This window comes from Pelophylax lessonae, assembly GCF_965119305.1.
Source record: "Pelophylax lessonae genome assembly, chromosome: 4".
Taxonomy (NCBI): domain Eukaryota; kingdom Metazoa; phylum Chordata; class Amphibia; order Anura; family Ranidae; genus Pelophylax; species Pelophylax lessonae.
In genome coordinates this window covers 575,534,719-575,587,438 of record NC_138771.1, presented here as the reverse complement: position 1 = coordinate 575,587,438, position 52,720 = coordinate 575,534,719, and the positions used below count along the sequence as shown (strand labels likewise).

The 52,720-nt window shown below is 42.6% G+C and overlaps 1 protein-coding gene across 1 annotated transcript; it reads right to left on the bottom strand.

Moving 5' to 3' along the window:
* Window positions 1-10,737: 10,737 nt before the first annotated feature.
* PCP2 (Purkinje cell protein 2) lies at window positions 10,738-44,891 on the bottom strand (the record flags this gene model as incomplete). Its single annotated transcript, XM_082253709.1, has 4 exons — window positions 10,738-10,954; window positions 34,665-34,825; window positions 40,579-40,705; window positions 44,817-44,891. 4 exons carry the CDS (start codon window positions 44,889-44,891, stop codon window positions 10,829-10,831), a joined length of 489 nt encoding a protein of 162 aa, XP_082109835.1. The 3' UTR covers window positions 10,738-10,828.
* Between the last annotated feature and the right edge of the window lie 7,829 nt (window positions 44,892-52,720).

The window sequence follows — 52,720 nt, the reverse complement described above, 5'->3', positions numbered from 1 at the left end:
TTACATGCAGCAACAGCTCTTGTAGCATGGTCTGCAGGGTTGTAGTCAGTAGGTACATAGTGCCATTGTGTTGGAATGGTAGATCTCCTAATCCTCAACACTCTGTTGTTGACATAGACATAAAAACGTCTGGTTTCATTGTAGATGTAGCCTAGCACTACCTTGCTGTCTGTGTAGAGTTGAACATCCTTGAGCTCAATGTCCATCTCTGAGGTTATTAGTTCTGCAAGTTCAACAGCTAGTACTGCAGCACAAAGTTCTAGCCTAGGTATAGTGTGCTCAGGGTGCGGAGCTAGCTTTGCTTTGCCCATGATGAATCCTACGTGGCATCGTGCTGTAGTGTCAACAGTCCTTAAGTAGGCCACAGAAGCTATTGCCTTGACAGAAGCATCACAGAATATGCAAAGGTTTTGACTCTGTATCTCTGTAGAAGGTACAGGAGCATATGGGCGTGAAACATGGAGATCAGAAAAGACTGATAGAGAGTCCCTCCACTCTACCCAAGAGTTCCTCTTATCAAGGGGTAGTGGGGCATCCCAGTCGGATGTTTCACAAATCAAGTCTCTAAGTAAGGCTTTGCCTTGAATTGTAACAGGTGCCGCAAATCCTAATGGATCGTACAGGCTATTGATTGTAGACAAGACACCTCTGCGAGTGAAGGGTCTTTCTTCTCTATTTACTTGGAAGGTAAAGGAATCGGATTTCAAGTCCCAAAGTAGACCGAGACTGCGCAGTACAGGTAAAGAGTCTGTACCCAGATCTAAGTCCTTTAGATCAGTGGAATGGTCTTGAGCGGGGAAAGCTTCCATTACCTCTTTGCTGTTAGAAGCAATCTTGTGAAGCCTGAGATTTGAACAAGCGAGCATTTCCTGTGCTCTTTTAAGAAGACGGATTGCAGACTCACTGGAAGGTAAGGATTTTAAACAGTCATCCACATAAAAGTCTTTCTCTACGAATTGTCTTGCATCTGAGCCAAACTCAAGTTCACCTTCTTGGGCGGAATGTCTGAGTCCCTAGATAGCGACTGCAGGTGAAGGGCTATTGCCAAAGATGTGTACCCTCATGCGATACTCTGAGATATCTTTTGAAGGATCATTGTCTTGGAACCAAAGGAACCTTAGGAAGTTCCTGTCTTCCTCTCTGACCAAGAAACAATGGAACATCTGCTGGATGTCAGCTATGAAGGCAATAGAATCTTTGCGGAAGCGTAAGAGCACTCCCAGGAGTTTGTTGTTAAGGTCTGGGCCTGTCAAGAGGACATCGTTTAAGGAGATACCCTTGTATTTGGCACTAGAGTCAAACACTACTCTGATTTGACCTGGCTTTTTGGGATGGTACACTCCGAATATAGGGAGATACCAACACTCTTCAGAGTCTTTAGGGGTGGGAGCCACCTCGGCATGACCGTTCTCAAAGATCTTCCCCATGAAAGAAAAGAAATGTTCCCTCATCTCTGGCTTTCTTTGTAAATTATGTCTAAGGGAAGCAAAACGTTGTAAAGCTTGTTCTTTGTTATTGGGCAAGCGTTGTCTCTGTGGTCTGAAGGGAAGAGGTGCGACCCAGCTGTTTGTGCTGTCTTTGACTAGACCTTGCTCCATTATTTCTAAGAAGAGTTTGTCTTCGATAGACATTGCCACACGATTGTCATCTTTGGTTCTCTGAAAGACTGTGCACCCTAAATGGTCTTGGTCACTGTCACAGGCAAAGTTGTCACTAGTGAGGCTTGTGAAGGGACAAGATGAGTGGGTGGCGTAGGCTGATTCCTTAACAAGGAAATGGTTGTGGCATGGCTGGAAAAGAGAGGGACGTCCATTCTCTAGGGTATTTGTGAGCATGCTGCTAACGTAGTTAGGTTTGTGCACGCTTCCTAGACAGACATCTCCTATGATGACCCATCCGAGGTCTAACTTCTGAGCATAAGTTGCGTTATTGGGACCATTAATCTGAGCTCTTGATTTGTGGGCTTGTAAGATATCTCTCCCAAGGAGTAGGATGATCTGAGCCTGAGGATCAAGTTCTGGTATCAGATGTGCTATGCAATTCAAGTGTGGGTGATGAGCAGCTACATCTGGTGTAGGAATTTCAGATCTATGATCAGGGATCTGATTGCATTCGATAAGAGTTGGCAAAGACAAGCGTGATCGCCCATCGATGGACTCGATTTGGTAGCCGGATGCTCTCCTACCAGCCGTCTCCACTATTCCTGCACAAGTTTTTAAGGAGTAGGGAATGCTGGGGCCTTTAATGCTGAACATGTCAAAGAAAGTTGAGCTGGCTAATGACTTGTTACTTTGGTCATCCAGGATTACATAAAGCTTACTAGCTTTGTCTTTTTGGCCTGTTGGGTAGACTCTGACTAGGCAGATTTTGAAGCAGGACCTACCACCTATGGCTCCTTTGCAGATCTCTGTACATTGTGAAGTGACCTCTGGTGTAGTTGTGGTTGTGTGCTCCTCCTCCCCGCCATGCTCACTAGTGCTGAGGGTGTGTTGTAAAGTCCATGGAGCTGGCCCAGGATGTAACCCTGTGTTGTGATCTGAGCTGTCACATTCTGTGCATTTCAAACTGACCTTACAGTCCTTGGCGAGATGAGATGTTGAAGAGCAGCACCTGTAGCAGATGTGGTTCTCCTTGAGGAAGGCTTTGCGGTCCTGCAGGGTTTTCTCTCTGAAGGCTCTGCATTTTAGTAGAGGATGTGGCTTCCGATGCAAGGGACACTGCTTACCAGGATCGTTGACCTTTGTCTCTGAGTTAGAGAAGTTGGCAGACCTGTGAAAGGAACCTGGAGGAGACACGTTAGTTTTGTGTACTGCTACTGGAGGTTTGCGAGGGTTAAGTCCCACAGGAGCGGCACACAACAGTGTAAAATCAAAACTTGGATCATTTCTTGTTTTAGCTTGCTGGCATACAAAGTCCACAAAAACAGAAAAAGGAGGGAATGAAACATCATGCTGTCTTTTATATTGGGATCCATGTGTAATCCACTGCTCTTGCAAGTTATAGGGTAAATTTTGCACAATGGGGTTGACACCTCTGGCTGTGTCAAGGAATGCAAGTCCTTGTAAGTCTCCCTCGGATTTAGCTACTTGAAGTTCCATTAACAAGTCACTTAACTCTCTAAGTCTATGGTAGGCTTTGCTAGGTATTCTGGGAAAGTTATCAAGTCTTTTGAATAATGCATTTTCTACTGCTTCTGCTGAACCATAACACTCATTAAGTCTATCCCAGATTGTTCTAAGACCAGTGTCTGGGTAGTTTATATTTATTGTCCTGATTCGCCTGGCGTGCTCGGCAGACTCATTTCCAAGCCATTTGATCAGGAGGTCTATCTCTTCGCTGCAAGATAGCCCTAAGTCTCTGATAGTGTTTTGAAAGGATGACCGCCAGGCTCTGTAGTTTTCAGGGCGGTCATTAAACTTTTCAAGTCCTTTGGTGACTAACTCGCGTCGTGCAAAGAACCTTGCAAAGTCTATGGTGGCTTGGTTAACCTGTTGTGTGTTGCCTTGGTAAGATGGCTGTGTGTAGTCATACCTTTTGCTGGCACCGAGCTGTCCTCTGATGTACCGTTTTGGCTTGGGCGTTGGTTCTGGAGGGCGATTAGAAGGTGATTCTATTATCTCACTTATGGGGAGTCTGTTGTAGGAGATGTCACTTTGTGCGGATTTCTCCCGTTTGCAGGCTTGAGGCTTGTCACTGACTTGCGGCGGTACCGTGGAGTGTCTTTGGCTTGCCTCTTTGACATCATCTTTGACACTGCTTGTTTTAAAGTTTTGATTGATGTAATCTGAAGTTTGTTGTAGAGAATTTGGAGTTTCAGCTGCTGGATCAAGAGTATTGCTGCGTCTGCTGCGTTCACTTCTCGGGTATACAGCTAATTCTAAGGCCTCCACTTCAGCTATGGCTGCTGCTACTTCCTTCTATACAGTGAGCTTCTCTAGGGCTACTTCTAGGAGGGCTTCCTCTGCCTCTTTCTGCGTTTTTACTTTTAGGAGGGCTTCCTCAGTCTCTTTCTTTAACCTCACTTTCTCCTGTTTAATCTGCATTTCTTGCTCAGTAAAGGCTGCTCGCGCCTTGGCGGCTTCAGCTTTCGCACGTGCTATGGCGAGTGCATTGCTTGCGGAGGAAGATCTAGAGGAGCCAGAAACTCGGGACCTTGTCTTGAGTGAGGATGACTGGCTGTGTGACATGATTCTTGCAGGAATGCTTGACTGTGTAGAGACTGCTGTATTGCATATGCAGATGACTGCGCTGGCAGAGTAGCAGGCCTCTGTATAGTCTCTGTCCTAAATCCATCTTGCTGGATAGCCGCTGTTTCACTGTTCTGTTCTCACTACACGTATGCGCCAGGCGTATGCAGCTCAACATACAGTTAAACCTTTAATCCTGCAATAACCAGTCCTTTTGTAACTTAAGGCTTTATTCCAGAGATAGAATAGTGGTCACAGGTTACAAGTCAGAATAGATATGCGAATAGGATTATGAATATGGAGTCAGGACTGATTAGATAGGATTGAGAATATGGTGAAACTGGAAATAAACAGACAAAGCATACATTCAGTATACAAACATTAACAAACATATGCATTGAGTATATAACTGACAGTTCTGAGCATACCAGCGATGCTACAAAGGGGGGTTCAGAAATCTTCCCACAGGAACCTCAGATGCTTTCTGGCTGTCTCTATGAGGTAAATCTTAAAATGGAGATTCTCCTCAGAGAAGGGTTGAACTAATCCAGCAATAGAGTACAGGAAGTATCATAAAGTGCTGTATAACAGTCTATGTCACAGTGGCATCTTGTGGACAAGATTGGTAATACAAGTTCCAATAGAATTAATTACTTCCTTATGCTGGAGGCATGACAAGTAAGATGGCAGCGCTCTGCTCCGGTACTTGATAATGTCACACACCAATGCTCCATCCTACGTGTTTCATCATCGTAAGACATCGTCAGGGGCTACACTTTCTCTTTATACTTTATATGTTTCTTGCCAGCAAACTTTGTTAGCAGCTATTTATTTATTGTTTTATATTGTGTCTAGGCGCAGGTATTTTTATCCTTTTATATACAGGTGCATCTCATAAAATTAGAATATCATCAAAAAGTTCATTTATTTCAGTAATTCTATTTAAAAAGTGAAACTCATATATTATATAGAGTAGATTCATTACACACAGAGTGATATCTTTCAAGCATTTCTTTCTTTTCATTTTGATGATTATGTCTTACAGCAAGTGAAAACCCAAAATTCAGTATCTCAGAAAATTAGGATATTACATAAGACCAATAAATAAAAAGGATTTTTAATACAGAAATGTTGGCTTACTGAAAAGTATGTCCATGTACAGTATAGTATGCACTCAATACTTGGTCGGGGCTCCTTTTGCATAAATTACTGCATCAATGCGGCGTGGCATGGGGGCGATCAGCCTGTGGCACTGCTGAGGTGTTATGGAAGACCCAGGTTGCTTTTATAGCAGCCTTCAGCTCATCTGCATTGTTGGGTCTGGTGTCTCTCATCTTCCTCTTGACAATACCCCACAGATTCTCTATGGGGTTTAGGTCAGACGAGTTTGATGACCAATCAAGCACAGTGATACCATGATCATGTGACCAGGTATTGGTACTTTTGGCAGTGTGGACAAGTGCCAAGTCCTGCTGGAAAAAATATCAGCATCTCCATAAAGCTGGTCAGCAGAGGGAAGCATGAAATGCTCTAGAATTTCCTGGTAGAGGGCTGCGCTGACTTTGGACTTGATAAAACACAGTGGACCAACACCAGCGGATGACATGGCTCCCAAATCATCACTGACTGTGACCCCAACTTTATGTGCGAATGAAACCTAAGGGTGCCTCTGCCAAATGCAGCTAAGGGCTCATTCACAAGTGCAACAGGCACTGCTGCTCCTCTGAAAAGTGATCCAAGTGTGTTTGGCAGGTAGTGAGGAGGCGATATGTTGCCTCTATACCACCTGATATAAATCCATAATTGCTGTGCAATTCACATGATTGCAGCACATTAGTATGGCAATTAGAGGTTTTAATTAGGTGCGAGGAGGTGACACTGCACCTTTGACTTCTCCCGTGTTGTTCAGGTAGATCTCCCCTGCATTAAAGTGATATTAAATTCACATTTTTTTTTTTTGTAAATGAATGTCATGCCTATTGTGTGCAGTGGTTTTGCACAGAGCAGCCCGATCCTCCTCTTTTCGGGTCCCTGCTAGCGCTCCTGGCCCCTCTCTCCTGTTGAGTGCCCACAGAGCAAGCAGCTTGCAATGGGGACACCCAAAGCAGGTGTGCTCCCAAGTCACTGCTCTGCTTGTCCATTCAGACATGGGGCTACGGCTCGGCCCACCCCCTCTCCCTCCTCATTGGCTGTCTGGCTGTGATTGACAGCAGTGGTAGTCAATGGCTCCCACTGCTCTCTCAGCCAGTGAGGAGGAAGAGTCCCCGGAGAGCCGATGCTCTCGTGCACAATGCTGGATCAAGAATAAAGAGGGAGCTCAGATAAGTATTAAAGGGGGGGGGGCTGGGGGAATTGCTGCACACAGAAGGTTTTTTTACCTATATCCATAGAATGTATGAAGATAAAAAAAAACCTTCAGCCCTTAGAACTACTTTAAAGAGTCCCTAAAAATTAGAAACAATGGCTTTGAAAGGACAGAGCTCAATTCTTTTAGGATCCGTCAGTGTCTGCCATCCAGTCCAGGTACTTTAGTCACCTTTATGCTAGCTAAAACATTTTGGACCATATCAATTTGTACTGACATACCTCTTTAGACCCAGTCTGTACACAGAGCATACCGATCCAGCCGCCACTCTAATTCTTAGCGTGGTGGCTCTTGATGTGAGTTGTCAGATATTTTCTGCTCCTTATTTGGACCTTGTTATAACAATATTACATTGCTTGGTCAGTGTTATTTTAAATAATTTCTTGTTTAATTAAACCCTACTTTTATATTCATACTACATTATGAGTTTCTCCCTTTTATTTGGATTCATATGCTTTTTATTGAAACTCCAACTCTGTTTGAGGAAGATCCTTGCAGTTGTTACTTCAGTCTTAAGGACTTTTAGGATCAAGACATCAGCTGCTAGCATTTAGCTCTGGTGAGTGTGCATTTTATCCATATGGTGGAGGACAACGTTCACGAGTGATTACAACGTATCATCTCTGCATTGGGACACTTTATTTACCTTCACTTATTATTCATATTGATGGACTTTTAATCATGATAGTTATTATGTTGTTTAATATTAATTACTGAGCGCTGCAAATATTTTTTATTTTTGTACACAGAGCATGGTCACCTACTGACTTACAACCATCCACAGGCAGCTTAACTCTTCAAAAAGACACAAAAGTGTAAGCCAACATAAATTTACTTTAGCTGTACAGAGCAGTACAGAGGATGTTTTTCCAGTCTTTTGAAAAGTATGAAGACAATAATTTTCCTAAGCCCTGTCTCTACGAATAACTAACACACTGAGGGAACATGGAAGAAACAGGGAGGGTCTAGCTAGGGCTGAACTAACTAGCACTAAACAGGGGGTTTGTGTGGGTGTTGTAGAGTTGTAATGCCTCTATACCACCACAAAAAAATACACAAAAGTGGGGAAGAACAGGATTATATTTTATTGTTGTGTGAGGCCCCATTGAAGAAATATGTGGACCTTTCTTCTTCTCTGTTCTCATTGAGTAGACAAGAAAATCAGTAAAGTGGATTGTAATTTATTGACAAAACTGGTATTACCAACAAACACTATGGTGCATATCAAACAAGAAAAGTGCAGTAACCTGTAGTCACCAATCAGATTACAGCTTTCATTAGTTTAGGACACAAAGAACAATGAAAAATGGTTTATGAATGGTTGATATCCCCTAGTATATTTTATTGCATTGCTCATAACTTCTTTCCTTTGTAAATAAAGGCCTGTGTTTCACAAAAGACGTGTCTGATACACCAATGCTTCCAATCATTATTAAAATACCAGATGATAACAAATAGCCTGGGGACACTTAACTAAAGTATGTGAACATATATTGCCATTACACCCAATTACATTCTATATGTACAGTTTCAAGAAAAAGTTTGGAATGATCTGGATTTCTACATGAATGACTCTCTAACATGGGGTCTGAACTTCAGCTATACCATAGTCATCGGATAACTATTTAATAAATGAAAGCAAAATGTACATCATCACATCGTTATGCTCTGTGTTTTATCTTTAAAAACTTGGTTTAAACAATCAAGGTTTTTGATGGAAAAGGATGTGACCCTCTATACAGTATAGGAACAGAATATTACAGTAATTGAGGCTGGTTATTAAAGGAACATAGACTGTTCAGTTTGAAAGAGAATTTTTTTCCCACAACTTAGTGAATGTGGTGAAATCTTATTTTGCATGGAATATCTGATCATACGCAAGGAAAAAAAACAGAGTTTTTGCTGGCATGTTTGGATGACTGAAGTCAGCAGAGATTCAACTCATTCACTAAGCTCTGGGGAAAATTCCGTTGTGCAACTCCACTTGCAAAGTGAACAGTCTAGGGGGTGCAATTTGAGGATGCCCAAAAAGCAGCATTTCTTTACTTACAAAATGTGTTTTCCTTAAGAAAAATTTAAAAACAATGTTTGGAAATTACAATAGGACCTTTAGAAGCAAAATTCCCGAAAAGATGTTAGAAAACTTTTTCTAAAGGCCTGAGTATTGATCATTCTACAAGTAAGAAGCAGTCCATGAATGGAGGAAATGTGGTACTGTCATTACTTTAGGAGTGGGAATCCTCAGTGACGAAGGTGTGCAGCATGTGATGCTGAAAAAGGTGACAAAGAACCCCAGGGTATTAGAAGAAGGACCTGCAAGATTCTCATAAACTTGCTAAATTCTCTCGTCACGTTTTCGCTAAATAAACCATTACTTCCCAATGTCAACTATTGCTGCTCATCTCAGTTTTTGAAGACCACCTGGAAGCATCACAGCCTCACAGTTCTAGGATATAATTTTGTGAAAGAATAAGACAAATGTTGAACATTTAATCACATCGGTACAGAAGGTAAAAAACCATTGTGAAATAAAACCTCATCCTAACCGTGAAAAGACTCAAGAGTTGGACATTCCATCAGGCAATTTTACAAGGGCAGGAAAAGATAGAGGTTGGTTTGTCCATTGAAATTTAAGAAAAGTTGGGAGATATAACAAGAAACCAACCCGAAACACAGGGGTAAACAAACAGCAGAATAAAATCTGTATTCAACGATCGCCATCTGAAAGTTCGAACATCAGGCTAGTTGGGATATTCTTCAGACATCAGACCTGTGTTTCAGGTCATTAACTTGTTACATTTCCCAACTTTTCTTACATTTCAGTGGTGGCATCTCCTGTCAAACTCTTCCGAATAAGTGAATGGGGCTGCTCTGCAACAGCAAAGCTGAACTTTTTGTCTCACGGTTGTGGGCCATTCCTGCTTTGCAAAATTGACGCTTGTACTTTATATGCAAGTCTTTATAAGCAGCTACAGGAATCATTTGTTGCAGTTTATTGCTGCTAAAAGAGGTTCTACCACTTACTAAATATAAGGGTTCACATAATTTTCCACCTTGGACTGTACATTTGTGACCAATATGTCCAATAAAAAAAGTATTCAGTTTATATTTAAATAGTTCAAGCTGATTGTTTATTTGTCAGTATGACGTAGTTGAGGACAAGACTATTCATTTGGAAATCCAGATAGTTCCAAAGGGTTCACAGACTTTTTTATAGCACTAATTTATGTTTAAACCTATCGCTTGCTATTACTCTACGCTAAAACAATATATTTTAAACAATAACCCCTGAACCTGTCAGGGGTACCTACCAATGTACACTTATCACCGGTGGAGAACATCAGTGTTGCACCAACAATCCACTGTTATACATGTCATGGTACGCATTTTTTAATAGTGTGTTCTATGGTACTGAGAGAGACTCAGCTACAAGAAATAATTTGTCAACAGCATGCTGCACCAACCTTTTACTGCTAACACCTATTGATCCCATTTTTTTTTTTTTTACTAGTGTTCTGAGATGCTCTACATGAAAGATACGGGCATTACTTTTACTTAATGTTTTTACATTGGCCACTATGGGGTTAATTTGCTAAATGCAAATAGACTGCGCACTCTGCAAATGCAGTTGCTCCGGAGCTTAGTAAATGAGAAGAAGCTCTGCTGATTTCCATAATCCAATCACGTGCAAGCTAAAATTATGTTTTTTTTGCACGAGATTTGGTACTCTTTGCAAAGTGAAGCTTTACCACATTTGCTAAGCTCTGGAGCAACTGCAAAGTCTATTTGCCTTTAGTAAATCAACCCCTAAGTCCCTTTGTTGCATTAATTGGGCATGATTCTGGCTTTTTACTGGCAATGTACGCTCTAATACCATGCCAGTAACAAGCCAGAGTCATGCCTAATTAATGCCACATAGTGACTTAGTACCCAAAGCATGCCATACTGATCTACAACACTGATAGGAATTAGATCAAAACGAAGAACTGGTTCATGAGAGCTTGATGCCCATAGGGAGGGTAAAGGCTTTAGGAGCTGAACTGTCAGGCATGCTACAGGCAAAAAATGTAGGCAACCCCTTCTGCTATCTTTCTTATGTTAATTTGTCCCCTTGGGGACACTGAAATAAAGTGGTAAAAAGTCAAACAATGGTTCCAGTGGTTTACCCTGCCATGAACTCATGATTTCTTAATGCATATTCCCATGTTGGTATCATCAAAATCTGCACACTAGGTGCATACAAGTTCATAGTTCAGCTGAAGTGTGCCTGGGGTCTTTATGATTTTTGATTTCGACCTCCTGGATTCTTCAGCAGTTTTTCAAGGTGCCGACTGTGGACTTGATTGATGAAGCTGAAATAATCATCTCCACCAGAAAACGGAATAGCAGGGGCTTCTGTATCCTGGAAAGAAAAAGAACCAGGGTCAGTGATAAACTGATAAAACACTGCATAGATAGTGCAAACACTGCATTTACCATAGCTTCCAACTGTCCTTTATTTCAAGGTGGTGTCCCTGATTTGGAACAAAGTTCCTCTGTCCCTCTTACCTCCTCATGTGTCCCTGATCTATATAGTTGTTTATAAAATACACTTTATATCTTGAAAAAGTGTTTCCCAGTGCTAAACCTTTCATCCAATTTCTAATTTGCTGCATTTATTTCAAAAGCCAGTATAAAAGAATAGTAGTGGTTAAAAAAAAAACACTTGTTCATCATCATCAACTAATCATTTGTAGCCGGGACTGGACTACCATGTTTTGAATGTACAGACTTGGTTTTCGTTTCTTGGGATTGTCTCTGTGCCCCTCTAATGTTCGTTTTTAGGATGGGATCATCATTTTACAGAGACTGGCAGAGTGGCATTGTGGGAACTGTAGTCTTTTACAGGGTAATGATTATGTGGCTGGATTACTCCAGAGACCGCCTTTCCCAGAAAGCAAGTAGGCAGTGGAGCATCTTGGGAGGGGCTATAAAACTATCTGCGAGACAGACTTGAACTCTCTTGCTCCTGGGACTCGGCATGTGCGCATTAGTCTGCTGTGTAGTGAGTGAGAGGGCAGATTGCAGCCTACTGCACGTTTCCTGTCCCGCTCGCAGACTACGCCTCGGCGGAACGGATGTCCATCGCTGCAGTGCGGACACCCTTGCAGTATCGCTGATAGAGTGGAGATCGGCCCGGATTCCCTGAAGAAGCAGATCACAGCTATTTCGGACCACAGAGCGTGGAAGACTGCATTGCTTGTGTCCCAGGGCCCTATCAGATGGACATCAGGATTTGGTGAGAGGGTACCTGCTCCAGGTCCAGACTGCAAGTATTACACTTCCTCATTACACTGAACACAGACACTGAAGCAGATACCAGATCTCTTAGGATTACAATCTAACATCCTGTTTCTTTTTTATATATCAAGTTACATTGGGAATTGCTTTACATGACCTCCAACTGCCGGTGAAGAATATAGCAAGGCCTTGCAAGGGAGGGACATTACAGTACAGTTACTCTTAAAGGGGACATGTTCTGATTTTCCTATTATCATATCTCTCATTAGGATACACATGGTATAGGTCAGCTCAGAGTTCCTTTTTAGTTTTGAGTGCTGTCTGGCAATATAACTAAGATTTACAATCGTTATATAAAAGCTTGTGTTTAGTGGTACTATTTGATGTTATAGCATTCTGTTTCTTTATTGCTTCTTTATTTGATGTCAGTCTTGCTGAACTCTGGTAGTTATTCAGGGTTTAGCTGACTGACATAATTCTTCATGTCTATTCTTTGAGTAAAAGTTAAAACTCGTTTATACTGTGTCAGTGCATTTTTATTAAAGGTGTATACATTATGTCTGAACCTAGAATGTCAGGAGGGTTGGACGGTTCACAGGGTCAAAGCAGTGCCGAAGAACATACACTAAACAGCAACTCTCAAGGGGCTAGTGTTACACATTTTTTTGTTATAATTCTCCTTTTATGCCGGGTTCACACTGGCTGTGGCCTTGGCTCGCAGCAGGGGGTCCCGTGCTTTCCTGTTGTCTGTTTCAGGTGCGAAACATGTCCGATATTTTGCCTGAATTTGGACCTGAAACTGAGCCTAAGATGCACAGGACCCTTTTCCAGTGCGGACCACAGCCGCCCCAGAGCTGTGTGTACTGGCTCCATTGAAAGGAGGTCGCACTCTCTCGTCATGCGAGTTGGATGTGGGGAAACCGCATCCAATTTGCATAAGTGTGAACCCAGCCTTAAGGGGGCCTATGCCTACATACTTTTGATAATAAGTGTCCCTCGTTCCCATCTTTAGAAAAGTTGTGAGGTATGCACTTACACTAATACAGCACAGAGGTTCTATATAGTAAAGTTTGTGTCTGCTTCACCAAAATTCATCAAAATAAATCACTGTGTGGCAATTGGTACATCTGCATTCTTTACTGTAACAAACATTGAGCTTTTTCTTCATTTTTGCAGGATTTAGGTTTTCATATGATCATTCACCCCTATTGTGGCTTACTTTTGATTCCCTCTACAAGCTGGGTTTTATTATGGATTACTTTATCTCTGCAATGTTGTTTTATAGATTATGGCCATTCAGAGATTTTCCTCTCCCTGTTTCCCAAGAGGTAAATCGGCTAATTAATGGTCTGTAAGCGCTCGCATACTGATTTTTATGAATGGCAATGGCTCCCATAGATTTATAACATCTTCCTGGGGACAAGCGATGATGTGCTACAGATATGGATGTGCAGCCAGGGACAGTTCCAAAGCTGTAGATAGCAATACAAATGTCTCCCTGTTGTGCAATTTATTTTATGTCTTCAGAAATTCAAAACAGCCTCCTCCAAATGTCTGGGCAATCCTAGATCCCTATTAAATAACTCCATCAACCCATCCAGGGGCACCACATTTCATCACAATACCAAAAATAATTATCAAGAAATATTGGGATTTTATAGGTGCCTACCATCAATAATAAAATGAGTGATATAATAGAGCATAGTGATATATAGGGTTGAGCGGACACCTAGATGTCCGTGTTCGACGGGTTCGGCCGAACTTTAAAAAAAAGTCCGGGTCTGTGTCCCGGACTTTTACCGAACTTTTCCCGTACACAGAACCAACCACATTGAAGTCAATGGGGACCCGAACTTTAAGGCACTAAAATGGCTCTAAAACACCAAAGGAAAGGGCTAGAGTGCTGCAAATGGCAGCAAAACGTAATTAAGAGCATGGCAAGTGCTCTGCAAACAAATGTGGATAGGGAAATAACTTAAAACAACAAAAAAAAACAGAAAAATAAAACAATGTTCTTCTTCATCTCTGAAGGACGAGGCCCATATGGAGTAGGAGGGAGGTTGAGGTGGTGGTGGATGTGGCGGTGACATAGGCATGCGCACAGGGTGTGCCGGGTGTGCCTGGGCACACCCTAATCACCTAGGGCACATAGCATTGCCAGTGAGGAGATGGGAAAGATCTCCCTCGGACCTGCTGTGCTCTATTTCTCTTTGCCTACAGGTACATGGCCCCGATACATTACTCTCCCTGCTGGCAAACACATGCATGTGTATTTCAACTTTGGGGTGCACAGCTTAATGCAATAGGCTGCGCACACCTATGGGTGGTGTAGGTGGAAGCGGCGGTGGAGGAGGACCAGGGCCGGATTAAGAGCATCATGGGCTTGGTGCTGAGGATTTTGAAGGGCCTTAAGGGCCGTGCCTTGCCATGCACCCAGAGGAGGAAGGGTGCAGCCATGCATGCCTAATTCAACATGGGATGCTGTCTCTGAAGCCCATAAACACATCCATGCATCGGCAACTGTCCCTCCTTGTCCGGCCTTCGCGCTGTGTGGGGAGGTTCTGAGGGTGCTGCCTGGGGAAGCGAGCATAGAAGCCAGACTTCTGTGTTTACAAGTGACAGAAGAGCGGTAACAGTGAATATGGCCAACCCGGGGCCTATATAAAAGGTAGGGGCCTGGAGCTGCAGCTCCAATAGTCCCTACGTTAATCTGGCCCTGAGGAGGAGGACGAGGTAGCCATACACTGCTTCTTTTCACAAATTTTAAATGAGGGTACACCCCAAAAGAGTGAGAAAGAGCAAAAATGGAACAATGGGTGGGTAAGGTCGGTATCCATTGCTATTCTGCACAAGGTACGGAAAAGTCCCGTGGGATCCATGCCTGGTTCATTTTAATGAACGTGAGCTTGTCCACATTGTCTCTGGACAGGCGGCTGCACTTGTCTGTTATAACGCCCCCACCTGTGCTAAATACCTGTTCAGATAATACACTGGCTGCAGGGCACGCCAGCACCTCCAAGGCGTAAAGGGCAAGCTCAGGCCATGTGCCCAATTTGGAGACCCAGAAGTTGAAGGGGGCAGACCCCTCATTCACTACATGTAGGCGTGTGCACACATACTGCTCCACCATGTTGGTAAAATGCTGCCTCCTGCTAAGACGTTCCATCTGAGCTGCTGGTGCTGCTGTTTGTTGTGGCGTGCTGACAAAGCTTTTCCACATTTCGGCCATGCTAACCCTGCCTTCTGAGGTGCTGGCGGTGCCCTGGTTGCGTTGGCGACCTCCTCCTCCTCCTCCTCTGCCTTGTGCTTCCACTGCGGCCCCGCTGTCAGATGGGAATGCCAGCAGCATGGCGTCTACCAGCGTGCGCTTGTACTCGCGCATCTTGCGATCGCGCTCCAGTGAGTGAATTAAGGACGGTACGTTGTCCTTGTAACGGGGATCCAGCAGCGTGGCCACCCAGTAATCAGCACAAGTTAGAATGTGGGCAACTCGGCGGTCGTTGTGGAGACACTGCAGCATGTAATCGCTCATGTGTGCCAGGCTGCCCAGAGGCAACGAAAGGCTGTCCTCTGTGGGAGGTGTATCGTCCGTGTCCTCTGTATCCCCCCAGCCACGCACCAGTGATGGCCATGAGCTGGCCTGGGTGCCACCCTGCTGTGAACATGGTTCCATCTCCTCCTCCAGCTCCTCCTCCTCCTCATCCTCCTCATCCTCCAGAACTGTGCCCCTGCTGGACAATTGTGTCCCTGGCGTTTGAGTGTGCAGGAACCCACCCTCGGAGCCCCTTGCGAATGACTGCCCTGAAAGCCTTGGAAATGTTACCTCTTCATCCTCCTCCTCCTCCTCATCCTGTGCCACATCCTCTTCCATCATCGCCCGAATTGTTTTTTCAAGGAGGCATAGAAGTGGGATAGTTAAGCTGAGAACGGCGTCATTGCCACTGGCCATGTTGGTGGAGTACTCAAAACAGCGCAACAAGGCACACAGGTCTCGCATGGAGGCCCAGTTATTGGTGGTGAAGTGGTGCTGTTCCGCAGAGCGACGTGCGTGCTGCAGCTGAAACTCCACTATGGCCTGCTGCTGCTCGCACAGTCTTTCCAGCATGTGCAAGGTGGAGTTCCACCTTGTGGGCACGTCACATATGAGGCGGTGAGCGGGAAGGCCGAAGTTACGCTGCAGCGCTGCCAGGCGAGCAGCAGCAGGGTGAGAACGCCGAAAGTGCGCACAAACGGCCCGCACTTTCTGCAGCAGCTCTGACATATCGGGGTAGTTTTTAAGGAACCTCTGCACCACCAAATTCAGCACATGCGCCAGGCAAGGGATGTGCGTCAAACCGGCTAGGCCCAGAGCTGCTATGAGATTTCTCCCGTTATCGCACACCACCAGGCCGGGCTTGAGGCTCGCTGGCAGCAACCACTCATTTGTCTGCTGTTCCATGCTCCTCCACAACTCCTGCGCGGTGTGTGGTTTGTCCCCCAAACAGGCAAGTTGTAAAACTGCCTGCTGTCGTTTACCCCTGGCCGTGCTGAAGTTGGTGGTGAAGGTGTTACGCTGTCCGGATGAGGAGGCGGTAGAGGATGAGGAAGCGGAGTAGGAGGAGTTAGGAACAGGAGGCAAACTGAAGCGCCCTGCAATCCTCGGTGGTGGAAGGACATGCGCCAAATTGCTATCCGCCTCAGGCCCATCCGCCACTGCATTTACCCAGTGTGCCGTTAGGGAGATATAACGCCCCTGACCGTGCTTACTGGTCCACGTATCGGTAGTTAGGTGGACCTTGGCACAGATGGCGTTGCGCAGTGCACACCTGATTTTTTCCCCCACTTGGTTGTGCAGGGAAGGGATGGCTTGCCTGGAAAAGTAGTGGCGGCTGGGCACGACGTACTGTGGGACAGCCACCGACATAAGGTTTTTAAAACTGTGCGTCTCCACCAGACGGAATGACAGCATTTCAAAGGCCAATAATTTTGAAATGCTGGCATTCAGGGCCAGGGATCGCGGGTGGGTAGGGGGGTACTTCCTCTTCCTCTCAAGTGTTTGGGAGATGGAAAGCTGAACACTTCCACGGGACATTGTGGAGATGGTTGTTGGTGACCCAGGTGGTGGTGTTGCTGACAGATCATCTGTTTGCGGGGTGGCAGGTGCCGGTATCACTACAGATGTGGCTGGAGCGGCCGAGACTGCAGCAGAAGAGGAAGCAGGATGAGCCAGAGACGTTTCTTGGTTTTGCAGGTGTGTACTCCACTGCAGCTCGTGCTTTGCACTTAGATGCCTGATCATGCAGGTTGTGCTCAGGTTGAGAAGGTTTATGCCTCGCTTCAAGCTCTGATTGCACAGGGTGCAAACCACTCGTGTCCTGTCATCAGCACATTTTCTAAAGAACTTCCACGCTAGAGAACTCCTTTGAGCTGACTTTGGTGCGCTCGTTCCCTTGCTGCGTTGGGCAGTAGCGGGCGTAGTGTCTAGGGCACGGCCGCTCCGCTTCTGCACCCTGCTCCCTCTTCTGCTGTGCTGGTGGCTCTGTGCGACCACCGCCTCTTCCTCCAAACTACTCAGGTCACCTGCATGACGTTCATTCCATGTGGGGTCGAGGACCTCATCGTCCTCCACATCATCTTCCACCCAGTCTTCACCCCTGCCCTCCTTGTCGGTCTCCACAATGCTGAACGCCGCAGCAGTTGGCACCTGCGTTTCGTCATCATCGGAGACGTGCTGCGATGATCCTTGCATGTACTCATCTTGAGAAATAAGTGGTTGGGCATCGCTGCACTCAATCTCTTCCACTTCTGGGGCAGGGCTAGGTGGATGGCCCTGGGAAACCCTGCTGACAGAGTCATCAAAAAGAAAAAGAGACTGCTGTATGGCTTGGGGCTCAGACTGCTTGCCTGATTTGCAAGGGGGTGAGGTGAAAGACGGTTGGACATCGGCTGCAGGTGCCAACTGTGACCTTTCTGCAGTAGACTGGGTGGGAGACAATGTGAAGGAACTGGAGGCACTGTCAGCAGCAAACCAATCTACTATCGCCTCCACTTGTTCTGGCCTCATCACTTCTAGGGGCGTATGATGCCCTACCAAATACTGATGCAGGTTCTGTCGCCTACTCACACTTGAGGAAGGTGTTTCACTTGTGCGTGTAGCTGGCACAGATCGACCACGTCCTCTCCTTGCAACAGGAGCTCTACCAGCAGCACCACGACCCAGGCCACGGCCCTTATTTGACGGTCTCCTCATATTTCTGTAATTTAAGATCTTGCCCTAGAAAGGTTTTTATTGAATAGCGAAATAGGAAATATGATCCAAAAAAGTGTATGTATCTCGCACGTACAAAACCACACTAGGCCCCAATTACTATTGTTTCTACCCCTAAAAGGATGGATGAGGAGTAGGAGGAGTATGGAACAGACAGCACCCTCAAATCTTCAGAAGTATGAGATGAACCTCAAAAACTTGGAAAGGTGGATCTCACACTTACCGACACAGACTATCCCGCAATTCAATTGATCCTCAAAGGTTTTTATTGAATAGCGGAATAGGAAATATGATCAAAAAAAGTGTATGTATCTCGCACGTACACCACCACACTAGGCCCCAATTACTATTGTTTGTACCCCTAAAAGGATGGTTGAGGAGTAGGAGGAGGAGTATGGAACAGGCAGCACCCTCAAATCTTCAGAAGTATGAGATGAACCCCAAAAACTTGGAAAGGTGGATCTCACACGTACCGACACAGACTATCAAGCAATTTAATTGATCCCCAAAGGTTTTAATTGAATAGCGGAATAGAAAATATGATCAAAAAGAAAGTGTATGTATCTCACACGTACACCACCACACTAGGCCCCAATTACTATTGTTTGTACCCCTAAAAGGATGGTTGAGCAGTAGGAGGAGGAGTATGGAACAGGCAGCACCCTCAAATCTTCAGAAGTATGAGATGAACCCCAAAAACTTGGAAAGGTGGATCTCACACGTACCGACACAGACTATCACGCAATTTAATTGATCCCCAAAGGTTTTAATTGAATAGCGGAATAGAAAATATGATCAAAAAGAAAGTGTATGTATCTCACACGTACACCACCACACTAGGCCCCAATTACTATTGTTTGTACCCCTAAAAGGATGGTTGAGCAGTAGGAGGAGGAGTATGGAACAGGCAGCACCCTCAAATCTTCAGAAGTATGAGATGAACCCCAAAAACTTGGAAAGGTGGATCTCACACGTACCGACACAGACTATCACGCAATTTAATTGATCCCCAAAGGTTTTAATTGAATAGCGGAATAGAAAATATGATCAAAAAGAAAGTGTATGTATCTCACACGTACACCACCACACTAGGCCCCAATTACTATTGTTTGTACCCCTAAAAGGATGGTTGAGGAGTAGGAGGAGGAGTATGGAACAGGCAGCACCCTCAAATCTTCAGAAGTATGAGATGAACCCCAAAAACTTGGAAAGGTGGATCTCACACGTACCGACACAGACTATCACGCAATTTAATTGATCCCCAAAGGTTTTAATTGAATAGCGGAATAGAAAATATGATCAAAAAGAAAGTGTATGTATCTCACATGTACACCACCACACTATGCCCCAATTACTATTGTTTGTACCCCTAAAAGGATGGTTGAGGAGTAGGAGGAGGAGTATGGAACAGGCAGCACCCTCAAATCTTCAGAAGTATGAGATGAACCCCAAAAACTTGGAAAGGTGGATCTCACACGTACCGACACAGACTATCACGCAATTTAATTGATCCCCAAAGGTTTTAATTGAATAGCGGAATAGAAAATATGATCAAAAAGAAAGTGTATGTATCTCACACGTACACCACCACACTAGGCCCCAATTACTATTGTTTGTACCCCTAAAAGGATGGTTGAGGAGTAGGAGGAGGAGTATGGAACAGGCAGCACCCTCAAATCTTCAGAAGTATGAGATGAACCCCAAAAACTTGGAAAGGTGGATCTCACACATACCGACACAGACTATCACGCAATTTAATTGATCCCCAAAGGTTTTAATTGAATAGCGGAATAGAAAATATGATCAAAAAGAAAGTGTATGTATCTCACACGTACACCACCACACTAGGCCCCAATTACTATTGTTTGTACCCCTAAAAGGATGGTTGAGCAGTAGGAGGAGGAGTATGGAACAGGCAGCACCCTCAAATCTTCAGAAGTATGAGATGAACCCCAAAAACTTGGAAAGGTGGATCTCACACGTACCGACACAGACTATCACGCAATTTAATTGATCCCCAAAGGTTTTAATTGAATAGCGGAATAGAAAATATGATCAAAAAGAAAGTGTATGTATCTCACACGTACACCACCACACTAGGCCCCAATTACTATTGTTTGTACCCCTAAAAGGATGGTTGAGCAGTAGGAGGAGGAGTATGGAACAGGCAGCACCCTCAAATCTTCAGAAGTATGAGATGAACCCCAAAAACTTGGAAAGGTGGATCTCACACGTACCGACACAGACTATCACGCAATTTAATTGATCCCCAAAGGTTTTAATTGAATAGCGGAATAGAAAATATGATCAAAAAGAAAGTGTATGTATCTCACACGTACACCACCACACTAGGCCCCAATTACTATTGTTTGTACCCCTAAAAGGATGGTTGAGGAGTAGGAGGAGGAGTATGGAACAGGCAGCACCCTCAAATCTTCAGAAGTATGAGATGAACCCCAAAAACTTGGAAAGGTGGATCTCACACGTACCGACACAGACTATCACGCAATTTAATTGATCCCCAAAGGTTTTAATTGAATAGCGGAATAGAAAATATGATCAAAAAGAAAGTGTATGTATCTCACACGTACACCACCACACTATGCCCCAATTACTATTGTTTGTACCCCTAAAAGGATGGTTGAGGAGTAGGAGGAGGAGTATGGAACAGGCAGCACCCTCAAATCTTCAGAAGTATGAGATGAACCCCAAAAACTTGGAAAGGTGGATCTCACACGTACCGACACAGACTATTACGCAATTGAATTGATCCCCAAAGGTTTTAATTGAATAGCGGAATAGAAAATATGATCAAAAAGAAAGTGTATGTATCTCACACGTACACCACCACACTATGCCCCAATTACTATTGTTTGTACCCCTAAAAGGATGGTTGAGGAGTAGGAGGAGGAGTATGGAACAGGCAGCACCCTCAAATCTTCAGAAGTATGAGATGAACCCCAAAAACTTGGAAAGGTGGATCTCACACATACCGACACAGACTATCACGCAATTTAATTGATCCCCAAAGGTTTTAATTGAATAGCGGAATAGAAAATATGATCAAAAAGAAAGTGTATGTATCTCACACGTACACAACCACACTAGGCCCCAATTACTATTGTTTGTACCCCTAAAAGGATGGTTGAGGAGTAGGAGGAGGAGTATGGAACAGGCAGCACCCTCAAATCTTCAGAAGTATGAGATGAACCCCAAAAACTTGGAAAGGTGGATCTCACACGTACCGACACAGACTATCACGCAATTTAATTGATCCCCAAAGGTTTTAATTGAATAGCGGAATAGAAAATATGATCAAAAAGAAAGTGTATGTATCTCACACGTACACCACCACACTAGGCCCCAATTACTATTGTTTGTACCCCTAAAAGGATGGTTGAGCAGTAGGAGGAGGATTATGGAACAGGCAGCACCCTCAAATCTTCAGAAGTATGAGATGAACCCCAAAAACTTGGAAAGGTGGATCTCACACGTACCGACACAGACTATCACGCAATTTAATTGATCCCCAAAGGATTTAATTGAATAGCGGAATAGAAAATATGATCAAAAAGAAAGTGTATGTATCTCACACGTACACCACCACACTAGGCCCCAATTACTATTGTTTGTACCCCTAAAAGGATGGTTGAGCAGTAGGAGGAGGAGTATGGAACAGGCAGCACCCTCAAATCTTCAGAAGTATGAGATGAACCCCAAAAACTTGGAAAGGTGGATCTCACACGTACCGACACAGACTATCACGCAATTTAATTGATCCCCAAAGGTTTTAATTGAATAGCGGAATAGAAAATATGAACAAAAAGAAAGTGTATGTATCTCACACGTACACCACCACACTAGGCCCCAATTACTATTGTTTGTACCCCTAAAAGGATGGTTGAGCAGTAGGAGGAGGAGTATGGAACAGGCAGCACCCTCAAATCTTCAGAAGTATGAGATTGTGTTCACTGTACCCCACAAAGATTGTGTTCACTGCACCCCACAAAGATTGTGTTCACAGCACCTCAAAAAGGATTTTGTTCACTGCACCCCACAAAGATTGTGTTCACTGCACCCTAAAAGGATTTTGTTCACTGCACCCCAAAAAGATTGTGTTCACTGTACCCCCCAAAGATTGTGTTCACTGCACCCCACAAAGATTGTGTTCCCTGTACCCCACAAAGATTGTGTTCACTGCACCCCACAAAGGATTTTGTTCACTGTACCCCACAAAGATTGTGTTCACTGCACCCCACAAAGGATTTTGTTCACTGCACCCCAAAAAGATTGTGTTCACTGCACCCCAAAAAGGATGTTGTTCACTGCACCCCAAAAAGGATTTTGTTCACTGCACCCCAAAAAGATTTTGTTCACTGCACCCCAAAAAGGACGTTGTTCACTGCACCCCAAAAAGGACGTTGTTCACTGCACCCCAAAAAGATTGTGTTCACTGCAGCTCACACACAGAAAAATGGATGTGGATCACTGACACCTGCCTATCTCCTATCCCACACCACACAGCAATATCGATTGTAGTTTGTAGAACACAGTTTCCCTAAAATTCAGCAGCAGCCTCTCCCTAACAGGATTGAGAAGAGATCGTAGATCGGGACTAAGTGCAGACCCCACACAGCAATATCGATTGTAGTTTGTAGAACACTCTGACCCTAAAATTCAGCAGCAGCCTCTCCCTAACAGGATTGAGAAGAGATCGTAGATCAGGATTGAGTGCAGACCCCACCCCCCACACAGCAATATCGATTGTAGTTTGTAGAAGACACTGACCCTATAATTCAGCAGACTCTATCCCTAAAATGCCTACAACTCGCCCTGCCTAAACACTCCGACCTGTCCCTCAATTCTATCCGGACACAAATGGTTTTTTCCTGCCTGTCTTTCCCTAATCAGCAGCCAGCACGTTGATGTGTGCTCTGTCCCTGATCTAAGCAGCAGAATGAAGACGCTGCGGCTGCCTGGAACTTATAAAGACTTGGTCACATGCTTCAGACGGCCAATCACAGCTACTGAGACATTTGCAGGCATGGCTGGGATGGCTTAAGGCACACCAGTTAAACGATTGTTGATTGGCTGTTGAAAGCCCGCCATGAAAAGAGCGCCAAAGCATGCAAAACCCGGAAATAAAACGACTGAACACGGATTTTTACCCGAACATACAGTAAAGTGTCCGTGTCCGTGTTCGGGTACAAAAAATCCAATTATTCGGTACGAACACAAATAATACAGTCCGTGTTCGCTCAACACTAGTGATATATACTATATTGTCAAAAGTATTGGTACGCTTGCCTTTACACGCACATGAACTTTAATGGTATCCATGTCTTAGTCCGTAGGGTTTAATATTGAGTTGGCCCACCCTTTGCAGCTATAACAGCTTCAAATATTTTGTGAAGTCTGTCCACAAGGTTTAGGAGTGTGTCTATGGGAATGTTTGACCATTCTTCCAGAAGCACATTTGTGAGGCCAGGCACTGATGTTGGACAAGAAGGCCTGGCTCAAAGTCTGTGCTCTAACTCATCCCAAAGGTGTTCTATCAGGTTGAGGTCAGGACTCTGTGCAGGTCAGTCAAGTTCCTCCACCCCAAACTTGCTCATCCATGTCTTTATGGACCTTGCTTTGTGCACTGGTGTGCAGTCATGTTGGAACAGGAAGGGGCCACCCCCAAACTTTTAACACAAAGTTGAGAGCATGAAATTGTCTTGGCATGATGTATTAAGGCTGATTCCTTAAGAGTTCTCTTCACTTGAACTAAAGGGCCAAACCCAACCTCTGAAAAACAACCCCACACCATAATGCCCCCTCCACCAAATTATTTGGACCAGTGCACAAAGCAAGGTCCATAAAGACATGGATGAGTGAGTTTGGGCTGGTGGAACCTGACTGGCCTGCACAGAGTCCTGACCTCAACCCAACAGAACACCTTTGGGATGAATTAGTGCAGAGACTGGGAGCCAGGCCTTACCTCCATTATCAGTACCTGACCTCACAAATGCACTTCTGGAAGAATGGTCAAACATTCCCATAGACACACTCCTAAACCTTGTGGACAACCTTCCCATAAGAGTTGAAGCTGTTATAGCTGCAAAATTTGGGCAAACTCAATATTGAACTCTATGGACTAAGACTGGGATGCCATTAAAGTTCATGTGTGTGTAAAGGCAGGTGTCCCAATACTTTTGACAATAGAGCGTATATCCATTACTTGTAGGGCAGTTCTCACATGTCCCCAGGTTAGTCCCTTGTAAAAGAATCATCCTATTTCCATATATATAATTCAGTTATCTGGAGACCATACAGTGAGAGTGACCATACACTTCAACACATTTCACAGTTTAACTTCATCAGAAAAAGGAAGTATTATAAACATTGGGCACATATATATATTAATTGGCATCCTAACACTAATTAATTATGGTATTAGTAGTAGGCACCTGTAAAATTCCCAAATTCCTTTGCAGCATTTTCCCCTTTGGTATTTAATATTATTGATCGACCAATATCGTTTTTTTACCGTCGATACCGATATTTTAGTCATCGGATATCGGTATATATTTTTTTAATGTCTACAGGTACTCTTGTGGAGGGATCTGGGGTTCTAAAAGACCCCAAACCCCCCCCCCCCTCTACACTTTAAAGCATTCAAAACGCCAAGTTTGGCTGTTTTGAATGCTGTAAGTTTTTTTTAATTTGTCGCCGCATCACTTCTGGGTACTCGGCAGCGCCGAATTCAAAGAAATGGAGACCCGGTCAGACAGCAGCGGTGAAGGTAGGATTCCCGATGGGACAGGAGACCCGGGCGAGCCGCGGGAGGCAGCGGGAGGGGGGGGGCGTCCCCTCCCGCTCCTTGGAATGACAGTCGAGCGGCTTCTCAGCTGCATCGGTTGTCATTACAAGACAGCTGACCATCGGCTATGGACACCGGTACCAGGGTGCTGCCTCTAGCTGCAGCCATCACTCCGGTACAGCACTTTCCCGAAATATCGGCAATATTGGTAAATCAAAATGCCGATTCCGATATATCGGGGAAAGTGTATATCGGACCTCGATATGTTGATGTTGCCGATAATCGGTCGATCACTATTTAATATATTGACTTTTCTCTAGAACCTGAGCTCAGGCCAAGGCAAAATATGCAGTATTACTGCCTACTGCTCGTTAAACTCTGTGGAGAATATCAAATGTTGCAACTTCATATTTAAAGGAGTTTTAGAGAGTAGAAACATGATAACACTGATTTGTAATGGCTCTGATGTCTAGGAGCCTCTTGTATCACGATCCCAAGCTCTAACTTTCTCCTGCAGCATACCCCCCCTTTGTACTGGGGGGATTGTGGGATCTATACTGGGGGTGAGGGGGGGGGGGGTGAGGAGAGAGCTCCTTGATAGAGGGATCGGAGTGGGGAGATCTGTGTTGGGGGAAGATTTGGTGGGAAAGTGATCTCTGTGCCTAGCGGGGTGATTAGGGGCTGGAGAGTTATACTGGAAGGAGGGGGTTATTTTTAATTCTACTGTGTACACTGGCCTGCGCCCTGCACATTATTTCCACCCCCTGCACTCTGAGTTACACACTTCTGACCCTTACATGCAATGCATTGCACACTCCTGACCCCTGCCTTCTATGCAATATTCTTTCCTAACCCATGCACTCTGTGCCTTATGTACTCCTGACCTCTGAACTCTGTGTTATGCACTCCTGACCCCTGCATTATGCACTCCTAAGCCTTGCGTTCTGTACCTTACATACTCCTGACCCCTGCACTGTGTGCTACATACTCCTGACCCTTGCGCTTTGTGCCTTACATACTCCTGACATCTGTGTTGTGTGTATTACATACTCCTAACAGCCACATTCTGTGTATTACAAATTCCCATATTCCTGGCTTTTGCACTCTGTACCTTTTACATGTCTGACCCCTGTGTTCTTCCTTATGCATTCTTGACTTTTGCAGTGTGGGTCTTACACACTCCCGACCCTGCACTGTGTGTTACATGCTCCTGACTTCTGCACCCTGTGCCTTATGCACTCTTGAACCCTTTGCTCTGTGTGCTATACAGTCCTGACCCCTGTGTCTTGTGCCTTATGCACTCTTGAACCCTTTGCTCTGTGTGCTATACAGTCCTGACCTCTGTGCCTTGTGCCTTATGCACTCTTGACCCCTGTGCTCTGTGTGTTATGTGCTCAGGACCCCTGCATTTTGTGTATTACATACTACTGACCCCTGTGCTCTGTGTGTTATGTGCTCATGACCCCTGCATTTTGTGTATTACATACTACTGACCCCTGTGCTCTGTGCCTTATGCACTCCATTGCCGTGTGCAATATGAACTACCAACCACTTGCACTGAACCCTGTACTATACTGTATGTGCTTCTGAGACCAGCGTCTTTGTGTTACGTACACCTGACACCTGCACTCTGCTCCTTATGCACTCCTAACCTCTCTTCTCTGTGTGTTACACACTCCTGACCCCTGTGCTCAGTGTGTTAAGTACTCTGACCCCTGTGCTCTGTGCGTTACCCATTATTGACCCTTGCACTTTTGAGCTCTATGCTCTGTGATTCCAACATTCTGTACCCTACAGAGTCCTAAGCCTTGCACTCTGTTCTTTACACACTTCTGACCCCAGCACACTATACGAATATACATCTGAGCCATTTACTCTGTGCGATTGACACTCCTGACCGCTGAGCTCTGTGCATTCTTGACCCCTGCGTTTGGGGTTTATTTACTAAAGGCAAATGAGTTGCTATAGATCTGAGGGGGGCATGCAAGGAAAGTAAAATACAGCAGTTTTGCTTGCACATGATTGGATGATAGTGATCAGCAGAGCTTCCCCTCATTTCAGATCTTCCCCTCAGATTTACAGCACCTGCACTTCCAAGTGCACTTGTAGTGCACAGTGGATTCGCCTTTAGTAAATCAAACCCTTTGCTGTACAATTCACTGCACTCCAAGTACATTATATACTCATGACCGCTGCACTCTAAGTGTATTATATACTTCTGACCCCTGAACTCTTTAGGCTATATTATACATTACATACTCCTGACCAAAGTGTTTGTTGTCTCAACAGTTGCTGGCTGCTAGTTAGTCACCGACTACTTTAATGAAGTTCTTCTGTAACATAATCCGTGTGCATAAAAGCATATTTATTGATTGTGCTGAGGTTTCTACATGTCTGTTAGACTATCAAATGTACCACAGTAATTAATGCATATTATGTAGATACAATAACTGTGGCATATGAGTGCTATGTATGCAGTGAGTATACTCCTTTACGACCACCCAGTGTTAGTGCAATTCAGCCACATCTACCATACCTCTCCTTTGGGTACCCAAAGGTGTCCCAGGGCTTTCACAATCCTAGCAATGCCCTTGTGTTAAGCCCTTCAGTGATGTTGGGAACCGAACTAAAGGACCACTATATTCAGTAAGTTGACCACCCTTTATCTAACTGGCGACTCCGAGCTCTGTTTTAGTGAGCTGTGGGATGGGGGAACGGTACCTTGTCACAGAGGGTGTTAAGATGCCTACAGATATTAGAAAATATTACATTGTCTGTAGGCCATTCCTTCCATGGCTGGCTGAGAATTCTCTCTGGAGAGTTGATTTGATTTAATCAGGGAACATCCCAAAGGTGTTCTATCAGGTTGAGGTCAGGACTCTGTGCAGGCCAGTCAAGTTCCTCCACCTCAAACTCGCTCATCCATGTCTTTATGGACCTTACTTCGTGCACTGGTGTGCAGTCATGTTGGAACAGGAAGGGGCCACCCCCAAACTTTTAACACAAAGTTGAGAGGACATGAAATTGTCCAAAATGTCTTGGCATGATGTATTAAGGCTGATTCCTTAAGAGTTCCCTTCACTTGAACTAAAGGGCTAAACCCAACCTCTGAAAAAACAACCCCACCACCAAATGATTTGGACCAGTGCACAAAGCAAGGTCCATAAAGACTTGAATGAGTGAGTTTGGGCTGGTGGAACCTGACTGGCCTGCACAGAGTCCTGACCTCAACCCGACAGAACACCTTTGGGATGAATTAGAGCAGAGACTGCGAGCCAGGCCTTACCTCCATTATCAGTACCTGACCTCACAAATGCACTTCTGGAAGAATGGTCAAACATTCCCATAGACATGAGCATATGAGTGCTATGTATGCAGTGAGTATACTCCTTTAGGACCACCCAGTGTTAGTGTAATTTAGCCACATTGACCATACCTCTCCTTTGGATACCCAAAGGTGTCCCAGGTCTTTCACAATCCTAGCAATGCCCTTGTGTTAAACCCTTCCGTGATGTTGGGAACCAAACTAAAGGACCACTATATTTGGTAAGTTGACCACCCTTTATCTAACTGGCGACTCTGAGCTCTGTTTTAGTGAGCTGTGGGATGGGGAACAGTACCTTGTCACGGAGGGTGTTAAGATGCCTACAGATATTAGAAAATATTACGTTGTCTGTAGGCCATTCCTTCCATGGCTGGCTGAGAATTCTCTCTGGAGAGTTGATTTGATTTAATCAGGGTAATCCCTACTTTTGTCCTGTGAAAAAGGTCATCACTGGAAAAGGATCCATCCTTTTTTTCTTGTGCCCAGTGCAGATTTGGTTACTCACATATACTGATCTTTGATTAACAGGTGAATTACAAATGTTTGTAGGAAGATTTAGATATGGTATACTTGCAGATTTGAAAATGAGTTGCCCTATTATTGCAACAGATTTAGGCGCATGTATTAACTGATTATATTTTGTGATTTTTAGATGCTTACAACAAACTCCTAATCATTTTCTGATTTTATTCAAGCTTTGATTTTTTTTTTTCCACTGAAAATAAGCCACAATGTTGATAGAGTCAGAAAACATTTATTTAGCAGGACAAGCTAATAAAGCGGGGTAGATGTGCTTTCCTAATTTCAGGTTCTTGGAACCTTCAGGAAATCAAGCTCTTGGCTGATCTGTATTCTCTTCTCAGAAATAGACATTGAGGTAGTCTGAAATTTATGCTTTGTTCTAAATGGAGACAAAAAGAACATGTAAACAGTACAAAGAATACCAGTGAATTTAGTAATTGGAGAAAAATAAAACACTGGTCTACTCATAAGTCAAGATGTTGTTTTAAAATGATAAGCTTTAAAAATCAGAAAATACAATCAGTTAATTGTTTTACCTCTTTTTTCTGCAATAGATGAAATAATACCTAGTGCAGTGACTGACAACCTGCACACAAAGGTGAGAAACAATGGCTACACATAGCTCCTAATGTTTCATTTGACTATATGGTCAAAGGTTTGAGCATATCTGACCATCATACTTATATGAGTTTTTTTAGATATCCCATTCAAAGACCATGGACATTAATATGGAGTTGACCTCCAATATAAAAAAAAAACACTATTGTGGCTATAAAAGCCTCAGTCTCCTGGGAAGGAAGGCCATCTACAAGAATTTGGAGAGTGCCTGTGAGAATTTGCACCCTTTCAACCAAAAGAACATTTGTGAGGTCTGGTCCGGTTGGATGAAAAGGCTTGGCTCAAAAGTTGATGTTTTAATTTATTTCAAAGGTGTTTAATAGGGTTTAGGTCAGGGCTCTGTGAAGAACACTTCAGTTTGAGGCTTGTGAACCTGAACTCAATCATTTGGAGGATATTCACACCTTACATAGTACAATACCATTTAGTGTACTTCCATAAGTACCTTACTTTTAGAACCATGAGGAGAAAAAGTGTTCACTAGTTACTAGTTTACTAGTGTGTAGTGGGGCAGTCTGGCTATAATGTTATACGTATGTATGCAACCCTACCATTAATATATTTTTTTGAACACTGTAATGTCCCCCCCCCCCCCACCTCAGTTATACACACTTCCCATTGTTGCCTGTGTGAATCTAATTTTCTGTAATAGGAATGAGAAAACCCAGTGATGGCGAACCTTGGCACCCCAGATGTTTCGGAATTACATTTCCCATGATGCTCATGCACTCTGCAGTGTAGTCGAGCATCATGGGAAACGTAGTTCCAAAACATCTGGGGTGCCAAGGTTCGCCATCACTGAGGGTTATCATCGGTGCCTGCATTAAGTCATTTAAAGACCTCAGGGTTAGGGAGTGAATTGTTCTATGGGTAAACACACACATATATATATATATATATATATATATATATATATATATATATATATATATGTGCACAATGACATGACACTAAACTGAGAGGAACCAAATGGCATAGTCTGGGTTTATTACATGGATGGTCCTGGAAGGCTCAGTCTGGAACTGTTCTAGGCATAATCATCGGAGAGCAAATAATATTTTAGAACCAGAGAACACTGATGGATTGTTGTTGCTCATTTAGACAACATAATTCATTTAGTGGTATTTATCTGAGTGTCCCAGGAAGAGATCACTGGTAAAGGTCTGGCGAGACAACACAAATGTTCTTCAGGTCCACCTGTAGCACAAAAACACTGAGGAAAAGTCTGTATTTTAACTAGCAAACTATTTAGTGGTAGGCAAGGATGGTAAACATTGATAACCCAGTGGAGCATTTTCTTATAGTATGTAAAATCTTCATTATTATTCAGAGTATATGGACAAATGTAATGCAGATTAGGATCATGGAACTTACATGCCTGCTTTGGTCCACATTGCTATGCTTCATCATACATCTTACTTATGTTAAGTTCAAATACAGTTGTGGTTGCTGACTTACTGTACAGTTGCAGAGGGAGCTGTGTAGGGAGGACAGGTAAGTGGCCCTTGATAAGGCATCATATTTCTCAACCGTCTAACATGGCGGAAACATTAATACCATAATAACATTCCCGTGTCAGGAAATCCCTGCTAATTATTACTATATCTAAAGTTCACAGTACATTACTGTGTTGGTCCCCGGGAAAAATTATTTTTATATTTCTAAATATTGGTATTAATCCCCCTCCCCCCCTTCAGATAGATTAAAGTAGAAGTATAGCCAAAACTTTTTCTTTTTCATTTTGAATAGAGCAAGAGAGATTATTACCCCTGTCAGATTTTTTTTCGCCATCTGTGTCCCAATGTCGCGATTTCCCTTCACTTCCTGTCCCATAGTCAAACAGGAAGTGAGAGGAAATCCCTTCAAATTAAGGGAATTCCTTGGAAAACCCCAGTTCATCCGAACTAGTGTCCCTATTGGAAGATTTTCCCTCTATTACTTTTCTGGGGACAACCCAAAATCTGGGATTTTCTTTTACTTTCACTTTCAATGATAACAGCAAGCAGGACAAATAGAGAGGCTGAATCTCCTTAACAGAGACACAGACAGCAATAAAAATTGACAGAGGTTCTCATCCCTCTCCACTCTGTTCAAAAACAAACGTTCTGCCTTTAGTTATACTTTAAAAGATCATTGCTGTCAGTGGTTACTTATCTAGTAGACAGAACATTCAAGGAACCTCTTGCAACCTCTGGAGAGCCCTAGGGTTCCAGGATCCTGGTTGAGAAAGACTGCTCTAAGGTGTCATTTTAGAACATTATGCTTCCTTCTGAATCCGACTCAACTTTTAACATTTAACATAACCTCAAGAGTTTGTGCAATCCTATCTTATTCTGCATTTATAATCCTTCATCCTGCACCGGACCTAAAAATTCCTCATTCATTCATCTCCAAAACACCCATCATCTGATATACAGTACCATCCTTCATTTGAATCTGATACAATGTTCATCCACCATTTGGCATGGTGTCATCCTTCATTTGAAAAGATGTCCAATTCATCTTCTGACATACCATCATATTTATGTCCAAAAAATTCTAATCCATCACCAGACATAATATCGATTCAATAAAAATTGTAAATGACCTGAAACACTATCCTTTTTAGCTATTAGTAGTTAGTCACATGCTGGACTAGTGTAGTGTTCAAGATGTTTTGTCATACAGCCACGTGGTTTCCTCACTTCTAATTCTTATCCTACATCTGACATACATCATTTTTCATCTAGTAAATTATTTCCTTACACTTGAAATAACTGAATCCTTGAATGAATTCCAATAACATCTAATTCTATCCTTTGTCTGATACATTTTTATCGCACACGAGGCATAATTTATTAGTTTATTCAATTAATTCACTCTTGCCATTGCATCGAATCTGCCATTGCATCATTCTTCATCTGATAGATTTCCAGAAAGCTTATACATGTAATGGTAGGCATCAGGTAGTCTAATGTAAGGGAGGCATTTACCTTTAAAAGTATAAACTGAAGTGCAGGTTCATTTTAAAACTAAAGGATATTGTGACAGTATTAACCATCACTGGGAGTGAAAGACTGTTTGGATTGCTTCAAATGGGGTCTGTATTTACAAGTGATGCTAATGTGTATTGTACTTCAATTGTACTTCAGACAGGCTCTCTCTATTGTTTGCGTATTGAGATAATGTGTATTGTGTTGTCTGCCTGTCCCATTGTTAAATGTTAATGACCTCACATTGTTCTGTCCAGATGGCCAGCTAATTAGTTCAGGTAAATTCTGTTTCTGTATACAATTTCATCTGCATATGATAATGTAATCATTCAACCCCTGACCTGTATGTAGTAATTTGATCAGGAGTGGGATGTGCTCATGTGTGTATAAATTGAGTGTGTGTCTGTTCAATAAACAGTCTTTTTTTACCCTTCATGAAGTCTTGACTCATGTTTGGGGGAATATGCTACAAGGGATTGCTATGCTCTTCACACTCTCTTGGATAATCACTAAGCTCTTGTAAGAGCTTGTTCCTGCTTCACTCTCTGGGGAAAGAGAGGTTCACCCACAGGAACCTGGAGCCTTTGTCATAGTTCAAGGGTGGGTAGGAAATGGTGAGACCACCCCTACCAAGCTGAGGTGGTTATGGTGTCTGGTGGAGTGCTTGGAGCCCTTGGGAAGCACTAGGAGCATCCATCAACGGAGGCACCCAGTCAGGGGTGCCGGTTGATCCATTACAGATACATTAAAAAAAAAACAGTTAGGCTCCGTTCACATCTAGGCGTTTTGGGGCGTTTTTGGGGCGTTTTTCTGCTCTAGGATCAGCTCTCAAAACGCCCAACAAGACAAATCCTATTCATTTCAATGGCCCCTGTTCACATCTGAGCGTTTTGACGCTGTATACAAAACGCCCAACGCTCAAAAAAGTACATGAGCTTCTTTTTGGGCAGATTACAGGCGTTTTCCATTGATCTCTATTCAATCTAAAAACGCCTGCACAAAAATCGCGGTAAAAATCGCGGTAAAATCGCGGTAAAAAACGCCACAAAAATCGCGGTAAAATCGCGGTAAAAAACGCGCGAAAAACGCTACGCTCAGGTGTGAATGTAGCCTAAAGGTGATTTTTCAATACATAATTACTGTTTGTGAATCAATCACTGTCATTTAAAACACATCCACAAGGAAGATTAGTCTGCAGTGAATGTTTGATGAATGTCAAATTAACGTATTTATAAATATTAGCCTAGTTGTATATGGATGTTCCACTAATAGTATCACCAATAGTGTCTTGCTTTCCGTTCTATTCATTCAAGACTGATCTAGTGACATTGTAAGATTGATTTACCTTTGTGTAAAGTACCTTTATCGAGCACTGGGCTTTATACATCTTATTGGCTTGCTTCTGGTCCTGAAGCTTATGTCCATAGATTAGCTAATTTCACCTTGCACCTAACAAGCCTGAGACAAATGTTTTTGTCTGTCCTCTGTACCTCTGCCACTCATGCGACTTTGATTATTACCCATGGGACTCATACACAGAAGAAATCAATTATCTGTGCAATATCACCGAAAGTCCTTATACATTGCATTGAATATATTTGGTGAAAAACACATTTGGGGGATGGCTTGGGATAATTTACCAGTTAGGTCAGCAGCAACACTCTGTGCCAAACAACAGCAAACAAAATCTTAGGATGTATAAGAAGGAAGATAAGATATGATGATACTATATAGCCCACGTACGTCAAACACTTGTAAGGCCACATTTTGATTATGTTTGCCATTTTGGCCAACACATTCTAAGAGGGATGGGAAGGGTTTGGAGGCAGATACCTGGCCTCGGCTAATAAAACGCATTGGAGGTCCTACTTGACCCTAAAAATGGCCATATCTAATTTAGGAAAAAGATGTCCAAAAAGCTACATATAAAAATATATCAATATATCAATATCAGTATAAACAATTTTACAAATTAACTATATAAATGGCTGTACAAAAGAAAAAAAAAAAAGATTTTACCATATGGGCTGATTACGTAACAGTGCTACATTTATATAAACTGAAAATGGGACCATTTCAGCATTGAGTTCTTTTTACATTTATCCTTTTTAATTTAGAATTTCTTTGTTTTATTGTTTTATTGTAATTATACAAGTTAAACATTTGGCATTAAAAATAAATCATATTAAAACTCATTATGTTAGCTTGATGCATGTGGTAATAATTATTGGGTTTTTTTTTTAACTACCATGTGCAATTTAATAGTAATGACATAATTGGTATAGATACATGAGATGGCATATTAGTCGTAGTTTTCTACCAGCTCTTGTACCAACTGCTTACCTTCAGGGCCCCATTGTCCTGTGATACTCTCCTAGTAGGCAAGGTGTCTGGGAATCCCACAGACTGATTGAACTCTGCTCTCTGATCATCCAGTCTTCGACTTTGTGACTGTGCCAACATATCCATCAAATGATTCATTTCAGGAGGAGGGGTGACCGGAGCTGGGAGTTAAAATAAGGGTTTATTGTCATTTTGATAATCCCAATAGTCAGCATGAATTCATAAACAGCACCTGTTTGGGGAATTTCAGGCAGTGAAAAGATATTTAGAATTAATTGGTATGTTTTTTATGATTGTCTGGGATTATGTGCGTTAGCCATGCTCATTTATCATTATTATTACCATTTTTTGAGCATTATCAGTTAAACCAATTAGGAATCATGTTAAAAAAAACTAAATATGTTGATATTTTAGACATAAAGGAATGCCTAATAGATTACACTTTTTCTCTGTGCCTCAGTAATCCCTACTAATGGCTTAGAGGTCCCACGTGGCTCCCAATCCTTATTGGGGCTGCTCAGGGCAGCCTCTCAGTAGGTTTCTTATCTTCTAACTATTTTTCTGTTATTCAGTCATTTCTGAAGGAGATGCTTATCCTCTTTACATACATGTCACCCAACAGAATCATTTCATTACACCAATTATATGGTTTTCCACGGTCATTATAGGGATTTAGACTATTAATGTTCCATGTCAAGAACAATTCAGAAGAAAAAACAAATAGGTTAGGTTCCTCAACTGAGGAAAAACAGCTTTACCATCAGGATTGGAAAAAAGGTTGTGTACGATGGTGCATGGTGAAGCTCTAAAAATTCCTCAGTGCATGAGGTGTCATGGCTAAAACTTTGTATTTAAAATCAAACTGGATACTTTACTCATAATGTTATGTGTGGCCATTGAGAATCTTTCAGAATGGCCTAGGACACCTATCTATTTTTCCCATAGTCAAAACAATTTGTCAACTCTTCTAAGGTAAAATTGTAAACTGATGAACTAGGGTTTATCATATATCTGTGAAGGTTGTCATTAATCCAAGTCATGGTATAGCTCAGCTATGCCCACTTTAATACGGCCCCACAGGTAATTTGGAAAAATCTATTGTTGTGGCCCCTGTGAATCCCTGAGCGCTGCTCAGGACCCCAGGGATCTCAGGACCAGAGCTCTCTCCATTATAATTGGCATAACACCTGGGGGTCAAGTAGCAGCTGTGTGGGAACAAAACAAACCAGGAGGGTAGTTCAAAAGTATCAGTCACACAAGGGTTAAACACTTATTAGCGCTATATGAACCCACCGATGATGATTAATGATGGCAGTAATAATAGTCATGAATGAAGCCAATGTAGTAAATAGAACATTGAAAAGTTGTCAGGACAATCATATGAGAAGAAGGCACTCCTCACGCTCCCCTACACAGGGTCACTGCACATGCCGCTCACCACCAGCGGCTCTATAGCGGTTCAAGCCTCGTTTTGGTCCTCCTTTACCCCAGAGTCTGACGCATGCTCCAAATTGAGATGAATACATTGTAAAATCTCAGTTAATGTCAGTTGGTCTAAATCAGTTCTAAATATATTTGGACACAACATGTAAACTTGGTGTTATGTTCCTGTTCATATTTTTGTAACTTAAAAGTTGACAGACAACCTTTATTACCAATAATATGTAATGTACTTTACAATGTTTCTTACATAAATTGCAGCTTTCTGGATTTTTTTGTTATCTGGCCTTCAGATATGAAAGGCAGAGTGATTTAAGGCTACCTTCACATGTTAGCGTAGCGTACCGCGGGCAGAATCACAGCGGTTCTGCCCGCGATCCGGAAATCATTGCAAATCGCCGGACACCTGTGCGTTTCCGTTGATTTGCAATGGCACCCCAAACGCTGTGCGATGTTGCCGCGATTTCCGCCTGCCGAATCGCGGTAACATCGCGCAAACAAAATCGCGGGTCGCATGACGCCCAAAAAAGGTACAAGAGCTTCTTTGGGGCGTCATGCGACCCGCGATTTTGTTTGCGCAATGTTACCGCGATTCGGCAGGCGGAAATCGCTGCAACATTGCACAGCGTTTTGGGTGCCATTGCAAATCAACGGCAACGCACAGGCGTCCCGCGATTTGCAATGATTTCCGGATCGCGGGCAGAACCGCGGTGATTCTGCCCGCGGTCCGCTACGCTAACATGTGAACGTAGCCTAACACCTGTTTAGATTTGCCATCCATGTGACAAAATTAAAAGTATGCCGTTTGCAATACAATAAACTTTGCATAAAATAGTTAATTTGCATTTAATTTTAATGGTCCAAAGAATGTCAGGCAAAATGGTCGACCCTCACGCATGTTCAATTCATCAAACCTGGCCCTCTTTGAAAAAAAGTTTGGACACCCCTGGTATAGCTAGAAGTAATTAGTCGCATTCACTGGAATTGTTCTGTAATGCTAAAGACGTTTCACCCCTCATTAAAGAGGCTTCCTCTTTTCTGTGTTTAGAGCAGAGGAAGTTACTTGGATAATCAGGGAAACATCTTGAACATTACAGACCAAGTCTGGGTGAATATAACTTATTACGACTAGCTGAAATTTATTAAACTCTCTGGGGCAGACTTTTTCCAAATTTGAAACTGAATACTCTTGGACTCATTTATCTAAGTCATGGTATAGGTAGTAGTATTAGGTCACATTCAGCTGGGTTTGCTCTTTAGCTCAGAAATGAGGAATCTGAATAGGTGAGGGGTCAAAAACATCTTCAAAAGTACAGAACAAGTTAGATTGAATGTGACTAACTACAACTTGCTGGATTCTGTAGTACATTCTCTGGGACAATTTTTTTTACGGTTTTGAATTTGATGGACCTTTAAAATTGCATTTTTTTATTTTTATTAAAGTCCAATGCCAGCCTCCCTGTTCTCTCTAGGTACTTTTAATGTGAAGTCAATGTGAAGTCTTGTGAAGTCAATGCTCTTCAAAGATCACAACAAAGACTTTAGAGTCAAGTTTCCAGCAGCTTAGGCTACATGCTTATGTGGTTTGGCCCACCAGCTTAATATCCAAGTAATTTGGGGCACCTAGTAGGCACAGGGTCCAGTCCTGCTGCCAGCAACCTGTGAAAATCAATGACAGGCTGAAATGTGCAGTGGCTTTATGCAACTGGATACTGTACGAAGCAGTGCTCATGTTTAAGGCTGCATGCATTTGGGAATGTCCCAAACATACAATTCTATTTTGAGAATGATAGGAATGATATAACTAAAAGCAAAACATTTTTATTTTTTAGATTTGGACAGAAAATTGAGGTGTTAAAACCACTGTAAACCACTGTAAGTTTTTTTTACTGTTTGTATCTCCATTGAGGATATTCACTTAGTCTCTAATGGTCCTAATAAACCAATGTCACTAGGACTAAAAGGGAGTAAATCCACCATTTCGAGGTGCCACCAGAAATAGAACAAAGATTAAATCTACCAACGGGGACACTTGTTCCCATGACAGCTGTCTAGGATAGGACATCTGTCACGTTGGAAAAATATCCCCTTACTTCCTGTTGAGTCTACAGGACAGGAAGTGAAGAGAAATCTCCCTAATCGGACACCAATGGCAAAAAAAAAAAAACTCCCAGCACTTTTAGCCCTTCTCTACTCAATCCAAAATTAAAAAAACAAGTTTTGGCCTAGATACAATTTAAATTTCTCCACAGTGCTTACAGATACAGAGATGAATGTTGGCTTGTTTTTAAGGTGCTTTTACTGCTTGTTTGGAACATATTTTTACCTAATGTGCATGATCTGGGTTAATTGAACTCTTCCGTATTTCACGCAAAATGAAAGAAAACGATTTAAGTTAGGCTTAAAGGGATTGTAAAGTCTTGTTTTTTTTTAAAAATAACAAACATGTTCTACTTACCTGCTCTTTGCAGTTGGTTTTGCACAGCGCAGCCTTGATCCTCCTCTTCTCAGGTCCCTCCTGGCCCCTCCCTCCTGTTGAGTGCCCCCACAGCAAGCAGTGTGCTTTGGGGGAACCCGAGCTGAGACACAGCTCCCTGTGTTTATTCAGACACGGAGCTGCGACCCAGCCCCGTCCCCCCTATCCTAAGATTTTGATTGACAGCAGCGGGAGCCAATCGCGCTGAGCTGCTGTCTCAGCTAATGAGGAGGGAAGTCTCAGGCACTTTGCCAACATTGCTGGATAAAGACGGGCTCAGGTAAGTATTAGGGGGCCTGAGGGGGGCTTCTGCACACAGAAGTTTTTTTTTCTTCCTAATGCATAGAATGCATTAAGATAAAAAAAATACCTTCTTCCTTTACAATCCCTTTAAATTGTGTTAAAATAGAAAGCATAGTAAAACACATGTGGTTGAAGAAACACTTGGATTACAGAGACATAGAGGCTGGCAAAATAAGTGACTTCAAACTAGGATTGAAGTTAAGATAAATCTGCAAAGAGGACCTGTGATTTTTGTGGAAGAGAGACAAGTGATAAATATCAATGCAGCTGATAACAAGATTAAAAGGGAAGCCTGATGACAACCAATAAGCTTACATGTGTTGAGTTGTGCATTTAAATAACAAGTGAACTCTTAAGTAGTTATCTTTAATATTATAGTATATGACCAAAATTTGTGGACACCTGACCTGACCTTCACAGCTCTATCATAGGTGATCCCATTGCAAAACCATGAGCATTTGTTGAGGTTGTTATAACCACAAGGATGAGGGGAGTTACCATCCCCTCATCCTTGTGGTTATAACAGCCTTCACTCCTATGGGATAGCTTTCCAAAAAATTTAGAGTGTGCCTGTGGGAAATTTTGCTCATTCATCCAAAAGAGCATTTGTGAGTTTAAGTTGTATGTTAGTATGTTGGACGAGAAAACCTGACTCACAATTGGCATTTCAACTCACCAAAGAAGTGTTCAGTAGGTTTGGGGTCAGGCATCTCACTGCATGCAATTTAAATTGCTCCACAACAAACTTGTGCATCTGAACTCAATAATTTGGAGGGGTGTCCACATACTTTTGGCTATATATTGGATGCAACCCTGTTTTCTCATTAAAAAAGCCAATTTCAAGGGGTACCGGTATTACTCAAGACAGGAGTTTAGGACACATACAAATCCAACCTATGGATATGAGAATATGTAAAGAAATTTCTTCCAGGATTGAGGTTCCAGTGTTTGAGACTCAAGTTTATCAACAAACACAACAGGTACCCCTTGTATTTGCTTTTTTGAGCAGGATGCAGAGACAATTAAGAATACATTTTTCCCAATTTGCCTCAACAGATTACATCTCTGATCCCAGGAAACCTGGATATGCTGTTAGTAAAGGTAAAATAAACTTTTATTGCCTGGCGGATTTGCTCATCCTACTGCCCTGGCCAATTTTATTTGAACCAGTGCATGCAGAATGAGATAAAGTGAGTGATCTGTGAAATCTACCCTTGGAAAACTAAACTCGAAGGCAATAATAACAATATACGGAAAGGTTTCTTCACAGTAAAAGCTGTGAAAATGTGGAATAGACTCCCTCCAGAGGTGGGTCTGGCCAGCTCAGTAGATTGCTTTAAAAAAGGACTGGATTCTTTCCTAGGTGTACATAACATAACTGGGTACTAATATTTATAGATAAAGTTGATCCTGGGAATATCTGATTGCCTCTTGGGGGATCATTATTTTGCCTTTCTCTGGATCAACTGTGGGTATAGGATTGTGTATATGGGATTGTAGGGTTGTGTTTTCTCTACTGTTTTTTGTTTTTTATTGGTTGAGCCGGATAGACTTGTGTCTTTTTTCAACCTCACTATGCAACTCTGTAACTATGTAATATGAAATTGAACATTTCTCATTTCATTTACAAGACTGCGTAATGTAAAGAAAAAAGCAAGAAATACCCTCAGAACACCAGGAGTGGAGGCCACTTACTGTTATTTTTTGCATCTGGATCCCCTTTGCTGTGCACAATTTGGATGCTGCATCTCTGTTCATCCATCCGTGCCCCCTGGACATGGCTGAGAAGGTTAAAGAAGCCTTCCTGCTCCTTAGGGACTTCCTGCAATTGGAAACACACACACATTTAGTCAATTTACCAACTACAGAAAAAAGCAACCCTGTCAGGGAATACATGAGTTGGTGGCCCCCATATGCTAATGCTAATAGTCTAGTGTGAGTACGTCTGAGTGACAGAGTTATAACTAGCATTTTTAGGAGGCAATTGATTAGCAATAGCAACTACTATATTTCTATCAGGAAACATTTCTTTAATTACCTGCTCATTCCATACTTATTTAGTTAATGAACAGGTACTGTCAGGGAATACCTGCTGGCTGGGGGACCAAGGCACATGTGCATACACGTATGCTCAGGGGTGGGCTGGAAGCCTTAGGCCTGGGGGGCAAGTCCAGTCAAGTGGCCCATTGAACCATTTGAGCCAGCTCACCATCCATGCCTACCTGGTTTTATAAAGGATATTGATGTTATGAAACAAGACAAACATGATACAATGTGGTAACTCGCACTCTGTACACTCATACAGCTCTGCATATAGAACATTGTGTAGCGGCGACCAGCCGCTTTATACAGTGTCAGGCCCCTAAATTAATCTAGCCCTGAGTGCTGCCTTTTTACTCTGCATCAGAGCGGCCCGGGGGGCAATTGCCACCCTGCCCCCCCTCCCAGTCCTCCCCTGCGTATGCTGGAAAAGCCCTTCACTTAGGACTGGTCATTTACCTGTACACATCACCATGCTGGGCCTTGACTCTTAGTGCAGGGCCTTGCCGGTACATGCACATGTACATGCACAGGTGTGTTAATCAGTAGGCCAGCAAGTATTCCCTCACATATACACAACTATTCATAGGTTTTTACACTGCAATTTCTAAAGACAGATGCATGTTAATACAAAATGCTACATGTTCTTTACCCTGGAGGTAGCTGAGCATGAAGAGAGCATATGATCCTTCATGTTTGTGTATTAATGTCTTCAATGGATCCCTTTTTTATCCAGCAGAGAGGTTTATTTTTCAATGGGTGAACTCCCAATTACTCCCTATACAGAGTATGGTTCAGCACTGTCTTGCCTCTTCTACATGAGTACAGGAAAAAAAAGTCGCTAACCAAGGTTCTCACACACAGTCAGTTTTTGCATGATTTTAATAAAATTACCCCCTTTGTGAGACACCAGTTGTCAATTATTTTTGTTGCCCTAAGCAACTTTTTTATGTTATTTAGATTTTAAATAGTTTTTCCCACACACAAATCAAGCTACTCTTATATGCAACCCAATGAAAAATTAAGATAAAACCAATGAGCACCACGGTATGTACCATCTTAATCTTTTAACTCAGGGGTCTTTTTAATATATAGGAGTATGCAAAGGTGTTTGAAAATTGCCACTGTTTGCTGGTTATGTCTTTTCTTTAGCCCAAACCTGTGGACCAGAACTCTACGTGACTAAATATTAAATTAAATATACTCCATTAGAAGAAAGTTTGGTGTTCTCTCCAAGAGTTCCTATAGAGGGTTTACATACCTTGTATTACGTCCTTAGGCTTAATTCACTAAGCTACAACTCTTATTTTCAGCAATTAGTGTCAATAGCAGCTAAAAGTAACAGTCAAATGGATGAAAGTAGCAATAATTGTGGCAAAAACCTTATGTGTTTCAGCTAGGGATTTGAGCTTCTGTTGCCTTGTGATAAAAACCAATGACAATTGTGGATTGAGTTAGGAGTTTTGTAGGCATTAATACAAGCCTATCGTAAAAGGTGCAAGGTTTGTTTTTGGTCAATGCACTTTATCTCGCAATGTATGACCCTATCATGTTTTCAAGAGTAAGATATCTTGTTTAACCAGTTCTAAATATGAACATTCTCCATAGTGCTGCTGAGCCTACTATCAATATAAGGAGAATAATTCAGGTGATGTGCTAGCCTTTTGGAGAAGGATCTCTGTTTCTACAAATAGAAAGAATTCAGTTCGGTGGTTACGTATAAGTCCATGGGAGGTTTGCATTGGAAGTGTTCCATAAACACAAGAGGAGGGGTCATATTTAACACACAGGTTAGTTTAGCTCTTTCAGCTTTGCCAGAATTGACTTCTATATACCAGGTAGAGTTGGATTCTGCACTGGCCTGCTCATTCTGCTCAATGTGAATCCCCCCCCCAACTATGAAACGCAAGGAAGGTTTTTTTTCTGCTCAGGTGGTCCTGTGCCTAAACACTGACAGTTGACAATATATACCGGATGTACTCAATTTCCTTTTTTTCTGGGACTCATAAATAACAGTTTGTCCAGGCACTAAAAAATCTAAGAACCCGCATGAGAATGAATAACAGTCAGGTTACACATTCCTTATGTCTACAAATAAACGGACAAGATAATTAGAGTAGGAGAACCCCCTAGTCCCCTAGAAGATTCCCATTACAATGAGTAGTCTAAATCTTCTTAGGCTTAAATGTATAATACAAATAATCATGCATTTAGGCAATATCAGATGCAGGAATTCAGCCATAGACCTATAGATAACCATGCTGATGGTGTTGCCATTTTCCTGTCTGTACATTGTTTTCTTAGTCAAAATGATCCAATTCCTACCCTCTCTTACAACTTATGATGTCCATTATATTCACATCCATCCTTCTTCCAGCTTCCAAAGGTAATCTACCAACATCTTAGATTAGCGTTTTTTCTTTCTGGGATATATGGCCTACATGACTTCTAAAGTTACTTTTACCTTGTCTGCTGTCATTATGATAAAATTTAACACCCATGTCTACTCTGACTGGCCCACTGTCTCAGATTATTCTTTAGTGGACACCAAACAATGGTCCTCTGTTACAATTTATAGTGAGACTTACACACCAACAATGTTTCTCTGCTATGTATAAGATTTCTCAAACTCTCCCTTTCCACTGTCTAATTAGACATTTACTTAAGTAGATTTACTAAAGCCATATAGGCTGTTTTCTTTGCAAGGGAATGTTCCCTTAGCTTTGTAAATGTGGCAAAAATTCACTTTGCAATGCACACCCAATCCTGAGCAAACAACATATTTTTACTTCCACATTATTGGATGATGGAAGTCACCTCATTTAATAAGCTAAGGGAAAATCCCTCTGCAAAGTGAACAGCCTATTTGCCTTAAAAAATCAACTCCATTGAGTCATGTTGGAGATAAGTACATTGATTTGTAAAGGAACCTTTACGTCCCCTCTCTTTAAACTCTTCTAATTATAAACTCCTTTCACTGTTCATTATAACCCTTTCTCATTACCCAAACAAAGTTTGACTCTATAAATGTCACTTCTCATTCCACTAAGCAGCACTCCATACATTAATGATTGGGTACCTCAAAGGCCAGCACAAGCTTATTAGACCACTACAGGTAATTTGGACTGTTTACCCACTTGATTGTACAATGTCAAATTTGACAATTAGCAAAGGTGGAAGCTAAACATGACCGCTATTCTCAAATGTCCCCATTTTGAAGCCACATCTCTTGGTCCTTTTCTTCACAATAGTCCCTCCTTTTCTTCAGATTAGTACAAATAAGCATACTATTTAACTATGAGACGCATGGCATGTGCTCTGCAATTTATCATGCTAAGTATTTTTAAACAACAGAATATAATTATATATATTTAATAATGTCCCCGATAGCAGCTTTGTCAAATGTCTTTTTTAGTTTTCGAACCTGATGTTTTTCTGTAGAAACAAAAAGCTGCCATGTTTAAGTGATTTGTGTTTTTATAATATCCTGTTCATTTATGGATTTTCTTGTGTCTACAAATGCTTAAAATTGTTTCCTAAGTGCAGTACAAGAACTGACGGTCTAACTCTTTCTTTCTGCATACCAGCAGTCTGCTCAGGGGCGTGGCATTGCCCTGGCTTTCCCAAAATGTGTCCCCTAAAAGGGGGACATTTTTTTATTTTTATTTTCTAAAATATTCTGTCCTTCGAATTTGGATTAAAAATAATTCCTAGAGAAAAATAAAACATAATGTACAACTGATAGTTTGTACAGTGACTCAGTATTCATAATACCCCCATTAAGCACTTTCGCCTACACACTGAGAATGTAAATCCCGAGATGGGTTGTATATAAACTCTTCTATCCACCCACCGTCCTCCCTACCCCCAGGCATTATGAATGTCCCTCTCACCACAGGCCCCGATTGAGGTTCTTCCACTGGGCTTGTCTTGGCCTGGTCCTCTCCAGCTCCATCTACAGGATCCATAGTTCTGCTCGTAGTCTCTTCTCCAAGCAAACAGTTATGTGCCCATATCAGCTGTGCAGTCCTATAAAATGTCCTGCGGGGTCATCGTGCCCTCCCTTTCCTTCTGCAGATCATTAAATCATCTCATAATAAGGGAGGCCCCATCTGCAGGAAGGAGCTGGGTAATCCCCCATTAAGATTATCTGGGATAATTGTTAGTGCAGCAGAGGGTATATGTGTATCTGTGTGTCTACATATTTCTGAGTTTATGGCAGTGCTAAGGCATTACTGCCATATGTACAAATATTTATAAAGGCAAATTAAATATATATATATATATATATATATATATATATATATATACACACACACACACACACACGTATATACTATATCTGCATATAGATAGATATTGTATACGCACCAGGGTCAACACACCCCCTGGAGACAGGGTTGGGGAACAGCATAGAATAAGCTATACAATTACTGTATGCCGTGTCCTCTTTTCAACACCTTTAATTGTCGTATTGGGAACATTGAGAAGATATTTGAGGTATTTTTGCAGTATTTTTCGTAAAGTAGTTTTTTGACGAGCTTTCATATTTTGACATATTTTTTTTACCATGTTAAAATAGAGATTTGTAGATAAACCAGATAAACCACTAGAGGCAACTATTGGGGACTGGGTGAAATCACTTTTCCTTTGTGCAAAACTGAACTCTGGTCAGGTTACAAAGGCACATAAGAATGCAGCTCTATATTTCAATAATAATACATTAAAAATTTAAGTTTAATTCAAGCAGGGTAAGTATATAAATGTGATGTGGCATCAGCATTTTGCAGCCTATTGTAGATGCTGTACAGCAGAGCTGAGAGAGGGAAGAGAGAAGCAGCACAAGAAGCCAGATCGGTGCATACTGATAGGAGGAGAGAGCTGAGTGACAGAGAGATAAGTTGCTTCTTTTTTCACTATCCAGTCACAGGGTGGGAGGAGTCCTGTTTAGGGAAAATTAACATACAGCAGATTAAGATCAGGTTTTTTCACCTTAAAGCAACCTAGTAAGTGAAAAAAAAGTTTACTTTTGTATATACTGTAAAATGTATCTATTTTACTTAGAGTTGTATAAAGTACTCGAAACCCATACTTGAGTAAAAGTACGAGTGCTCGATCAAAAAGTGACTTGAGTAGAAGTGGAAGTGCTCGATCAAAAAGTGACTTGAGTAGAAGTACTAAAGTATTCAACATTTTTTGTACTTCAGTATTGCAAGTAGTTTTTTTAAAAAAATTTCTACTCAAGTACTGAAAGTAAAAGTACCAGTAGTTTTGAAAAAAAATTGCTAATCAAGTACTGAAAGTAAAAGTACAAGTACTGTGTTATGTAGTTACTAAAGAAAGAAGTCAAAAGTTTGAACACCATATTGTTTTTTATTATTTCAAATGCAGCTTTTATTTATACATACAGTAGCATTTATTTTCGTATGCGCTGATAATACACATGTTATGAGCTTCATGAAACCTGCCATCTACTGTTCTGGCAGTGGTAATTTTTATAATAGTAACGAGTAACTATGCAGCACAAAAAAAAAATATCAGAGTAGAAGTATTGAAATCATCGAAAAAATGTAGTGAAGTAAAAGTGGAAGTAGGAGAAAAAAATTATAAAGTACAGATACCGCCTTTCGGTATTTAAGTACAGTAGTGAAGTAGTTCTACTTAGTTACTATACATCTCTGATTTTACTTTACTTTAGCTAACCTTAATCAGCCTTAATTAACTTCTTCTTCTGAGAGTCATCGCTCTCTGCTCAGAGCAGATCCGAGAACTAAGCAATCAGTGGTCCTTGATCGCTCAGTTCTTGGTGTAGAGCTGGTGGAAGACAGCTGCAGCTGGGATCAGTATTACAGATATCTAGGCGAGGATATATGTTTGTTTGTTTTTCATTCCCATACTTCTCTTTCAATAAATTCAACCATAAATGTACAGAGGAGGCCAGAAGAGGAAGTCACAGTAAGGAGAAAGTTTTCAAAAGTTTAACTTTTTTTTTTATTTGGTGTCTGTCTCCCTAGGCACTGGTCCATATCTGCCATGATTATAGTAATGGGAGACTGTACAGTTATAATACAATTCAAAACAAGAGGTTTAGGATTAGGAGGGTTTATAATTTAGAGCTTATAATTTAAAATATAAGTTTATAATATAATATAAAATATAAGCTTTAGGGAGCTTATAATTTAAAAGAGACGGGCCAGTGACGCAAAAAGGTCATAATTGTGAGGGGATGAGTTAATGGAGAAAGTAAAATTTCAGTTGTAGGTGGGAGCAGGATAGGTTTTCCTGAGGATTTTTTAGGGATCACCTAAAGGCAGACAAAGTAGAAGATAGGCAGACAGATTGGGGTAGGGTGAGATATTGGTGGCAGGTGCAGCCCGTTTTCTCCACTGCAGGTGGCGCTCAACTGCAGCAGCAGTGCAGAGGGAAAGAAAGTCAGGAGAAACATGGTTCCACTATTGGCACTTTTCCACTGCAAGTACCGGCTAGTACCGGCTCGGCTCTACTCTGCCCTGCTTGGCCCGGTTTGCTTTTCCACTGCTGGTACCGCATGGTATAGTGTCGGAACGGTTCGGTACGGTACGGTTTAGGTTTGCTTTTCCACTAAAGTAATACTAAAGTTAAGTGGGTGGGATAACAACGGGGTGGGTGGGATTCTCTGACCAATCAGTGGCTAGTAGTGACTGCATGCAAAGGATTGTGGGATATGGTACCAGTTTGGTACCTGTTGGAACCACAATCGAGTAGGTACTGTTTTTTCAGAGCCGTACCGTACCGTTCGGTTCCATGCAGTGGAAAAGCAAACCTATACTGTACCGTACCGAACCGTTCCGACCCTATACCATGCGGTACCAGCAGTGGAAAAGCACAAAAGGGTGCCGAACCGGTACGGTTCCATGCAGTGGAAAAGCGCCATATGGATTCCTGAGTCACTGGTTCACCAATCTGATTGGATGCTGGCTGCCCATGTGACTCTGGCAGCCATATTAGGTGTGGCAGAGTATATTTGAATAGTGTAAAAAAATGTCTGCGCTCTAAAAATAAAATTAAAAATAAAAATTAAATTAAAATAAAGCTGCTAGCAAAGTAGTTCAAAATATACTTACACCCGAAAACATCAATGAAAAACAATTGCAGCGCTCGGTGACCAACTATCATGATCAGAAGACCAATCTAAGTCCAAAAAATTAAATATCAGCAAAAACTGGTAAAGTGTCCCAGTGCAAAAAATATATAGTGTATTATCACACGTGAACGTTGTCCTCCACCATGTAGATAAAGTGGACTCTCACCAGAGCTAATCACTGTCCAGATTATAAGACAGCAATAGCGTATGTAGCTGCTGGTGTCTTGATCTTTTATGGTCCTGAAGGACGAACCAACCACTGCAAGGATCTCCTCGTGTAGAGTTGTAGCATCAATTACCGTATATGTGTATGAAAATCCAAATAAAAAGGGAGATACTCATAGTGCAGCAATCAATAAGAAATATATTTAATTAAAATGCAAAATCGCAAAAATGATAAAATGACACTGACCATACATAGTGTAAAACCAACATAATGATATCCAAATAAAGGTTAAATAAAGGCAGAGATGTATCTGTCAACTTACATCAGAAGCCACCACATCAGATACTAGAGTATATTTAGGACTCTGGCCTCTGCGTTTGGCGTGCATTTACGTGTGGGTAGTGTAAGGACAGGTCACCCGTCAGGGAGAGGATAAGTGGGATGAAAAGGTTCCTGACTAGTAGGGAAAGCTTTGTGCTCGCCGCACTCTCCTTGGACACCTTCCTGTTTGGGTTTGGAATGGCCAGGCCTCAAAACAGACAGTCAGTTCGGCTGATACCTGCTCTGCTACATGCTGTTGGCATCTATGAGTGTTCCCTGTTGGGTCTAGTCCAATCGGGTTTGTTGTGAACTGTTTTGCCTTTACTTCAATACAAGTTCCACTACTTGCACCTGGACTGTGTGTGTGTTATTGCCAACGCACAATGCTGCACCCACCCACACACTATTTTCCTATGATCGTCAGCTCCACCTAGTGGCCATAATGCACTGTTTTCCTGATTCACCCTATTCTTATGAATGAAGAACATCTGACCTGGAGAGAAAACAGTTTAATAAGATTTGATTTTCAGGCACAAAACAAATGTGCACACAGTTTTGTAGGCTAACATTTTGTTTTTAAATGCACCACCCATACTCTGTTGAGGAGGTGGAAGAAGGAAGGCTCCAGGAGAGGACCCTTCAGCAGGTAAAAAATAATCTGACACTGACATCTAACTACAGGCAGCACAAGATGGAGTACCACAAAAAGCAACAGCGAGAGCAGAGTAGAACTGATATTTAGATAATACGTTTATGTTAGATAATTCACAGCAGGTAAAAGAGGCTTCTGGTCCTCCACTGGTCATTTATGACCAATTTCCAGTAATTCGCAGATGTGAACTTTCTGGCACATCTTAGTGCTAAAGTAGTTTGTTATTTATTTATTTATTTATTTATTTATTTTTATGTACAGAGGAGCAGGCAAACTCTGGAACTTTTCTGTAAACTGGAATTTCCAAGAGATATGAGAAAGCCATGAGGGTTATAGTTCTAACATACCAGTTTCACTAAAATGGTAAAACAGATAACTATGTATTTGAAGATATTTTATAAACCAGTGGTTGCCAACTGCACAAATTGGACCTGGGTGCTCAGCAAAGTATGAGACAATCCAAAAAATAAGGCAGCACTCATGGGGCTTGAAAGGTGAAGACTCAGTAATAAGGTTTATTTTGACATTTAATTGAGGCACAAGTTTGTCTTCCTAAAGCCCCGTACACACACGCAGATCGTCGTCATACAAATGTTCGTCTTTTCTCCCCGGGATGTCGGTGTCTGTTGAAAAGTGCAAAGACAGCACAAGGACAGCACAAGAATTTTGTCCGCAGACTTCAGCTGACTGCAGAAGTGATGTCATGTAATGGTTAACTTTCCCTGTGTTTTTTATTTTCTGAGCATGCCCAGTCTTGCAAATCTGCGGTCTGTCGGCTGATTTCTGTACTGACAGGCAAACAATTGTCCGTTCTGGTGTCTGCAGACAAAAATTTTCATGTTTGCAAGAAAGACTCTTGTACGCAGATTGTGTGCAGACATCTGTCGGAGGCACCATACTAACACGCATACAATCGGCAGATCTTTCGTCCGCCGACGTTTGTATGACGACGATCTGCGTGTGTGTACGGGCCTTTAGGACAGATGACCTTGTACCTCAAAAAAATCTAAATATACCTTATCACTGAGTGCCTCCTTATCTTTTAGATACTTGAAGTTATTGGATGGGGGACCTGGTCTGGTAACTGGCTATGTGGCCCACTGCTCGGGTCTGGAAGCTGACTGGGTACCCCACTGCTGGGATTCAAAAGCTGGCTGGGTTCCCCACAGGCAGGGCCAGATTAACACAGGGGCTATTGGAGCTGTAGCTACAGGCCCCTACCTTATGATATGCCCAGCCCTGCTCTGTGTGTGTACACATGGTTGATATGTATATCACAGGTTGCATTGATATGTAAATCGTGGGGTGGCAGGTAGCATTGATATATACAGTATCTCACAAAAGTGAGTACACCCCTCACATTTTTGTAAATATTTTATTATATCTTTTCATGTGACAACACTGAAGAAATAACACTTTGCTACAATGTAAAGTAGTAAAGTACAGCTTGTATAAGAGTCGGTTCACAGTAGCGCGACTTGTCAGGCGACTTGTCAGCCTGACAAGTCGCGCTCCCTCGCGGTCCATTGACCGCTACAGAACCCGTTCTAATAGGAGCGACACAAGTCGCTCCGACTTAGAAAAAGGGTCCTGTACTACTTCGGGGCGACCGCGGAGCCACTTGCATAGACTTCCATTATGTGAAGTCCCTGCAAGTCGCTCCGAAGTCGTGGTGCGCGGGACTGCACAAGTCGCCCCCTGAAGTAGTAAGGAGTCGTGTCGCCTCAGTGTGAACCGGCTCTTACAGTGTAAATCTGCTGTCCCCTCAAAATAACTCAACACAGCCATTATTGTCTAAACCGCTGGCAACAAAAGTGAGTACACCCTAAGTAAAAATTTCCAAATTGGGCCCAAAGTGTCAATATTTTGTGTGGCCACCATTATTTTCCAGCACTGCCTTAACCCTCTTGGGCATGGAGTTCACCAGAGCTTCACAGGTTGCCACTGGAGTCCTCTTCCACTCCTCCATGATGACATCATGGAGCTGGTGGATGTTAGAGACCTTGCGCTCCTCCACCTTCTCTTTGAGGATGCCCCACAGATGCTCAATAGGGTTTAGGTCTGGAGACATGCTTGGTCAGTCCATCACCTTTACCCCCAGCTTCAAGGAAGTAGTCGTCTTGGAGGTGTGTTTGGGGTCGTGTTGGAATACTGCCCTGCAGCCCAGTCTCAGAAGGGAGGGCATCATGCTCTGCTTCAGTATGTCACAGTACATGTTGGCATTCATGGTTCCCTCAATGAACTGTAGCTCCCCAGTGCCAGCAGCATTCATGCAGCTCCAGACCCTAACACTCCCACCACCATGCTTGACTGTAGGCAGGGCCGGCGCTACCTGTAAGGCGACCTAGGCAGCCGCCTAGGGTGCAACTTAGCAGGGGGCGCCGCTTAGGGCGCAATTTAGCAGGGGGCGCCCGGCATCTTGCACCTGGAATCAGTAATTGACCGGCCGCCGGTCGGTGTAGCACTCCTCATGCTGTGCCTCCTGAGCGCTACAGCAAGCCACACTATGCGAGGACCTCCAGCACCGCCAAAATCCCCATAGGAAAGCATTGAATAATGCTTTCCTATGGGGAGGTCTAATGGCCGCGTATGCACATTAGGTCTCCCCCGCCGGCTGATGTCAGTGGGGGAGGAGAGTAGGCGGAGCCTGACCCATCACCGAGGTAAGTCACTGAAGGGGTTTTGACCCCTTCAGCAACTTGGGATGAGGGGTGGGAGAGCATATGAGGGGGGCGGCAATTTTTATTTTGCCTAGGGCGGCAAAAATCTTTGCACCGGCCCTGACTGTAGGCAAGACACACATGTCTTTGTACTCCTCACCTGGTTGCGGGCACACACGCTTGACACCATCTGAACCAAATAAGTTTATCTTGGTATCATCAGACCACAGGACATGGTTCCAGTATTCCATGTCCTTAGTCTGCTTGTCTTCAGCAAACTGTTTGCAGGCTTTCTTTGGAAGAGGCTTCCTGATGGGATGACAGCCATGCAGACCAATTTGATGCAGTGTGTGGCGTATGGTCTGAGCACTAACAGGCTGACCCCCCACCCCTTCAACCTCTGCAGCAATGCTGGCAGCACTCATACATCTATTTTCCAAAGACAACCTCTGGATATGACGCTGAGCATGTGCACTTAACTTCTTTGATCAACTATGGTGAGGTGCCATGTTGAACTTCCAGTGACCAGTATAAGAGAGTGAGAGCGATAACACCAAATTTAACAAACCTGCTTCCCATTCACATCTGAGACCTTGAAGCACTAATGAGTCACACCGGGGAGGGAAAATGACTAACTGGGCCCAATTTGGACATTTTCACTTAGGGATGTACTCATATTTGTTGCCAGCGGTTTAGACATTAATGGCTGTGTTGAGTTATTTGGAGGGGACAGCAAATTTACACTGTTATACAAGCTGTACACTCACTACTTTACATTGTAGCAAAGTGTCATTTGTTCAGTGCTGTCACATGAAAAGATATAATAAAATATTTACAAAAATGTGAGGGGTGTACTCACTTTTGTGAGATATTGT